Raw genomic sequence first — 53095 nt, forward strand, 5'->3', positions numbered from 1 at the left:
GTAAAAATATACAAGAACTGAATATGCATTCACTCTACTGCACTGTGAAACTATCTATAATACGGGCGATGTGAGTCCTATAAGGATACTAGTACTATAAAGTTACAAATATCTGATCGAGTGCATGACGACTCAGTGTACAATAGTATAAACACTTGATTTATGTATCCCTCATACCAGTACTCTTCATTCTAAACTTTAAAAATATTTAAAAATTAGTTTCTGAAATAAGACTGGCTAACGTATGTACACATATTATGTTTTTTTTTTCTCGAAAAGTACCTCTTTTCTAAGTGGTCATATGATGAAAACATGCAATATTCAAATTATTGGCAATGACGGTAGCGGTCTTTCGCTCACTAGGTGATATTGTGGCCATGTTGTATCCGGATCAACGCGGAGAATTTTTCAAAAGATTGGTCAAGTGATAAAGAGAAATTGTATAACCCCGCTAAGGAGCCAATTGACAATATCAATCATTTTATTTCCTTTTGAATGTTGATCACTTTTCCTACTTATAGTTCATTTTAACTACTCATTAATTTGATTTAATTTAAGATCTTATTTAGCTTATCATTTTTACTGTAAAAAGTTTCTCTCTTTATACAATACTTTTACTAAAAGACAAAAATGGGTAAATAGTTATCAAAGGTACCAGGATTATAATTTAGTACGCCAGACGCGCGTTTCGTCTACATAACTTTAAGACTCATCAGTGACGCTCATATCAAAATAGTTATAAAGCCAAACAAGTACAAGGTTGAAGAGATTTGAGGATCCAAAATTCCAAAAAAAGATGTGTCAAATACGACTAAGATTATCTTTTCCTGGGATAAGAACATCCATAGTTTTTCGATAAATTCAAAGTTTTGTATACAGGTAAAAATCTTCATTAAAGGGCAATAACTTATTAGAAGTTGACTGATGATATCCGCCATTTGACCTATGAGTAGATCTTGTCAAGCTGATCAATTTAGTTGCAGAACATTTTTCCCTATTCATTGTACTTTTCGAAAGTACAGTGAATAAAACGCAAAACGGGTAGAAATCTTCATTTACAGGCAATAACAGGAATCAACTGGCGATTTTGTCCATACTGATCTATTTCTAAATTTTGTGTTATGCTGACAAGTTTTTGTTATAATGTAATTACATTTTCTATTTATATATTTATGGTTTTCAAAGTAATAAGGAATAAGTCAAAATTTAGGTTGTCAGATTATTCTACAAGTTTTAAAACAGGGCTCCATCGATATTCATTTGGGAACTAAATGTGCTCCTATCTCGCGGACTTTTTTTTTTTTTTTCGTACAAAGCAGACTTTAAATAGGGGCATCTTAATAAGAATAATCAAAAACTAGCATTATTAGTTAACTTTATCCTCTGCTATATAGATGATAGTCCTCTAACTGAATAAATATATAATTATTTAAGTGAACTATGTCGTTCGCACCTTACTTAGGTTTATTTGGTTCTTTTACTGATACAGGAACTAACGTTCACTTCATCAATCTCTATATCTAAATCTTCTCCACTTCCGGGGATTGTTGCTTTATAGTCTTCGTACTCCATTGTTTAGTTCATCCAGTATTTGTCAAGACTATTCTTGAATGTATTTGTGGTTGGTGATGTCACTAAAATATCGGTGTGTATTCCATGTTCTCACCACTCGTAGAGCAGAGGCATTTCTCCTTAATTCTGTTCTGGCTCTCTATGGGAATATTTTCAGACTGTTGCCCCGTACCCTATTCTTGTAGTCATATCCTTCCATAATTCAACAAATTTATTATATTTTCCGTTCAGTATCTTGTATAATTCAATCATGTCACCTCGGACCCGTCTAAAATTTAGAGATAGTAGTTTTAACTTTCGCAGTCTTTCTGAGTAAGTCAAATTCTTTAATCCTGGTAGTTGTTTAGTTGCCCGGCGCTGCACAATCTCAATCATGCCAATATATTTTATTTCATATGGATGCCATACTGAGCTTGCAAACTCTAAATGTGTTCTTACGAGTGTCTTGTGTAGTGATACATAGTTATCTGTATCTAAATATTGAAAAGTCCTTCTCAGTAGTGCAAACATGGAATTTGCTTTATTAACTTTTTCACTTATATGTTTTACGAAATTTAATTCAGAGTCAATAATTACTCCAATGTATTTTTCTTCAGTAACTTTTTGTAGTATTGTTGATTTTAGTGTATATCTTGAGTCTGGCTCCGGTCCCGGTTTATCTTTGTGCATATGTTTGCACTTAAAGGGGTGGAATTTTTATAGCCAGGTATCACTCCGTTGCGATAGTTTATTTTTAAGTCACTTTGTAATTGAAAATTTAAGTACCATCTGCAACAAGGGAAACGTCGGAATCGCCCAGATTTGGTAGGCCATTTGTGAAATTACAAAAAGTAGAGGCCCCAGCACAGATCCTTGGGGGTATACCCGAAATTACTTTTGACCATGATGATGTTTTATTGTTTATCGAAACGTGTTGTATCCTGTCACTTAGAAAACTATCGACCCAATTAAGAACTGAAAGTTCTGTGCCATATGCTCTTAGTTTGTTCATTAGCCTTTTCTGCGGAACAGTGTCGAATGCTTTCATATAGTCCATGTAAATAACATCGATAGATTTCCCATTATCAAGGGCTTCTAGCTACATTTGTATTTGTCCAATACATTTAACGTTGAAGAGATGTAGATCTGCCTGATATAATTCCATATTGACGATCAGTTAAAAACTAGCTGCTTTTTATATGTTTGACAATATGTTCACGTACCAATGTTTCCATTACTTTGCACACCACTTAGGTTAGGCTGACAGGTCTATAGTTACCAGCAATACATTTGTTTTTCTTTTTTAATAAAAGCGCTAATTTGTGCTTCTTTTCATCTACTTTGAACAGTACTGGTTCTTATTGATAAGTTGAATATTATGCATAATGGTGTTGATATTGTTTCTGCTAACTCCTTGAGTATTTTTGGGTGTATCCTACCTGGTCCCGGAGATTTTTCAACCTTCAGTCCATTAAGTATCTTTCTTCCTTCTTTATATTCGTTTGTTGCATTTTATTTTTAGTGTCTTATTGGTAAGTTAGGTACCAATCCTTCTGGTTCTTTTGTAAATACACTGTTGAAAAGCGTTGATAAAATTTCATCCTTTTCTTTGTCGTTATCGGTCTTTCTAGACGTTTCGTCGATTTGGTCTGTTAACAGTTCACCTATTCCTGATCTTGTTTTAAACTTGGATTTAATGTATTTCCGAATTGCTTTTGGATTTTTCTTACCATTTGTTGAAAGTTTTTTTCATGTTCCCTTTTCAGTTTATTTGTTATTGTCTTTACCTGATCGCTCACATTCTATTCATATAATGGATACCATATGTACATGTACATTTTAGTCTGACTGTCATCGACAAATTGACCCATCTTGTCAGTTTACGATGAACACGGATATGTTCCACTAGTCGTATCCACACCCTTTCCCCCCTCGACGTAACTTTTGTGGCAGGTACCAGTTTTGGTATAACAGAACATATGGCCGATGCAGATATTTTGTTATAGTTTTAGCAATGAGGTATATAATTGCATCATGTGGACTGAGAAAACCAAATGAATGATAATTATAGGCTTTTATACTACATAGGAAGTTGTTGCATACACGGGTTGAAAATGTCCTTCACATATATATGGGTCCCATGAGAAGTCAAAATTATGGTATCCACAATCTCTTGACAGCGTCCAACCAAAATGGGGATAATTCAGTTTTATGTAAACATAAATATCTAGATATTGTGATTGTAAGGATAGGTGCGGGCAAGGCTCCTTATTCATTGAATATCATTTACTTTTTGAATGTGATGATTAGATTTGTTTCAGAGCATCACATTTTTTGCCTTATTTGCAATGCATTTATAGATACAAAAATCTTGCTAGACAAAAACCAAAAATTTAAAGGTTTTCTATAAAGTCACAAAGGCTCGCACCCATCTTTGTCACTTGAAACTATTAATGTTGTGTGCATATATAAGCTTGAATGATTTTTTTCAGGAAAATTCAATGATCTTAAAACATAAATCCATGAAATTCTAAAGATTTTCTGTAGAATAACTGGTTTAATTCCGTCACCTTAACCGAATGTGACTTATCACCGGATTTTGAATTACCACTATCAACTATAGATGGTTTCTACGAAAGGATCAAATTCGACTTCCGATTCATTGTTGATTGCTCAACGTCTAGTAGAAAATATTTAAAACATAAATGTTTTTTTTTTTTATTTTGATCGATCGCTTTGGGTTCAAAATTTGTACCTTGTATAACAGGTCAGCTATAGGACTCTCCGAAAGTTGCTGCTATCTTATTTCTAACATGCGGAAGATGTGAAATTAGATGTCAACTAGACGTGATCCCCCTGCGTATTTATTCATCCCACACAGACAAAAAGATCTCTCTTTGTAGCATGTATTTACTACTACTAATATATCGAGGTGAATTATTTAGTTCGTCGTACGTCTTTAACCAAATTGACGCGTATCTCATCATTCTGTTTTCTAGTGCACTATTTGAACCATTTGTCAATCTATGGCAATATCTATAGCAAATAAATTATATACATTTAATCATGTTTTCTCTTCCAAATTTGGGTTGTCTCTCTTTCTCGTGTAAGGATGCATTTTTGTCATTTTGAGAGACCTATTTTCTATAAGCATTAATAAACAAAACTTGATGGAATTTAAAGGAAGTTGTCAATTTTGAAAATAATTCACTCAGTCAAAATATTAGCTCTCTACTGGTATTCATATCAAACAATCAACTACGTTTTGTTTATTATTATTATAACGATTGTCTAACTGTAAGTGGTTTTTAAGATGATGTTACTGACATCATCATATTTTAAAACCCGCAAAGTACAAACTATTATAGTTAGTATGCATAATTCCGAAAGAAATAGTGAAAAGCACAATATAACAACAGATAGCAACATATATAGATATATGATAATATGGAGACAACTCTGAGTCTCCATCTAAGTCACAATTTATAAAAGTAAACCATTATAGGTCATGGTACGGTCTTCAACACGGAGCCTTCTAGGCTCCATCTTCGCTAGCCAAGGGTTACGATCCACTCCCGTTCTCTTCACGAACGGGAGTGGATCGTAACCCTTGGCCATGGCTAGCGAAGATGTCTAGGCTCACACCGAACAACAAGCTATATTAAAGGGCCCCTAAAATGACTAGTGTAAAACCATTCAAACGGGAAAACCAACGGTCTAATCTATATAAAAAACGAGATACGAGAAGAAATTATGAACCACTTATAAACAGACAACCACTGAACATAAGATATGTCTCTTTTTTTTGTATAATAGAACGTCGAAGAATAGATCAACCTTGTTCTACAACAAATTATTTGAGTAGGATCAGTTTTGGTAGGTCTCCGAGTTAGGAGCAGTTTTGGTAGGTCTCCGAGCTAAAAACCCTTTAAGGTTCATGTGGACCCTATGCACGATGGGTATGGTTGTCCTGCGAGAGAACGTACTGTGCTGGTGATTTGGTCCTGTCAGGTGCTGGTGGGTCCTGATTCTGTGCTGGTGGGTTTGTTTACATTGTATCAGAACGGCAATAAAACGACTGTTTTGTTGCTTAATTTTTCTCTGATGCGTCATAAGTACTATGCAAAGTATATTACAACAATATTATATTGCAAAAGTCGTACAAGTTCGTTAAACGGAATTGTCCTGACGCTGTGCTGGTGATAAGAAAAACGGTCCTGGTACTGTGCTCCAATGTCCTGGTTCTGTGCCTTTATATTTTAGTTAAAAGAAGCATATATTCAAGATCATTGATGCTGCATTGTTATTGACTAATTAACTGTTGTCTGCTTTCTTGAAATTGACATTGTTGTATATCTGTTTACTGTTATTATGAGAGAAAAAAAAATAGGTTATTTTTTTTTAATTTTTTTTTTAAATTAACTGTAATTTTATTTATTGGCCTGTTGATGGAACCCTTCTTGTCCCTTTTAAGATAAGAAAATATGTTAACGATTTTCGGGATTACGATCATTTTGCAAGATTACCAAAATACGTTGTAATTTATACAATACTTATATAATGCAGATGATGTGGTATGTTTGTTGTCAATGGAAAAATTTCCGTAAGAAACCAAAGAAAGTATGTGTTAACAACCAAACGTCATCGTACGACCTTCAACAATAACCGATAAAATAAGAATGTAAAAGGTTTTGCATAAAAATGGAGAGCAAAAATATAAAACAAAGGACTTACTGAGCGTTTGAATCATATGTCTTTAGCAGCTTTAAACACATTTGTTTGTGAACAATTGAGTGCTGACTATAAGAAAGACAATAGTATTGCGGGTTTGCTTGTTTTGGGGTTTTTTTTGGGGGGGGGGGGAGGGGGGGTGGGGGATAAGTTAAAACGAGGTTACAGTGAAAGTTTTAAGCTTGGAATAGTTTCCCGTAAGATTTAAAAGTTGTATTTTAAAAGAAAAATGTATCTTATAGCTATTAAGAATCACTTGCTGTATCTGTAAGATATTTTCAACAAAATTTTTTTTTGTCTGAAGGGTTATCAGGTATTTTTTTTCGAAAACCTAGTACACACTAACAAAACTAAGATTTCTTAGCTTTTTCATTTCAAAATTCCAAAATAGCTTGTTAGCTAAACCGTAAGGTCATTTTTAGGTAAGGTAAAGTACCCTCCTTTCGAAGTAGCCTGGTCCTACAGACAGAAAGATGTGTCATTTGTCGGACTAGTCTACTCTTAAAGTAGGGTAGTTTACATAACTTACAATGACTTTTCTGTTCAGCAAGCAAGATAACCAAAGTAATCCCTTTGTCTACACACTCATTGAAATTGGCTGTAATATTGCAAAAGTTCAAGCGATAGGGGCAAACTTACCGAGTAAAAAAAATCAAAATGTCTATCTACCTTGCACATTTTAGAAAATTCAGATCAGATAACGAAACTGGGTCCAGCAACATTTATGAACAATTTAAGATTTTGACCCTCACAGTTTCCATTCACCACAAATATTCTCGTTACAACGAATCATTTAAATACAAAAATACGAGTTGCAGCCTTTGGTTATCTATTTTAAAATAATTGTATACGGATAAAGATATGAAAGGCAGCAGGGTCACCTGGGTGAGGAGTCCATGTCATCTGAAATAAATGCTAAGCATATATCTAGATAGCGACAGATAACCATGACATTAAAAAACTGTCTTCTTTTCGATTTTTTTCGAACAAATTGACACATAAAATGAATTATATAGTATTGTGGAATTTTTAACTTGTGTTCAATTCATTGGTTACACCTTTTACTAGAATAACAATCCTGTCAAGTATGAGCTGGGTAAAATATTTCAGAAAAGAAGATGGAAATGTGAAAGTTTCCGTACGTCAGGTGCAACAGCATACGAACAGCTAACATGCCTCATCAGGGTGGAAGCCAAAAAGTCCACGAAAATTTGATTTAAAACTTTATTCGTTCCAACAAAGTTAATGATATTTTGTTGAGGATTTAACCATCTACGACAACAAGATTTTTTTTTTTAGAATTTACAGCTCTTCTATAAATACATGCAAAGCAAACCTTGTTTAAATTGCTTGCTATGATTGTTTGGATGGTTGTAAACGACAGGTAAGTAGTATGTTTACTATATACTAGAATTTGTTTGGACAATAAACATTAACTTCAATTCCTGTCAGTTTGTATTTGTCCAATCAAATCCCAGTATGTATTGAAACTCCGCCTACCTATTGTTTGAAAATATCCTTGGAGCAAACATAGCAAGCAAGTCAATCAAAGTTATTTTTTGCATGCTTTTAAAGAAGAGTTTTACTATATAATGCAAAGAAGCGTTTAAGTCTTTCGCCAAAAAATACTATCAATTTCTTTTTGTCCTATGTAAACTTCCGTACCATTTCCTTTCATTCATGATCATTAAATTGAACTGTAAAATATTTCTTGGTACCTTCTTAATTCCTTTATAAGTCTTATGTAAACATAATTATGACAATAACTTTTGTGAGCACAAGATTCACTGCACACTTTTAATTAAAGTTCTGCTTAATCAAACATTAAAATGTGAACTTAAGTTTTGATACTTTTTTAATCGACACGATTGGGATTTTTGCATATGAGAACATGTTTTATCTATTAGTTGAAAATGCGGCTTTGAACTAGCTTTCAGTACCTGTGAGCATTTGTTGTTCAATAATGTGTGTCTTTGTGTTATTATTTTTGTGATAATTGTTGTGTTGCTACACCACTGTAACAATGAAGGAGGATATGGGGGGGGGGGAAGGGGTTGAGTAAGTGGCGAGGGGTATGCGGAGCGCTAACAAACATGTCTATGCAGCATGGGCTTTGATCATTGTTGAAGCATCAATGTAACGGGCATTTAATATCTTAATAAAACTATTTTTATTTCAGATAGTATATATTGTTATCTGATATTGGACGAAAGAGGTTGCCCTGTTATGTAATTGTGTAATATAAGTAACGATCATTTGAAAACACATATTAAACAGCCAAATGGATGCACAAGAGCTAAAATAGGAGTCATAGATCCTATTGACAATAATTATCTGCCCAATTTTATTGATTTTGTAACATTTGTTTCAAATATGAGCAACTTCTTATCCAAAATCACCAGCACCGTATCAGGACCCACCAGCACAGTATCAGGACATGAATAAATTGAAGAAATGCTAAATTTTAATAAATTGCAATGTTTTTTCACAAAATAGTTTTGTCGTGTGGATTGCGGTATAGAAAGCGGACTCTATGAGCATTTTTGTTTTATTTTTTCAGTTCGAGATTTTCTGAATATGAGCATTTTTGTGTTACGCTTACTGAAACAGTTTAGAGGGTCAACTTTTTAATGCTTTACATATGAACCCATAAGAAACAAAATTGAAAAATCTCAACTGTTTTTTTTTCAATTTTTTATGAGTGAAAACGTCAAAAATCATCATTTTCGTCTTTGTTTACATTTTTTCATTGATCACCAGCACCCGTCAGGACCGAATCACCAGCACAGAACATTCTCTCGCAGGACAACCATACCCACCGTGCTATGGCTAAAATGGCCGTATTTTCACCTCAAAATTTACTCTGAGTACAGACAAACCTGTGCATCTGTAAAAGAATTCAGGCGTAGCATGCTCTAGATAAATAAATTTCAAATATGTTTTATGTTTTAGAAAAATAAAAACTCACCAGGATTTTTCTATGCACTTTTTTTCATTCCTCCAGAAGGTGTCAAAATAAACTAAGTTGGGAAACAGGTTTGAGAACTCCCCCACAGGTAATAATTGAAGTGAGCTGTTTTGTTTGACATGGACATGAGATGGACAATAGATACCTGACAATAATTGGTTATTTAAACTGTGTACCTGAGTGGACCGTATCAAGGTAAACTCAACTGTTTGTTAATTTTATCATCTTCTGCAGGGACGAAAAAAAGTGTACGGTAAAATCCAGTTAAGTTATGATTTTTCTAAATCATACAATGCATTTGAATTCTATTTATCTAGGGCATGCTATGCCCTAAAACTTTTCCAAATGCACAGATTTGCCTGTACTCAGAGTAAATTTTGAGGTGAAAATACGCGGGCCATTTTAGCCATAGGTTCCACATGAACCTTAATTAAAGTATTACAGACGAGCACTACGTTTTATTGAAATTCACATTTATATAAACAAGTATTATTCATCGGATATAACTGCCGTCATGGTAACGTTTTACAGGGGAAAGGAACGAAGAGCAAAGGTTCAAACGTTAACGGTTTGGTATCAAGCATTTAAGTTTTAACATGGTTCAGGTTGATCTGCAAATGTTTTACATATATTTAGTATTGTTGTTTTTATATTTCCATAAAAGATTTTGGCTGGTATGTCGATCGATCGGCTACTTATTGAAATGGCCACCATATTTGAAGTACAATATTCTTCAAACTAAGTAAAACTTTTGCACACGTGTTTTTAGATTTTTTTTTAGATTATTTCATTCATTTAGGGCACATACATGTAGTTATGGCAATCTTCTTCATTAGGAACAGATAATTTTGTAATAATTAGCATAAACAAATACATTATACCCCGCCACATTCTTTTGTGCATGTTCCAACTCGGGAGCCTTAGTTCAGTAGTTGTTGTTGGTTCATGTCTGTCATATTTGTTTTTCGTACATTGTTTTGTAATAAAAGCCGTTTGTCTAAACTTTTTTCCAATAGAATTTAATAAGCCGACTATACGGTATGTTTCTTTTCTCATCGTACGGTTGCCTAATTTTGCTTACATCCACTTTATTTGAACTTTGGTAGATAGTTGTCTCAATAGCAGTCACACCACATCTACTTTTTATGCCCCATGTATGGGCATTATGTTTTTCTGGTTTGTGTGTCCGTTCGTTCGTTGTACCGTTCGTTCGTTCGTCCGTCCGTCTGTCCCACTCCAGGTTACCGTGTTTTTTGGTCGAGGTAGTTGTGGATGAAGTTGAAGTCCGATTAACTTGAAACTTAGTACACATGTTCACTATGATATATTTCTTATTTTAATGCCAAATTAGAGATTTTACCCCATTTTCACGGTCAACTGAACATAGAAAGTGATAGTGCGGATCCGTGTACTGTGGACACACTATTGTTATAAGTACAAAAGTATAAGTGTATGTATAATAATTATGCATCAGGTTTCCTTCACACTTGTATGCTTTACACTTCTTTAAAATTAACGTGGAAGATAAATGTAAATGCAGTATGGGCAAACTGTTCATTGTGATCGATACATCAATTTCACGAGTTGTCGCTCTTGTATTTCATATATATATATACACATTTGTGAATTGATTTGTTTGGAGAAAGACAAACCTTTCTTCAAAGTCTACACTTTCGACATCATCTCTTAAACCCTTAACGCATCATCCCATTTGAAGCGTTCACAACTAAACACGCATGTCCAAAGTCAGGAGCCTGTAGTTCAGTGGTTGTCGTTGGTTTATGTCTGTCGTATTTGTTATATATTCGTATATTGTTTTTTTTTTTTTTTTGTTTTTTTTTATATAAATTATGCCTTTACTCTTCCTAATAAAATTGTTCCATATCTTTTATGCAAGTCAGCACCTTTTATATCCGACTATATGGTATGTTTTTTCTCATTGTTAAAGGCCGTACTTCGCTTGCCGATAATTGCTGACATCTACTAGTGCTTCATTTGAACTTAGGTGGATGGTTGTCGCAGTGGCAATCATACCACATCTCCTTTAATACTATTTTTAAAGTATAAACGTATGATAAAGTATACGTATTATATATCGGGTTTCTTATACCATGGATAAATATATATGCAGAATGGGGTACATTCATTAGTCAGTTGTGATTGATACATTAATTTCACGAGTTGTCGCTCTTGTATTGTTTCATATAAATACATCTTTTGTGAATTGTTTAGCACCCTTCTTCCAGGTCTACTTTTTCGACATCATCCAAGGCTAAAAGTCCAACACAGCAACCCATTTGTAGCGATTACAACAAAACATGGATATTCACGATAGTCTTCGTATAAACTCAAAGTACTGTAACACTACATTTTGTTTTATTAACAAACATGACAAAGTCAATCTCGTGTTTATACATTGAGCCTAGGACAGTAAACTCACAGTGGTGCCTTGTATTAAAGTTTATCTGTATATTTTCACATACAAATACATGATTCATGCATAGTACCTGTTTACAGATAGAACTTCTGAAGTACTTGCCATGGCATTAATGGCAACTGGCAACATTATTCTATGTAGGGTTGCGCCAAAAGTCTTTTCTTCCACACAAAAAAACCAGGTATGAAATTGATATTATTTTGATTGGAGTAACAAGGTTTACTTTTGATTGATTGATTGATTGTTGGTTGCTTAACGTCCAGTGGCAAATATTTCATGCATATTCAGGACGAGAACAAGTTCACAATAAATACAATAGGTAGGTTGATACAATAGAGGCCATCTGGGATGATGGTCGGAGAAATTTGGACTGCCACCGGAAAAGGAGGGTATATTAGATAGGGACAGAAATTTTGCCTTGCAACAGGACACCTACGGACCCCTCAAAGAGTTGTTGCAAGGGTTCTTAACGTGCAAAGAGCGTGGCACTCTCTTTAAACGAGGCATCGGATTTAACGTCCCCCTTCTGACCGGACGTGACTGCGAACTTGATACATCCCGCACAGCCAAACGGACGCTCCACTTCAGCAAGCGTTTTACTGCCGGTCGGGAGAAGACCAAGTGACCCTATTTTTATACCCAAGTCACCCTTGGGGAGTTTACTTTTGAAGTATTATTTAAGTTTTGTTAGGTAACATGTAGTTTCAATCATTTCCAATGAATATGCTCACAAAGTTACTTTCAGCTATTTGCTACATGCAATAACAAATATTCACGCGACTCCATTTTGACACTTCATGGTTCACATCGGCCATTTTAGGTTTAGAAAGGATTTAAACAAATGGTTATCAGATTTTGTTTACAAGTAACATCGTGATTGATAATTACTGATAGGCATCCATTGTTTTATAGGTCGTGTTAATGTTTTAAATACCAAGGATTAACTCGTCTTACAAACTGTTGATGGGCAGACGATACTCTGATGTCTGTAGCCTCGTTGTGGTTCACCGCTGCTATTATTCTTATATTTAAAGCGTTGTTCCGTTTAAGAATAAAAACAAATTTATCTGATCATTAAACAAAAAGTTTTAAACAAAACATTGTGAATTGAATACATTAAATTAAAAGGAAGTCGACTGGTGTGTAGTTCACATTTATACCTTTGTAATGCATGTATACTGAGCGACAATGGAAACGCAAGAATTATACTCTTCCAAGTCCATCACTTTTTTAATTGACAAAATTGACAAAATTGACAATATTGTAATACGTTAGCATCTAACTACACGGTACTGTAAAAGCTAACCATGGCATCGACTGTTTAATGAAATTTGTCAATTTTCAATAAGTGCCATATACGAGTCAAAAGATAACATCACCTTTTTTTATCTTAATGGGAGCATACCACACTGAATACCAAAGCAAATGTATCATCTTTTTGTTTATCTTTGTATAGAAATAAGATGAGGTATGCCTGCCAATGAGAAAACACCCAAGACAACATATAACATGGATGTGAACAACAATAGAACAGTACTATACGGCCTTCAATAATTAACAACACCAATACCGAGTAGGCTGTAATAGTCTAGACAAAAAAAAATGGGAATCCTAAAGAGAGACAACTGTTGACAGAGATATATATCACCTGTATGTAATTTTGATATAATTGTGATATTCCAATGATAATATCCATGTTAAACAAATAAATGCAAAATGTAATTGGCCTTTCACAAGTGGTTCCCCTTTAACTGACCAAATTACAAACTACAGTACATTAGTGACGCAGATGTAAACAGCAGACCAAAGTCTCGCCTCTACGAGACTTTACAGTGGTGAGACAGAAACATTGGCTTTATTCAGGTTAAAACCAAATAACTGAATTACAGGCTCATGCCTACTGACAGGTACATTAGCAGACTGTAGGGGTTAAAAATGAATGGGAGAACTCTACCCTCTCTAACCAGGGACAGCGTGGTTACACCATAACAAAATGAGGCTCATTAATGTGATATTTGTGCATGTTAAAATATAATGCTGCATATGAAAATTGAGGGACATGGTATGTTAACTGTATAACTATGCATAGAAATCGAAAATATTTGAGGATTGGTACTGCCAAAGATACTTTGGTCTGATTGTTTAAATAGGAAACTACATACAAGTGTTGAGGTTTTATTTATACTCAGTATAAAAAAGAATGCAAGGACAACTTTTGACTAATATAATATAGTCAAATACTTTGTCGTTCAACATTCTATAATATATTATATAAAAATTAATCGTATGAACCGAACATATATACTCTTCTCAAAATAAATAAATATCAATATTTTCAGCCGGAAAAAATAATCATGTCCACTACACAGCGAATTCGTGTGACCACCAATGGAATTTTCCGCTGAACTTATGTTTGTGTAGTGTTTTGTTTTTTGTTTGTTTTTTTTTTTTTGCTTGTTTTTCGTTTTTGCCTGGTTTTTTTTTTCTCCTTCAACATCTGTATTTTAATGTCAGTTCAGCGTGTCACATTTAATTTGTGAATATTGATTTCACAACAGAACAGCAAATCAATAAATAGTGAAAAGGATGCAAGAGTAATAGATGATGGTCTATTGCATCTATATTTAACAAATCGAAGATCGGTTAGTTGTATCACAGGCCTAGGGTCTAATGTGTTTTTGATTTAACATACAGTAAAGCTTAAAAGGAAAGCAGAGCAAGTCAGTTAGATGTCCCTTTATGCCAATTAAAAATGGCTCACAGGTGAATTTTCCCTTCCTTAAAAATTACTTAAGGTTCGACTTTTAGCCCATGGGTTACCCCTTCTTAAATCATGTGCTTGTGGAAGTCAGGGAAGAATGAAAAGAGTAAAATTTGATTTCAGAATAATAAAGACATGACCTACACATTCTCGTATATGATTGGTATGTGTTTTTCCTTAGGATATACATCAGTTAATCTTGTCATTCTCAAATCGTAAACTTTTCGCTTGAGAAGTTGGTCTATAAATCATAACTTAAATCTTCGTCAGGTAAAATGAGGAATTTGGAACAGTAGTGGACGACAGAGTATTAGAAATAGTAAATACAATTCCTTGTATATATAGTCACTTCAAATGAGCAAGCGTTATCAAAATTGAAGATGCCAACTGTACTTGGCAAAGGGTGCATGTTAACCTGTATCGACCATGAGCCAGCGTTATCAAAATTGAAGATGTCAACTGTACTTGGCAAAGGATGCATGTTAACCTGTATCGACCATGAGCCAGCGTTATCAAAATTGAAGATGTCAACTGTACTTGGCAAAGGGTGCATGTTAACCTGTATCGACCATGAGCAAGCGTTATCAAAATTGAAGATGCCAACTGTACTTGGCAAAGGGTGCAAGTGGCATTAACTACTATTGTCAATTGTAGTTACAAATATAAACATTGCTTGTTAACCTGTATCGACCATATCTAATTTTTGCAACACCATACAGACTTTTTACCGGATATTGATTGAGTGTTTGCTTTACGTCCAGTGGCAAATAGTTTATGCATTTTCTGGATGGTACATGGCACTGATAAATATTTATAGCCTACCGGATCATGCTTTTTTATGTCGAGTCGGACGAAAATCATAGCCAGTATTTTAAAAGAAAAAAAATTTAAACGAAAATTACTAAACTCTCAAGATCAGTGTAAATCAGAAAGGGGGTCCGGGGTTGCATACCCCTTTTTTTGGCGATCAATGCATATGATTAAGGACATATACTTGGACCCCTCCTCTTTTTTAAATGGCTGGACCCACCCCTAAAGATTGATTCTTAGTCAATTTTGTATGCAAAATGGATACATTCATGAAATAAATCGATGAGGGAATAACAGGACATTAAATTTTGCAAGCCGTGACATTTATTGCACTTTTTAGATTTTCTCGACGTAATTTCGAGTTGATAAATAAAATTGATATTAAGTCTTGGTGCAACACATGTACGAGGGTCTAGATAGGGTTCCTTCATGTCCGTGTTATTTGATTTTTAAGGTTATTTTCTCCGCTATTATTCTCTATTTTCTACTCTTTAAATTTTAGCACCAAACTACTCTTCTTTATTTTTTTTATATTTTCTATTATTTGGCCGTTTTTCAGAAGAATTAGCTCATTATTCTTTATTACGTAAATCTGATTTAAACTTTCATAGATATAGGAAGATGTGCCGGGTATGATACATGTGTACAGAGCTTAACCATTTAATAATTGTCAAACTTGAATTGAAACGAACAAATCGGTTCAGGTTGAATTTTATACTGCAAATTACGTAGCGCAGCGTTTGCGTTTGCAGAGGCGGATTTAGGGGGGAACTGGTTTATCATATAGGGAATCACTGAAGCACGATAAGAGAAGGCCCGACCCGTTAGGCAGTTGGTTGTCCCCTTTGGTGAAAATTCCTGCGTCTGCCACAGGTTTGAAGTCCTTTACTTAACACAGTAAAGATGTAGGGATTATATTAAGGTTAATTTTTAATGACATAATTTATTCAATAATAAATTTGAAAACAAAATATTAACAAAATAATTTAGAACACAAAAAGGTATTTAAACTTACCTTCTGGTAACAAATTAATAAATTTTGATATGTTAAAACTTAAAATATGATATGTTTATATTAAAAAGGTGACATTAAAATATGAAATGATGTGTTTAAATAAATAAAATCATGCATCTAGTAAAAATAAACTGACTAGTATAAACACCAGCAACATGCTCCCTACCTCCAAGAATCGGATGAAGGATGGTATATTGCACACGAGGGAATACAAGCAAGATGGTATAATGCTACTGATTGGAGACAAAGATAGGAGGAAGATTGGCACAAGTAAACCCAAAAGATGAGTATTGAAGAAGAGTGAAATATGGCACATACGGGTTACCGTACCATCTTGCCTATCAAGCAGCATATAGTGTAATATTATCTGCCTCACACACAACGTTGAACCCATGTTACCTCGGATGCTATTAGTTATAAATATACCCAATCACAGTACTTGTAACATAACCGTTTCAGGGTTTAACCTTCACCTTTGGCAATTATTTTTCACAATATGATATCTGGAGTAGAACAGGTTCCATCACAAGAATTACCCTATTCTGAATCACTCATTTATAACAAATCCTTGATATATAAAAATATCAAAATTTATTAAATTAATATTTAAATAGTATCACAGATGGATCAGAAAAGCTTTATAACATATATGTGCTTCTGCTGCAGTTAACTCCCCTATCACCAGTCAAAATTGTGTTATTTTCAAACTTTATAATCTTTGGCGTTAAAACAAAATGCTTATAAATTAATAAAACAAATAAATTAAATAAATATTTCCATATCTACAATAAATAGTTAAATATCCCGTTCCCTAAAAAAAAAAGCTACTGGCCGAATCATTAAGGCGTGCTACAGCTGAATGCCATATGTTGACTTCTTGTCCAATCAAACAGTGTTATATAATTGAGTATCAAAAATGTGATTCTTGTGATGGCCCACTATTCCAATGCTCAAAAAGAACCAAGCACAAGCCGCCACCATAATGCCAAAAACCGCACCACCACCAATATGCAAAATTATGTTTTTATTGCAATGAATGATTCATTAGCATACAATAGTATATACAATGCAAATAACATTTGCGTAGAGCAATGTACAAAGTAATTACAATCAAGTGAGGTACATCATGTATATTACATACAAAATAAAAACACAATCTTATATAACATTAATTTCAAAGAATTATGGTTAGTCAGAATGAAACCAAAATACCCTTCTAGGGTTGAAAATGTGTTATTCGATAAAAGTTATATTGCACTTTTAACAATAATTTAGCAAATTACAAACAATATCAGTTGAAGACTAACAAAATGATACCTAAAATCGAAATCAACTTCTCACAAATGTCATGGGCAACTCTCTTTACAGAAATATTAAATATATCATTTTTCTCTCCGAGAATATTTCTAATTTGAAGATTGTTCAACCAACAGTAATAATAAAACTTAGAATAGAAAGCATACACTGTATTCCTCATTAACAATTTATATGTAAAATGTAATTTGACTAGACTCGGTACATACATGGGCTAAAATGAACACATACAGTCTGGTTCAAATGAAGAGATTGCATATCGAAACAGTTTTAAAATGAAGCATAAATTCCAAAGATGATGCTACGGGATGTCTACTAACTAATGAAATAAATAGATCTGATTAATTTCTTTGTATAATTTACAAATTAGCCGCATGTAAATGTTTGATTATCAAATATAGATTTTTGCAACACCAATTAATTAACAGATGACACTAAAGTAGGCAACCCTGGCGTACGCGTCATGGAATGTTGAATGATATGTTGGAAGAACTTGAGCTTCATAAACCTCTCAGATCTCAATTGAAAGACATTAAATATCGCAATAAGGCACTTAATATGCATGCATAATAAAATCTCAACAAAATATCAACAATAAAACAAATAAAATATACACAAAAAAACAAATACATCTGGCCATTTTATGACTCCAAAAAGCACTACCATTTTGTCACAACCTATTCACTAAGACTACTCGTCAATGATATCAAATGTTCAAATTCAAAATTTACGAAAATCGAGAATATTTTTGAATTAACAAATTATGTTCTGTCGAAATAATGTTCAACATAGGCAATGCATATAATCAAGCTGACTGTAAATATACTATAATAATTGTACTTGATGCCTAATAGCTGTATTGCTTTTTGATTGAAGAATATATATTTGAAAAGAATACTTTTAGGTATCCAAAATCGTTTTTCTGCACTAAATATATTTAAACAAGAATAAACAAATGGCCAGAAGCAGTTTATACATAAACAACAGATCTAAAGAAAAGAGACAGGCAAGATAACGACTCATAAAAGTAGTATGTGCTGCATATAGAGAATGAATTTCCAATTTCTATAAATAGAACACTATTGAACTTCTACTATCAAAAATGAATAAAAGAAACTATTATACTTGTACATACATGTACTTTTCTTGACTAATTTTAGAAAGAAAATGTTACTTAGCACTAAAATGAGTTTAACTATTTCAACAGAAATAAAATAAATATGCAACACATACAATGAATCATATATAACATTTCATACATAAACAACAAATAACTTTAAATGTCGTGAAAGTCTATACTATGGAATGTAGAATGTTTATAAATAACATGAGGGTTTACACCATGATTAGGTCGATGATAAACTGTCCTATAGTTTGCTTGTTAAGTGTATTTATTGCACGTTCAGCCTCCGATCTATTCATGAAGGTTATAAGAACATCACCACTCGATCTACCATCTGGTGTGTATTGAATCTGTATACCTTCGGGTGTTACCTGTAAAGCAGAAAACAAGACGTTTATAACAGAACTTACAAATCGAAATTACATGTAGTGTTTCAAAGAGGCATGAAAGTTAAAACTGGACAGTATTACATAAATTATTTCTTATTTCTTAATTCTATTTCAAGTCTCATTTCTTTCTTCTATTTTCTCATTTCTTTTTTCTTTTTTCTCATTTCTATATATTATTGTTTTTGTTTTTTTTTATGCATTACTTTAATGAATTGAATGATGTCTTATATATTTTAAAATTCATAAGGTATGACATCATCTAAATACTAATAATTCTGAAGTGATATGTGTTCGACTAATTGTTATTTTATGAATTCATGTGATGGTAAATACAGAACGTATGTATTAAAGTAAGATAGAAACACTAACAAACAACTAAGACCGCTTTGCTCAACAGATATCATAGTGGTTTAAAAAAAACAATGTTTGTGAAGTTTATGGGGTGTGAGAAAAGATTACTCTATAGAATACAAAAGTAACATACTGCTAACTGACGTTCTAACCCCTTTGACTGGACAGGTGTTTAAAACAATTCAGTGTCCAAAATCATATTTTTGTTCACTTTTGTATGCATTATTGAAGTATGTGATTGAAAATATATAACTTTCCAAAATATAGACCATCTACCCATTCAAGTACATTTTGGAAAGGAATCCAGTTTTATTGGTTTGTGGTACTCGATTCAAAACTACTTGCAACTGCTTTTGACAGCTGCTAGATCGTAATAAAAGAAACACAATCATAATTCTTAAAGGCAAAATAATTTGTGCTGGTAGGTAAATAAATGCTCGTATTTGCTCCATTTTGGTTTTCCAATTAACAGATTTGAAAAATTTAGAGGCAACCTATTAGCAGATGGCATGCTTATCAGCATTTGACCAAAGTGACCATTTCAGGGTATTAAGAATAAAATGAATTTCGGAGATGGTCTTTTTTTTTATTTTAAAATTATGGAAAGACTTTATACTTCAATAGTCATGCTAAATTAATTTAAGCAGTTGTAAGAATATTTTGATATAATTTCCCCCTTTTATAGCAGTTTTAGTGTAGAAGATGGAAAAATAATCACTTTCTCTTTCAGAATGAAATTTCAGAGAGGGTTTTTTGTAGAATATAGAAAGTTTATTGAATTCTATCAGATATAATATATAAAACAAGCATAGTTTGTGTCTATCTAGGTATTTTTAATGAATATAGATCAAGTAAAATACTGGAAAGAATGTCCAGTACTTCCGGATCAGTATGTTAATTTTGTGTCCAAGATATAGGTGAAGAAATGACAACAATAGAAAAGAAATTTGAATTCTGATTGAACTTTTCAGCATAAAATAAATTGGCATTACTTTTGTTTTATTTTTCTCCATTAGATTAAATTAAATGCAATAAAACAAGATGAATGTGGTGTCATTTCCTCAAGATAACTGCTAAGCAAAACGGCAATGATTATCAATTCTGGTTAGTTGCAGGTAATAAAATTAATACTAAAACCAAACTATAGACTAAAAAGCAAAGTGTATATAAATATAAGTGCACTAAGTATAGTCAAAACCACACAGTATACTTTACACATTTAATGAGGTACTCCAAAGGTTTCTGTAAAATACTTGTCTTCAAATTATAAAAATTGTTCGAATTTGTTTTACGCTTGATTGAATATTTAGGACAGTTTTGTCCAAAGGTTTGCTTGAATGAATATTCAAGACAGTTTCATCCAAAAGTATGCTTGATTGAATATTCAAGACAATTTCATCCAAAAGTAAACACATAATTTTAAACAGCAAATAAATTTCAGACAGCAGACGTACCTCTGGAAAACCTTGGAAGAAGTTCAAGATGTCTTGAACGGTAGCATTAAAAGGCAGTCCCCGCATGACTATAACTGCGGGTCCTGTATTAGTAAGATAAGTCTGTGGTGAAATTGGAGGGCTTGGGTACCAGTATATAATCTGTGGATAGAATGCTGGTCGTTGTTGATGAAACGCCTGGGCAGGCATGGCTCCTGGGAAAGCTGCAGGCAGTGGCTGTGGAAACTGAGCAAATGGCATCATTGTTGAAACTGGCTGTGGTATTAACGTGGGTGCCCCTGAAATAAAGACGTACAAGTCAAATAAATGCTAAATTTAACAATTTAAACCGGAAGTGAGCCACCTAGTTTGCATCAACTAATTAAACTTAAATATATAGAGCTTTGACGTGGGCACAGCTTAATATATAAACAGATTGTAGAATGTCCATAACAAAAAAAAAAATTTAAACAAGAAATAAAGAAAGAGTTATCTTACCTGGTGATATCATTGGACGATGTTGTGCTAAAAGCTGTTGAAGATGAGCTGCAGGTTGAGGTAAAGTTGGTATACCATTTGTCAGAACGAGATTCATATCTTCTCCAGAACATTGAATAACTTCTATAACACGCTTTTTGTTTGCATGTACCATTGCTCGCTTACTTCTGTTAATGGTTGTCAAAGCGGCAGACTCTTCGGAATCCATCTGAATGAAAGCTTCACCCGAAGGTTCACCCTACAAACAAACCAATATATGTAAATAGCTGTCGGAATCAGTAACGTCTATTGGGGCACCTTTGCATGGACTATATAATACATACAGAAAACGTGCATCATAAGATAAGGAGAAAAGAAAAAGAAAATTATTGTTATCCCAATACTGAATTGTTTTATACATTCTACATTTATTTTACATAGTCATAAAGTATATTTTGACATGAGTAATAAAGGTTGATATAAATATACAAATTATGCATGTGAACCAGGACAAATAAAGAATGAAAAGAGAAAAAAAGACCAACCTGTGCTGTATAAACCATGTGCACTCCCTGGTATACAATGAACTGTGAAAACTCCCCAAGAAACGTCAATAAATCCGTTACTTGGGATGTATTTGGGAGATTACGTAATCTGATGCAATCCTTCTTCGTTCCGCTTGTTATAATATTTTGTGGAATGTATGGAAGCGAATTTGGTGGTGGAATCTGGGCTATCAAAGGAGGTAATTGTGTTTCCAGAACTGGCTCCGGGTTTCGTGGGTCCATGCTCCTATTCAACACCTATAAAATTGAGATTACAATATACAATCTTATGTTTACGACAACCGTTAAAAAGTCTTAAAAAGTACTAAACACTTTCATAGAAGTTGAATGTTTTAATGTTAGTGTTTCATGCACTGCACCAATGACTATATAATTCTAACTGGTTAATATTTCACACAATACATTAGTATCAATCATTAACAGAAAGTCTGCTGCTGATATCTTTCCTATCATAATCATTTATGCACAATTTTACTTAAGTTAAATTCCTTTTAAATGGTGACTCTTAATACCTGTTGAACTTCAGCTGCGGTGCTCTTGAACAACTCAATATATCGAGTTCCCATGATTTCCCTGTGTTTCTTTAAAGCTGTGTTCGATTCATCCTCCGTATCAAACAAGACAAAGGCATCACCAGTGGACCTTCCGTCGGGGTAGTGGACAAACAGTATACCCTCCTCTCCGTCTAGAACATTGGATGCGTGTGGCTCTCTGGCAAAGAACTCTAGCTGGAAGCGCAAAGACACAAAATAGCTAATAGCTTTGTACATAATAAGTTTGAAGACAATGTTTTTAAATCACACCAACATGCAGCAGAGTAAAAGCGACTTTCTTTACCAAGTGACCTAACCGGACATCTCAATGCACACGTGATTTAATTTTCACCGGAAATAGAAGTTTTCAAAAAGCAAACATGATCTGCAGAAATGTTGAAGTAGGGTTTGTTCTGAACAGTACTTTGATTGTCAACAGTTATCAACTACAGAACATTTGGGGGTTATTTTAACATGTTTAAAGGGAGATACACCAAACTGTAAAAGCATGCTTGATTATAATTGATTAGAAGTGCCATAAAATGCATTAGATTGGGTAAAAATCGTGTCACACTATAAACTAGTGTATATTCTCCAGGAATGGTATTACGATTACTAAATAATTTTTAAATGACAATAATGGAGCAATATGTTAAGGTTGCTTAGAAAAGGGAAAGATGATTTGATATTAAAATGACTACTGCTTTATATGTTTATCAGGGAATCTTTACAAACTACAAAATTGTATGCCATTGAGATGTCCGTGAGTTTTAGATTATGTAAAAGGATTTATTTAACATACATAATCCGTTACCTGGGCACCCAAAATATTATAATGGTTATAACCAACTCCACACCTAGGTGGAAGTTTCCATAGTTACAATAGCCTGCAACCTACTGCCCCGCACCGTTTTAAATCTTGCAATACAATTGGTTTACCACTGTCACCCATTTTTCCCAATATGGCGACCCCAAACACGTTTAACCGTTGACTATTCCTGTTACCTTCCTCCACACGTTTTGTTTATTGTTTATCAACTTACCTTTCATAGCATTTTAAGCTAACGGACCAAAAGCTGAAAAACGCATTAAGTTATTTTGTAAAACAAATTTCAATCTTTGAATTACATTGCAAAACCCACACCAACATGTAAGTTCTCTGTTTGATTTTATGTGATTTTCTTTGGTTCTAAAAAAACAACTCATTGTCAAAGTGCATCCATAATGTGCCTGACCCGTCATCCATGACTATCCTGATAAGGACCAAATGGTATTTTAAATATATGTATTCCAATATCATCTTAAATTTAAAAATAATTTATGACCATCGAATTATTGTACTGGACATTTCATTGAGGTCTCACAAGCCTTTAAATGGACAATGGCCAATATCTTCCTATGGTCTTGCTTATATTAAAGATAAACCACAAGATATTTATTTTCAAATTTTTGAAAGACTGACCAACTGAAATAATTAAGATTCATGCAAAAAGCTCCAACACCAAACAGTTACTTACCACCTGGGAGGCAGTTGCTGTGAATGGTAATCCACGCATGCGTACGATTATCTGGCCTCCACGAGACAGGAATGCTTGGGCTTCTGTGTTGCTGCCTATAAGAAAAGGATACATGTTCTTAATAATCTGGCTGTAGAGAATAACCATGGAAAAGAGAGGCATAAGAAGCTTAGGAACAAATATGTTATTTCTGTTTTTTAGTAAACAGTAACATTAAAACATTCTACTTTCGTTTTATAACATGCACTGTTAAATGTGTTTTTGGTAATTCAATTCATACATGATTGCATATTAAAAAAAAACTTTCAACAAATCAACAGACTGGAAGAAACTAAAAACGAAATGCTTAAAGTAAAACGATTGGAATAAACGTTTGGAGCAAAATATCTATAAAATTATATAAATATGGAGTACGTATTATGTGAAGAAAAGCAGATGACATACCTCCAGCTACGTTGACGAAGTCCTTTCCGGTAGCTTTGTATACTTCGATATATCTCTGTCCTATGTGATGTTTATGTCTCTTAAGTGCAAGATCACGGTTCATTTCATCGTCAAATCTTATCAGTGCTTCGCCATTTCTCCGTCCCTGGGGACTCAGACATAATGCAACTCCTCCTCTGTAAACGATGAATCAAAGATTTAGAAATGTTTACTCTGCCATTTGATTACGTACATGCATTTCTATATATTATTCATACATGTACATGTATTGTATTTTTTATATACAGATCAAGTAGAACAAATTTGATAGTAGGATTACATCTCGAAAACAGAACTGGGCCGTGAAATTTATGCGAAATTTATTCATATGCATCGCACAGTATAATAAAATTTAATATTATATCACATGCATTTCATGTTATGCTCATTTAATTTATTAATGCAATAATCTAAAGTAAAAACAAATTTCAACACACAGTAAAATTAGCTACAATCTTAAAATTGAGCACAAAACTTAGAGAACCATTTATACCTGTGACTGGAGAATATAAAATATTACCTATTTGCGTCAGTGTCCATGCTGGTCATTTTGGTAAATGAAATATGTACAACCGTTGTTTGTGGGGGTATGAAAGAAACAAAGATAATCTTATGAAGTGTCTCAATACCAGGATGTCTACTCAATACGTATTATGTGATTAACCTCAGACGGACTTTTACGTCGATTAATAGTAATTACACTTAAAAGCTGAAACGGATGTTATTGCTGGATAAACTTAACTAGGGGAATACTACAAATTTCTGTACTTACTTGGCAATATTTAGGCCTTTGAAAAATCTGGCAATATCTTGGTCTGATGATTGCCATGGCAACCCACGTGCACGGACTACTGATTCGTCATCTACTAGGTCACTTTTGCTACTGTAAACGAAAAATGAACAATTTGTGAAACGAGGGTTTGACAACAAAGTAAAGCTGTTTGAAATGCAGTTATGGTTGGGATTTTTTTGTGTGGATTTTCTGGTAAATGCTTGAAAAGATGTCGAAAATGTGAATGTGTCTTAGGTCTTTAAATAGAAAATAGAGGTACTGCCTCATAAACAGGCTATGTTACACAAAAAGAATATATAAAAGAAAAAAAACGTTACTTTTAAAAACATAAAGAATATTTTCTAATAATCAGGAAATACGTTATTAGTTTTGAATAATGGTTGTTGTGTAAATCGTTTTTACGAATCGGAACGTTTGTGTAACAGATTTCTAATTAAAAACATGAAATGAACATTTTACCGTGTAGTTTGACATTTCGTGTTTCATTAATTCAAATGAAATGTTCGATCTTTTGAAGATAATAAAATGGGGTGACTTAAAACTTTCAATATGTCACCAACGTTTATTGACCGCCCTAAACAAAAATGAATCGGAAGTTTCAATTATTTGACAATCTGTTACCCCGAGTCCGTTAGTAAATAAACCGACAGACTTAATATCTTGTATTTACAAGAAGCTTTCTATTCAGACCACAATTGTCCGGAAGCTTAAAGCCGTTTCTGTTGAACCTAACATCGTAGGTATCCGGAGATTTGCTTTTCATATTTACATATATATGTACAGTAAAAGCTCGGAGCAACATATTTTTCTTTTATCTGTCATTAAAGTATTCCATCAAAAATATTTTACGGTAGATATATTTGCATTTTATCCTTTAGTCATATACACAGATGGCAAATATGTTAAGAATGGCATAAATATTATTTTTCATTTGTGAATTAATAATTAATTCTAATTTTATCAACACATTATTTTACTTTCGAGTTTTATGAGTTTAAAATAGTGTTAAATTCTAACATCTTTCATTCAACTCTCATCCTACGCAACATATTATAATTATTATTATATGCAAGTTGTCCACAAAATTTAAACCATCTAATGATACAGTGTTAAAAAAGAATACGGTGAACTGAAACTTATTTAGAAAACAATGGGCTATACAAGATCATACAATTATAACATTTTCGAGTACAAAGTGGAAGTGTGCACGCCTTTCATACACTACTGATTTTCTATAGTTTCTATAAAGTGTGTTTATTTTTCAAGCATGATTGACCGAATTTGCGACACCCTTAAAAAAATGTCCACATACCAGATCCCTGGTTCTAATCTCTCATTGACAACTTCTGGACTATTGAACACATGGCCTGTAAGAAAAATGGCAATTAAGAAAAGACAAATATGTGTAGGACATGAAACTTATAATTTAATAGATTTACACATCACAAATTTTAAATAATTATTATCATATTAATCTTGTAGGTAAGAAGATAAAGTCTTATAATCCCTGAGAAAAGCATTTGTTTTGTGTCAACATTAATATAATTATGTACAAAGAAATAAATCAACAAAAACACCTCACGTCAACACTTCATTGTGTAAACGAGATGCGACAAGGATAAACAATAAAGTGTTGATTTGGTGATAAAACAAATGTATATATCTGGTCTTCACGGCCCAAAGAACAGAAATAATTCGATGACCAATGTAAGACTGAAATATATATCCATAAAGATTACTTAGTAATTTATAACTTCAACCTTTTTGAACAAATTTCAGCACTTTAAGATATATATCTGAACAAGACGTGGTATAGAAGTCTTTATAAAAGAAGTTGTTACTAAACAAATAATTTTCTATCAATCCATCTTCACAAACAAAACAAAAATGCTGACAAAAAAGAACATGAATGAGCTTGAATGGTAACTAGTGTTAATATGTGCATAGACTGCAATGTACTAAGCTTAATTCTTAAACAAAGTAATATCGTACGGTCTAGCTGATAAAAAAAGAAGATGTGGTATGATTGCCAATGAGGCAACTCTCAACCAGACACTAAAATGACACAGAAATTAATAACTATAGGTCATCGTACGCCCTTCAACAATAAGCAAAGCCCATATAGCATAGTCAGCTATAAACGGCAATCATAATTGTTCATCTCTTAATATAATTATCAAATTGCTCTTCTGTAATCGTACAAGTTTAATGGTTATATATAAGCACTTCCTTCTTAAAACGATGTGCAATGTTACCTAATCAAAATGTAAATATATTATGATAAATACAGTTTCCATTAATATAACTACATCATAATCAATTTTAAAACAGCTTGTTATAGAAATGGTTTTATAACTTACCGTCGTTTATAAGTCGATGCATAATATTAGCCATTTCTTGGCACTGTCGGACACCATATTCTACAGAATGATCTTCTTGTAAGCCTAAATCTGGGAACATGGTTAAGGAAATGTGTATATTGCAGTATAAGACGAACGAAATTATAATGTTTACTTGGTTGTTGGGCGTTCCATTAAAGTATGAAACATTTTCACATCTCAATTAAATATGAAGCGTGAAATCGAAAGTATGAATTGAAAAGAATTTTTAATATGGTAGATGCTTTCATGTGTAAAAAGTTAGGGAAAAAACTACGAGTACGATCACTCACTAGAAAAGTCAGTAAGTTAAATGACTAGACATAGTTGCACATTTTTATAGGGGGAGGTAGAGGCGGATTTAGAGGTGCAGTCGGTGGGTCCCCACTTGTGAAAATTTCTGGATCAGCAACTAAACTCTGAAGGACAAGGTGACTGTGTTCTTATACTGGGAACCAGTACACGGATGTATCCAACAGCCATGGGACTAGAACATACATGTAGGAAGCTAATGTATTGACTTCAACAGCCTTGGAATTGTCATTTGATTGATATCTCAATATCACTTTAAGGGGATCGGAATGTGACCGAAAACAAGTAAACGAATATATAAACAAACCTAAATAAGTAAAAGGAGTTCGATCTATCATAGGTATTACATACCAAACTTTTAATCAACATTACCTTTATATAAATTTTCTCAAACATTTGAAACAGTTGAGTTATGACAGTTCAAACAATTGATAAACGTGTGACTAGCTTCTGATAAGGAATTTTAAGGGGTTTAAGGCATTAAGAAGATTACAATTGGACAAAACGAAAATTTATCCACTAAACAATACAAAATATACATAAATATTTATTTAAAGAATTAAGAAATTTCAGTTTTTATAAACGATGTAGTTGATCAGCTGTGGGGCCTGTAAAAATAAAGTAAAATATTACCGAAGCGTGAAATTTAATCAAAATGTATTTATATGCCGACTGTATGCTTTGTGTATCAATTTTATAGAATTTTAATTCAATTATGGTTCATTTACTGCCCCTCCCTTGTCGGTTGGGTAATCTGTAGAGAAAACCAGTAGGAGCAAATGATGAACAAATAAATTACTGATAAATTAAAAAAAAATATAGGTGAAGGTTTACTTTTCTGTGGTAAACGGAGGACGAAAAACTAATTATGTCCTCGTTTATCTTGTGTTCATTGATCTGATCCATACAAGAGAAGTTTGCTCATTATTTATTTTGACAACTCGAAGTTATTTGTCAGTATTCATACTCTTTTATTTTAGCAATAAAAAGACATTCTTTTCTCTTCAAAAGAATTTAAAGAAGACCTGTTATCTAATTGATCGTGTAACACAACCTTTTGTTTAGAGACTAAATATAAACTTTTGTTTAAAGACTATCAGAACAATAGCATGGTATAGTGTTTTCTTTTCTTTTGACTCAAAAAATCACAATTGAAAGACGAAAAATGAACACAAATGAAGGAGAAAGTTTGAAAATAAACGATCTTTGCCACCAAGTCAAAATTCCTTTCATAAGTTTTAGTCTAATCAAAGTTTTTGTATGTAATATCTTTAAAAATCAACCTAAGTCACGCTAATTTCACTAAAGGTGGTCAATAACAATACAAATTAGGAACGCAATAGATTTGATGAAATTGAAGATAAAAGTTGAACAATACATCTGGGTATAGTATTGTTCTTTTTAAAAAAGGCAAAGGTTATTCACTTTCAATAAACAAGGTCCAAATCTTTTGTTTTTGAATCTCCAAAAAGCAATATCTTAACCGTTTTTCATTTTAAAATAAATTTGTTTTAACATGTATAAGCAACTATAAATACAACTTAAAACAAAGGGACCTGACGTCGGACAAGTTACTCATCTTAAAATTTTCTTTTTAAAATGTATATTAAAAGGCCATAGGGGACATTACAATATTAAATTTACTTTTCCTCTTTTACAAAGCTTGAAGAACCACATAAATACATGATGATCTAGTGAAAAGTAGGACAGGTTATGAATATTATAGAATAGCTTTAGGCTACTTCAGATCTATGACAGTCAAGTCTATCTGACAACAGCCCTAGGGCCTTAATATTTCATTTACATCATAAATCACCATACCAAGTCATGTACATGTCTTTATTGCTAGACTTAACTTGTTTTTGTCTTTATACTACACAAACTATAAACTTGCTTACATAGTTCATTTCCAAAATCGTAGAAATATCATTCCAGTATCTAAGCTGACAATTTGAGATTGATTGATGGTTCCTTAGATTCCTACACAATTTGAGTCTTTCAAATGTTAATATTCTACCCGTACAACCTATTTTAAGTCATTTGAATGCACATTCAAAATATTTAGTTGGTTATCCGGGATATTGTTTTTTTAAACTCAGATATATACATGTATATCGAGGTCTTAAAAGCTTTCTTATGTTATTTATGGTAAAGTTCTTTTATATCAATGAATACACTATGAACTAGCCTTTTAATATGACCACCTTACGTTTATCGTTATCTTTGGTTTACCCAATATTTAGATAATTTACAAAAATAGTCTATCGTCGGGTACATTAATGATACAATTACAAACAATTTAATCAAACAGCTACCCGGAATAGACTGGGTGAAAGCTTTTGTGATGGTAGATAAAATTCTATACATCGCCTGGTAGTGGAAACACGTCCACAGACATTGATGGTTTGTTTATAAATTAAGTTTTTAATAACCCCCGTTAGAATATGGTATAATTATATAATTATATTAGATCTAGAGGCATGATATTCAACACGTACCCCCTTGTGGAGAAAAAATGTCAAATAATGATAAATTTGACCTTTAAAGACCTTCACCTTTTCTCTAATTAACAATCCTGAATTGGTGTGGAGGGACGTGTTTACAACTTATAAACATCCATCAAGATATTAGAGAAAGTTCGTCATTTTGTCAATTATTTAATTTTAAACTTTCCCCAATGTTGATATCGCATACGAAAACTAAAGTTATCCCAGAAAGATTTAACAGGCCATATCAAAAAGGGAGGGGGTGCAAAACCTTATTGTAGTCCAGTTTTTTGGCAGACGTTTTGTACTTTCAATTATTTTCTTCTAATATGTTACTTCCTCAACAACTTATTGCCAGTATACACATCTGGTTCCCCCTTTTCGAAAGTCCAAGATCCATCTGTCTGTGTCGGCAGTATTTCTTCGACGAGAAGGGGGAGGACATTACAATATATATAAAATATTAACGTGTTACATAAAATAACCACAAGATAATTGATAAATGTATATGTAGTATTACATCTACTTTAGTAGGATTAATGGATGTCCTCCAGTGCAAAACAGGAATGAGTATTTAGTCATCATATTAGTCAATTTAAAACACTTAAATACATAAATTAAGTTTGTATGAAAATATTTAAAGAAAATTATAGAATTTCTTTCTTCTGGAGACGTTTCTGGTATTTAAAAGGGGCTAATATGTTCACTCGCCTAAGCAAACAGCACTTCAAATAAATTTACGCACATATGTAATGTTTATATATGATTACAAAAACTTCAAGTTGTGAATTTCAAAGTTTTGAAAAAGGCATGATTGAAAGCATCTGGTCGTGATCATGTAGTTCATTTAAATCAATAGGTTGACATTCGTGACATGCAGTTGATGTTTAAAACATCGACGTGTAACAAAAAAATATTGAAATGTAGAACTGATAGTTAACACGTATGCATGCTTCTCTTTTCGAGAACACAATAACATGACATTTTCGTCCTCAACATGATCAATAGTAATGCATGTGATATTTGCCACTGACCGTTTAGCAACCTAAAGCTAACATGGTTGCAATAGAATCAAAGCACGTTTTAAAACTAAGCAAACTAGATGATTACAAGACAGTATGTTTGCAATAGAATCAGAGCACGTTTTAAACTAAGCAAATTAGCTAATTACATACCCCTCTTCTTCCAAATCTCTCTATACATATACATACACATTTTACCCATACAAATGTGAGATAAAAAGGATACAATCTAACATCGATTTAATGTTCTGTATATTATCTGTTTTGTAATATTTCTTGAATTCATTCCGTAAATCATAGAATTTTGAAAAGTAACTTGGTAAACTGTAGTTCTTTGTACATGTTTCTGGGTGTAAACATTGTCTTAAATGGGATTGTCCATCTGTTAATAAACAAAATGATTTCCCGCCATTTTCGGGATGAACACCTTTGGCTGACAAGAATCGCTCGAACTGAAAAATAAAAAAAAAATGATTTTCAAAATTATATTTATTTATTTTGATCCAAATTCATGATACAAACAGCTTGTGAACATAAACGAATTGTGGAGTTTTGGGACGGAGATGGGTTATGCACGAGGTTCGGACATTCTGAGAGGTCTTCTTCCAAAATTTATCAAGCAAAAATGAAAAAAAAAAGTACAAATTATAAAATTAAACAATTCTAAGTCCTGTTTTTTACATTTTAACATGTACAAATGATGTATGTGTGTAAGGCAATTTACTCTCAAAAGTTAAACAAACTCGTTAGAATGTAAAAGATTTTGTAGCGAAAATAGACGATATAAAACAGACGATATCATGAAAACTATTACATTTGTCAAGATAATTACAAGGTGCCGGTTAGTTGACTTGTATCACTTTGTTTCGGTATACAATGATTAAATAACTTTGTACTACATATTTAAAAGACCTGTCGATCGGTTATCCATTGAAAGCTAGTCGGTTCTCTGTCAAATCTTACATTTTCTCATAGTATAAACACGAAAATGTGATTGTAAATTGTCTTGATTTTGATAAGTGTAGATTTCAAGGTTCAGAAAACAGAAGGGAAAAATTTAAAATGTAAATATTTGAAGGCAGAGTGTTTTCGACAATTATTGGGCCTAGTGGTGCGCAAAAATCATTATTACCAGATAATATCTCGATATATATACTACAAAATTAAATTTAGTTCAATAAACTCAGACTTGAAATGAATATTAAAAACTGCAATCGTCTTGTACATTTAAAACGAACATATTTCACAATCTTGAACGCAGTTTTAAGATAATATGTTCAGAGTACGACCCGATGGACTAATTCACATAGGGTCATGGCTTGTGTAATAGCGAATTTGGCAGGTGTAAGGATAAATAATCTCGTCTTGGGAAAACGACTGGTGTATTTTCAAACGATAACATTCAAACGGTGTCTTTTTCAAGATAATTTGAAGAATTAGTGATTATTTTAATCCGAGCAATTTGCAAGTTGGCCAATCCTTAAATAGCATACTTAAAAAAAATAAACAAATACGTGAAGTCATCATGTAGTTCAATAGAGTTTTATATCATTCAGGTAAAAGAAAAAATTGTCATAACTCAAGATTACTAATACAATATTGTTATAAGACCTCTCTAACAACTCGAGTTTATACGTCAAATTCTCGGTTTTACTGATATTTTTGTTCATAAGTTGTCGTAATTAATAAAAGTTTTCCATCTGTTGCTTTGTATAGCCGTATACAAAAGTAATAAATTTATCCAAAATCAATATCAAGCGGTGCAACAGATTGTTGGTGGCATTGGATTTCTATTTCACAATCCATTTCAAATTGATAATATCTTCCTCTATGTACATGTAAAACTTAATAACATGAATGAAGGGGACCGAAAAATCATAACCCATATCCATATTATAAATGATCAATAAATAAATAATTGTCCTCGACAAATTTAGCTCGTGCGGCTAGCTTGCAAATAAGATTAAGTAGTATGTAAATAATAAATAATATTTTTTTTCTCACCTCGTCCAAGACGACTTCAAGAGGTTGTGCATTTTTAATGACTTCTTCATTGAGACCCGTTTCCAATTTACAATCTTCTGTTAAAACAGTTTCTGATAATTCATTTGGTTGAGGTTTTACATAATGTTGTTGGACAGCAATAACCTGTAAAATCAGTTCAATTACAAACCATTTTTTACACAAAATATTTTGACTTTATAAACAAAATTGCAAACAACCCAAAACTCTTTTTATCAAATTGTGCAAATAACTTTTTTTCACTTTTTAATGTATTCCAATATTTTCACCTATATTTGATTTGTACACGTCATACAATATGCAGTTGCGCCACCATTTGCAGTTAAATAAAGTCGAACATATTGTATAAAATAAAACGTATAATTGTCCATTTCAATCATTTTGGGTCATTTCGACAATATAAAAATCCGGAAATGGTCTAATTTGAATCGGTAGCAGATTTTGAAGGATCACAATAAAATTAAATCTCTTGATGTTTACTTGATCAATAGATAGCCCACGTGGAGTTTTCTTTTCATTCAATACAGACAAAATCACACCTAAGAAAAAGACTTAATTTAAAAGTTAAATAAATTTACAAAGACATGATATGTTTGAAATTAAAAAAAAAGATTTTATAAATCATGTCAATTATATACACATAATTGTGTGGTGTTTATCACTCAACGATAACCGGATGGGTATAAGAATACCTGAGAAGTGCGGGAAATATTTTTACCTGAACTAAAAACTTACCTTGCAATTACTGACATCATATAGAAGGTAAACAAACAAGACTATCTGTTCTTCATCATTTCCTAATTCTTCACCGTTTTTTCCAGCGGTGGCACAGAAAAAAATAAGAAGATGTGAAGTGGCCATGTTCCCACTTAAAAATAGTCACTTCACAAACAGTTCACCTGTGTATATTAATCGCCGTGTGTTTTCTTTCTTGAGTCAACCATGTGCGACGTATATGGTCTTTTTATCCGAAGGCAATGTTATTGGTGGTTATGTTCGCAACGTGTTGTCGAATATAAAAATACCGCCTTCCTTGCGCACGCAACTTTTATAAATCTTTTCCAAAGTTTTTACCAAGCTGTTACTGCATTCAAAATCAACGAAACAATACGAACAGCGTAAAATCGATACGATCTGTTCCTTCTTTGTTAAATTGAGTAGACGGTGACGATTTAAACCTTAACAAATCAACTAATCAACGGTCCCTCTTATCTTTCTAAAATACACAAATTGTGGAAATAGTTAAATCTAGTTCAGATAATGACCACCAACTGCTTGCTTACAATACCAACAAGTGTTTGTGCTGTGGACTTGTTTATGCCCTAAATATATCCACAACTATTGGTCATCAATTAAATTTTTATCTATTGTCCAATAATCCGTATTTCTTAATGAATGTCTTCTACGTGCCCCTGGGACAGGTCATTCTTATCTCTGGCCTCTTATTGCACTATTATGTGTAGATATACTCTCTCTCTTACTTGCGCTTTAGGCTAATTGACCCCCTGTTATACATGGAAGAGTTGACACACACTGCATATCGCAAAAATCAAATTGCTCAAATTATATCATTAAATGTTATTATCATAGCTTAACATTTGAAATTTAAGGCTGATCATATTTTTGTCATATTATTATGGTGTTCTAATCTGATGTGTATTCTGTCTGAAGGGCAAATGAGAGTTCATTTATTCGACTTCAAATGTATTGCTGCTACTGCACGAAAAGTACAAAACAGTTTGAAAAATAAGTGGTTAATTTATTAAAATGATTAAATTGATGATTGGTAATTTTTGAAAACGAGAAACTGAGAAAAGTTTGCTTGTCAATTAAACGGTACATCATGTAAAATTTTCTGGTGTTTTCAAATCCTTGTATTAAATGTTTTATAACGGAAAATTGGACCCTTATAATCAAAACGATAATCTAGGTAAAAGTGATTGATAAAATTCATATATTTAATAAGTTCTATGATAAACACACTGGTGTAACTTCTGACATTTGAACTTTTTTGCAACATATGTAATAATGTGATTTTAACGTACGTTTTCAGTAACTCCATATGGTAAATTTGCAGAATAGATCTAGTAATAAATCATGAAGATATACCAGGAATTGTTTAATATGTATAATATTCAATCATTAAATGTGATTAACTTCTAAAATAATCCTACTATATCCCTGTTTTAACTCCTTTGTATTTGCCCGGTACCTATATTTTGGGAGTGTTCGTGCAAGGCCATACTTTTTACGTGAGACCTGAAAGTTACATAGAACATACAATGAAAATCAGAAACAACGGTATCATACACAATGATAACAATGATACAAAAACAATGCCTTTTCCTTTCTGCTAATACATAAAAGCAAATCCGCATATTATAGAAATCGTATCGTCTAATCTTACTCTCTAAAATCAGGGGTTGTTTTACAAAGTATATTTCATATACAACAAAGTGTAATAACTAGTGCATGTAAGAAGCATCTTCGCAAAAAGAAGCGATTGTGCTTATATAGCCCAAAGTAAATTTCTGGAAACTTTAATAAAGGAAAGTATAATGAAACAATTTAATTTGTTTAGCCTTTTTAACTGTTTTTTTTTTTTTCGAGCGTCACTGATGAGTCTTTTGGAGATAAAATGCGTGTCTGGCGTACAAATGTTTAAACCTTGTATTTGTAAGGAGATTACTTCCGATTGTAAAAGTTCTCCTCTACAAAATATTCGATAACTCTGCATGGATATAGATTTGCTGTAAGTGTGATTCACATCCTTTTATAAATTTACACTCTAATAAAACGCTATGCAATATGCTTAATATTAAACAAGAGAGCCGTGGTATAGTGGTTTCCGCATCGGACTAATAACACAAAGGTTCATCATTCGATCCGCGTTCCGTGGCGAAAGTTTCAGGGACTGAATTTTCGGCTCTTCCTTGACACCATTTCCGAGTGTGGTCTTGAGAAACGATGGTAGTTCGTCGGAAGAGGACGACAAATGGCTGACCCCGTGTAAAGAGAGAGCCATATCTCTTACACGTAAAAGACTTCGATTTCGAAAAGGAGCAGGCTAATGCCGCTACAAGGCAGCATTCGCACCTGCAAAGTGGAAAGGGATTAATATAAGTTGCAGTAACTTGTTTCCCAATCCACTATGAATAAATATGTTTAAACTAATATGCTAAATTGGAAGAGAGAGTGCCTTAACAAACAACGACCAACACAGGTATATTAAGATGACTTATTACTATACTATATATAAAAATATTAATTTTCGCGAACCATTTAGGTCACGGAAATTCCAAAATATGGCATCAGTAAGGAGAGTTGTGCAAATAATGTGAATACACAGAACCCCCATCCAAATTATCTCCAGCTAAAAGTATTCATCTTTTTCTATTTTATATGTACTAACAATGTTCCATTTTTCTATAATTTCGATTAAAATATTCCAAAATCTGAGTAAAATTAGATAGAATGCCCCAAATAAACATTGTCTGATTGGTTGAAGTACTGTGGCGTCGATGCTTAGCATAATAAGCCTCGATGTAAAGCACACGCTTCACAGGAAGAAGGAGAGTTTTACAAATAATGTGAATACACAGATCCTCCATCCTATTTTTATTTTGATGGAAATGTTGCAGTGTTCATCATTTCTGTTTTGATTCTGCTCACAAAATTCCATTTTTTCTATAATTCCGATTTAGATATGTGGAACCCGCAATAAAAATAGATGGCCTCAATCACGTGGTTTCAATGATTTAATAGCAACGCAAAAAATTCCATTAATCATGTTGTACTTTGTTACCAATCGGAACTACTCGGCCTTTCTGGTTGCACGAAGTGAATAGCCGAGTAGTTCCGATTGACGATTGTTACATAAGCCGAATCACACATACGATCTTTGCGCTCAAATGTAGTTCTTGGTGAAGTATACAGGTAACTTCGTTTACGAAAATTTATACACACTTTTTCATTAACATATTATCAGACTTTTGCATATTCACGTTTTTTTATGCTGAACTGTAGTCGAATTCAATTCTATCCTATTTTTTTTACGTGAAGCAGTAGGAGTAGGAATATTTTTTCGCGCCAATTTAAGCAGTTTCATCACGAAGAACAAAATTATTTATTGTTATTTTCGTGAAATTTTAGTCATATAGTTTATCAATTAGAGAATTTTTTGTAAGTATTACTTATTAATGTTAAGGTTCTACTGATGTGCTTCTCTAGACCTTTTTTTTATCCCATTTATCTCAATACTATCTCCGATGACAGAAATGTCAACTCGACCTATTCGTGTCGAAAGTGAAAATCCATCTATTTGATGAAATAATTTTTTCTTCAACGGTTCATGCATTATTTTTGTATTATTTGATAACCAATCACATTCACGTTGCATGTTTGCATGAAAATGGTTATGTATTGGTGAATTGTAAGGGCGATGCAACATGCGAGGTCAGTGCGCGATCACGTGACATTATTATTTGTAAACAAACATGCTCCCCGTGTAACACGTGTCTGGATTATCCTTTCAAAGTGTCGCCTGGACAATTCCATACAACATTGTATATAAGGGGTTTACATTATGGACGATTCCATATAACATTGTAGTTCAGGGGTTGTTTACATGTTTAGTCGTATCTGGTATCTAATGAAAACGATGTACAGTAAAACCTGTATAAACCGGCCGGCTACGGGACTATGAAAAAAGGCCGGTTTGGACAGTGAGCCGGTTTATTCAGGTTTTCGTTTGACCGGAAGTTAATGACTATTGAAGTCCGATATTTTGCATGTAAAAGTTCTCTCTGTCAGTTTGTAGATTATATCTGATAAATTAAAATACTTTCACTTCTTCTTTCATTGTTTGCATTTGCATCATAATACTCGCGTTGTTTGGATTGTGAGACGAGAATTTCGATATTCTTCCATGATCGTTTATTTGAAACGTTGGAATGCCATGGCCGATTAAAAAGCCAGAATATTACCAAACGTAATTTCATCACTATCGAAACGTTGTCGTACAGTGTACAAGGGGACCCTTTAATATTTACCTGAATTTGTGTATATATATTGAGTTACTTAGTTATTGTCTTTATTTGTTTTTGTTGTTGTTATATGTCACAAACTGTAAAGTTTATATGGCAATAAAACTTTGAATTGAATTGAATTGAATTGAATATCCATTGATTGTTGCCATCCGGGTGTTTTTCATTATCAAGGTCATGGGAACCCAGGATTTTTGAAATCACGATGTAATAATTTCTTACTCCGCAATTTTTTTAATTTGTTCATCCAAGTTACAATGTAAGTTCAATCCGAGATATATTCGATGTGTCTTTTCGTTTAATTGACACGTTTATACTGTTTTAATAAATAATACAGCTCACTCCTGTACGATTGTCAGTTCACAGTTTAACACCTGACTAATTGATTATGCTGAAAAGCCATATTGTATAAATAAATATCTTTTGATTGCATATCGATTTTGAAATTAGTTAGACAAACCGGTTTTGACAGGTCATAATTAATGTAATTAAGAGTATTGGGACTGCATAATAAGACCGGAATTCGGAATACACAAGGTCCGGTTTACAAAGGGTATTTTAACAGACTTTAAAGGGAAAAAAATGGGACTTTCATTTTCAGCTCAATTTCATGATAATTTGGTATACAGAAACATGACACAAGTTTTTTGCACAGGTACTTGAGGACAGGACCCTATAGGAGCCTTGTGATGCCCCCCTCCCCCTTTTTTTTTTTTTTTTTAATCGAGCAAAAATATCATTATTTTCGCTTATATTCAGCTCTCTGTATGCTATTTATCACTTCAAATGCAAGGAATACTATCAAATACCAGTTTCTAAAATTTGGGGTTTCTGATATATGTATAGGCGGAAAGGTAAGTCACTCAGGTTTGTTTACATTGAGGTACTGCTCGGGATATTTCTTGAAATTTTCTATTAAATTATGTCCTACCTGTTCCAATATCGTATTTCTTCTTCGCCATATATATTATCCTCACTGAAAACATACATAAATAATCAAAATACAGGTATAAAGTCCTCCTCTGGGACACTTTTCACTCGCGATTTGAATATTTTCAACCACATTTTAGTAGAAGCTACGGAAGTGACATCGCTAGCGACATCTGTGCGGTATTTTCAAAAGGGCGGTAACCATTTCACATGTTACCTATTCTGTAACTCCCTCCTAAATCAAGAGAACCATAATCACTCCCGATCGATCGATTTCCGAATGGCAATGACGACAACGGTAAAACGCGAGAATTCCGAATATATTTTGCGGGAAATTTTATAACAACAGACAACAACAACAATAATGGATGAAGACCAGAAATTCGCATTCAATTTGGCCGTTAATGGCCATAATTTACTGATTTCAGGCCAAGCAGGCACTGGTAAGACATTTCTTGTTGAGAAAATTGTTGAATTTATGAGATATAGTCAAAAGAAAAACGTCTCTATCGTGTGTTCAACTGGTATCGCTGCCACACACTACGGCAACCTAGGTGCACAAACACTTCACAAGTGGTCAGGAATAAGGGACGGAAGGTATTTAATAGAGGAAATTGTTCATTTACTTAGAACAGATGAGAGATACACAGTTGCCAAATCCAATATTGAATCTGTTGAAACTTTAATTATTGATGAGATTTCAATGGTTAGCTCTAAAGTTTTAAATCAGGTCCAGGTTTTGTGTAGGCAAATTAGGAACTCTCCAGATATATTTGGAAACATTCAAGTTATTCTTGTAGGAGATTTTTATCAGCTTCCACCAGTTTCAAATGAACTGTATGGTGACCCTGGCAACCTCTGTTTTCGTTTACCATGGTTTGAGAGTTATTTCCCCCACAAGATCAATTTACATATTGTACACCGACAAGACGAACATAATTTGATAACATGTATTAATGAATTAGAGGTTGGGGATCCTTCAGATGAATCAGTAGCATTTCTACAATCATTAAATAGACCTCTGCAGGATGAAGCAGGCAGTGTCCAACTTTTTGCTAGAAACATTGACGTTGATATGTTCAATTATAATAAACTAAATCAAATACAAGGAGAGCTTCAAACATACCATTCAGTAGATGAAGGTTCTGCACACTATATAAACAAGTTTTTAGCGCCAAAGAATTTAGGGCTAAAGGTAGGGTGTCCTGTTATGTTGATCAAAAATCTTAGTGATGTTTTAGTGAATGGTGTTCGTGGTATTGCTGTTCAACTGCATAATAAATCTGTTGATGTTAATTTCAAAATTGGTGAGAAAATAGTTACGGCAAATATTGGAGCAGAAATTTTTTCCACTTATGATCCTGTTGGGAAAATTATTATTGCAAAGCGCATTCAACTGCCATTAAAATTAGCTTATGCACTTACAATTCATAAAGCCCAAGGTATGAGTTTAGAAAATGTAACAGTAAATTGCCAACACAGTGTTCAACCAGGTCAATTAGGTGTCGCAGTGGGAAGAGCAGTGTCTGTAAATGGTTTAAAAGTAGTCAATTTCAAAAAACATCTTTGCAAAAAGCATCCAGGATATGTATTGAACTTTTATGAATCATTCAGTGTAGGTGAGCTTAACCAAGATTTAACATGTTGCCGAAATAAAACTCAACTTGAAAAACTTTCATATTCAGAAACTGAATCAGCTTCTAGTGATAGTGATGCATGCAGCAAAACATTTGAGAAAGATTTTATTGATTTTGATAATGATTCAGATTTTTCAGATTCTGAAATAGAAAAACTTGAATTTTTAGATACAATTTTAACTGATGACAACCAGAAAGTATTCTCTACTGATCCTCTCCCTTCAAAGCTGGCCTTTGACAATGTTTTATTAGAATTTTTGGATACCCCTGCAGAAGAGCAGATCTTATATTTTAAAGAATTAATTCTTAAAAACTTTAATTTATTCAATGATTGGTTTGATCAGCAGGCATCAATTATTGATGACATAGGGCTGAACTGCTTCCCTGAAGATAAGGATAAATACACTCAGAAGCATAGGAATGATTTTTTTATTAAATTCAATAAACACATAAATTCAGAAGAATATGAATGTAGCACTTCTGTTCTGCTTAAAAAGTATGAACTACAAGAATTGAAAGGTCCAGCTTATAGACTTTTAACATCTGTATTATTTTACATTGAAAGAAAGTTTTTTGAAACTTTATCTTCTCATCTGCATCTGACTTCACCTGAACCCTTACCTAAACCATCTTTAACTCAAGAGTTAGATCCTGCTGGAAAGGGCAAAATTAGATATATCAGTGGGTATGTGATTGCAAAATTAAAGCACAATTTGTCACAGAAGATAAGAAACTCATTATTTGCAAAAGGTAAAGAAAAGGAACTGAAAGATTTACAAAATAAAATGAACATTTTGAATTCAATGTGCTGTACCTTTGGTGAGTTAGTAGATGTATCTACTGATAAAACTAGTTTAGATGAAATTAAGCGTAAACAAAATCAGCGTGAGGGACTAACAAATATTTCTGACTCTGCTTTTGATTTTTTTCAAAAGCTTGAAATTCAATGCCGCCAAAAATTGACCCATGAAAATTTAGTCATATATGGTAAAAATTTGTATAATGATTCTTTAAAGCAACTGTTTGATGACTACGAGTTATATGAGGCATGGTTAATGTGCGTGACCTCATCCGTTACCACCTCTTCTGAGGATGAATGTGAGAATGACCATGACATTCGCACATTACTTAATTCCATGGCAACAGCTGTTGACAACTTTCTCATTTTATTCCAGTCAGTTGTGACTTTGTTTCTGAAAGTAAGCTTGAGTCAGTTTAGAAGAGATTTTCTGGCTTTTTTAAAAAGAGAAAAAGGAAAGGCATTGAGAAAAAAAGTGACTGAAAAGGGAAAGAAATCTATCAAAAAGTTTGACATGAAATTTTATACCGAAGACAAATCAACCAATAAACAGTCATCCTTCTTGCGTCTTAAATCAGAACTTCTTCAGAATCCAAAATATTTAAATGACTACTCTTTCACCAAAAAAGACTTATTACTAATTTGCAAAGACATTAAAATTAAAATTTCCTCCCAGAAAAGGAAAGAAGAAATTACCAATGTTTTGGCAAAGAAAATATTAGATAGTGATACATGTATTGAAACTCTAAATATACCTGATTCTTATGAACCTCAGCCCGGACCTAGTGGGATCTCTCAGTCTGTGCCTGTCTCTGAACAATCAGTGCATGATGACATGATTGGGCCCTCTGGCTCTCTACATGTTTCTTCTGAACCAGAAACTAGTTTGTCTGGGACTGCTCCTTCAACACTGACTAAAACAAAAAGGACAAGAAATTATGGCAAAAAAAAATCTAAAGGAAAGGGGAAAGGAAAAGGGAAAAAAACCAAGAAAGTAGAAGAGACAATAGAGGATGAAAATTGTGCTATATGTAATAAAACATATATAGACGGTGAAGATTGGATTAATTGTGATGTTTGCACATTATGGTTTCATCGGCAATGTGTTAATTTAGAGGATGAAGCAGAATGGGCATGTTTGACTGAGGAGGACGGGTCATTCACTTGTCCCTTGTGCTTATAATAAAGTAAGCAAGTATACTTGATTATGTTAAGGAACTAGATAATTCCAAGTTAAAAGAGGGGTTAGAGAAAATAATTTGGAGGGTTTTCTTTTTTTAATACAAACTCATTTTGAAATTTCTCTCAAATTAAGAATGATGGTTGAATAAAAGCTTCTGTTAATAATGGATTTTTTTTTGCAATAGGAGGGAAAGGGGTATGGTTCTTTAAAAAATATAGCAAGCCAAAATGTTGTTTTTTTAAATGACAGCTCTTTCACAAAAAAGACTTATTACTAATTTGCAAAGACATTACAATTACAATTTCCTCCAAGAAAAGGAAAGAAGAAATTACAGATGTTTTGGCAAAGAAAATATTATTTCAACACTGATGTCCAATTGATCCAATCTTCACCATCTATATATGTTATAATACATCTAACACAATTTTCATTTTATTAACTTGATTCTTTTTTTCAGAAAATGTGTGTGTGTGTGTGTTTGTGGGGGGGGGGGGGGGGGGGGGGGGAGGTGATTTTTTTCCTCCTTACTCTTATAATAAAAGTAAACCAATAATTACCTTTTAAAGAAAACAAATCTCAATAAACCTTATTTTGAAATTATAAGAAGATCTTTTGAGCTTCAACCATTAACCCTGCCACATTATGTATGTACATTGTATGTGCCTGTCCCAAGTCAGGAGCCTGTAATTCAGTGGTTGTCATTTGTTGCTGTATTACATATGGGTTTTTTGATATTTTTTTGTACATAAATTAGGCCGTTAGTTTTGTCTTTTGAATTGTTTTACATTTGTCATTTCTTGCCTTTTATAGCTGACTATGCCGTATGGGCTTTGCTCATTGTTGAAGGAAGTATAGTAACATATTATACATGTAGTTGTTAATTTCTGTGTCATTTGGTCTCTTGTGAAGAGTTGTCTCATTGGCAATCACACCACATCTTTTTTTTTATTCAAACTACTAAATTCAGCATGTTCAGTATGAGTAATTTGTTCTGTAGTATTGAATATACTTTTTCAATCTAAATTTGAATTATACATGTATCTCATCACTTACAGTACTCTCCCTTTCATCACACAAAAGCGCCATAATAAATGGCAGCTAGTAATGAAATTGTTCTTATTTATTTTATGCATGCATTATATTTGTGACATTTCTTTTTAATTTCAGGACTACATGAAAACAGATAAAGTGTACATAATGTATATATTGGAAGTGACTTATTTTATACCTTTACTTGATTTTGTTGTGTTGGAGGTTGTGCTGTATCACCACCAGTATTTGATTTTCTTGACACTGTTGTTTGGCCCAAGATGACGGAGTTCATTGCATGACAGTAACCAAGGTATGTAGGATTTGTGTTGGCGCCACTATGTAAAGTGCGCTGTTGGCAAAATACGTTCTCAATAACGTCACTATTTAGTCTACTGGGGATAACAGAGGCATTGTTGTTTTTTAACCTATACTGACAATATTCTTCAAATCCTAAAATACATGAAACTATGTCCTGCCTGGTTTGGTGAGATATCATACACATTTCTTTTTGCTTGACAGTTGTGTCCAATTGAATACTTTTTTCCCATTTAATGAAAAAATCCATTACATCATGGTTCTGTCTTAATCTGTCATCACTTAAGTCAGTTATAGCCCTATTATCCCTAAAATTTGCTATCAGAACACTTGTATTTGACAATAATTTGACAGTAGCATTTAACATAGAGCCTGATTCTCCCAAAGTTTGTTGATACAGCTTCATCAAATGATACATATCAGCATTCAGTACATCTTCTGCTAAGTGATTGCGCATTTTTGCCTCTGATGTCAGATAAAAATGATCTTGTGACAATTTATGATGCACTGGAAAGGGATGGGTTGAAATATCCCATGAATAAGCCCTTTTGAAATGATTCCATTCAATAAAATTACCTTCAAACTTCATATGTCTTTTACATTGAGATTCACTTCCACTTTTTAAGATATTGTTCCTAATTTTTTTAATAACATGAGAAACATCCATGATGAAACTTATCTTATCATTACTGTAAATATTATTAAAGGAGCATGTTACTGGTTTGGCAGAACTAAATTCAGGCATTAAAAGCTTAAAGAGGTCTCTATTAGTCTGTGCCCCATCAGTGCTAACAAACATGATTTTAAACCCAAAGTTCATTAACCTATTCACAGATTGCCATACTAATAAATAGAGTTCATGTCCAGATGCAGTGCTTGCAGGAAAATGTGCGAAAGGAAACCGAAAACCTGTCGACCCTAGGAATACAAGTTGAAGTGCATGACTCGCTAAAATTCTTTCGTTCTTGTTGGATTTCAATTTATCAAAAACTACTGACTCTGGAGATAATTCAGTAAATCCAATCAATTCTATTTTTCCATTTATCTTTTTTAACTGTAGATCTTGCTGAATCGACATTTCATCAATAATGAGCCCACCTTCATAACCCTCGGGTGGTATATTTTTTAGCTTGGCCTCATTTGCCATCCAATGAAGCATATCATTATTTATTCCAGCTTCTTGATTTACAGTATTTTTAAATCTTTGTAGTAATTTCTCAGAAGGGAGGATGACAAACTGACTATTTCTAAGTTCTGTATACCCCTTAGGGCTTCTGCACCATAATGTTAGACACAGACGAACGATGTCTCTGTTCCAACGCCTTCCATGTGGGTTTCTTTCAATTGCCATTTTCTGCGACATTAAAAATAATTTCATTTTATCACTACATTCAGGGAAAATTTTTGTTAGAATTTCTGACATGTCATTATTATCTTCTGTAGATAGTATTACATCCTGATCTGTATTTGATCTTATGCAAGTTGCATTTGTGGAATTTAAATTCTCATTCAAAGGTTTTTTCGTTGTTTCTTCAAGTTGAAAATTTTTAACAATAACTGCTTTTTCCAAACATTTACAATGCACACATGATGCTGATGCTTTGTGTGATTTTTTAAATGGGAGCACCTTTTGACATAATTTTGACCTGTATCTAATTTGTTCTGAGTTTTCATCAAAAAGTTTTGAAACATGCTCTTTTAAGAAGTCTTTATTTTGCATTGACTCATCAACTTCCTCAACACCATTACAATAACGCAACTGTCTTATTATTTCAAAACATGATGGTAAATTAAATGTTTTGTCTACCCCTAAGCTAACAGGGTCTATCTTTTTACCCATAACCATTAAAGTCCAAGTTTGGTCCAATTTTAACTGAGCTTCAGTAAGCACCTTCAATCCATTTATTATGGTTTTGTTAAAATGACCTATAGTTATACAGCTTAAAGTTTTTGATAACAAGACAAAATCAATGGGGATATGTGTTCCAAATGTGCTTATATCTAGCACAACTGGTGTATTAATTTTCCACTTTATACCAAAGTAACGTTTGGTCATTTTGCACCAGTTACTTTTGCTGCGTGCATTTTTCACCTTCACATTTTTATATATTTGTTTTATTAAATTTCCAACTGATGTCCCTTCAGCTGCAGTTTTTTCTTTAATATCTATTAAATCAATTGATTCATCTATAGCCCCTTCCTCAATGTTATCAATTATCCAGTTGAACAAATTAGACTTATTTGACATTTCATTTATATTTGTCATTCTTTTTCAGTTCATAATTTTGCGCCAAAACAATTACTTAAAATATATTCGGAATTCTCGCGTTTTACCGTTGTCGTCATTGCCATTCGGAAATCGATCGATCGGGAGTGATTATGGTTCTCTTGATTTAGGAGGGAGTTACAGAATAGGTAACATGTGAAATGGTTACCGCCCTTTTGAAAATACCGCACAGATGTCGCTAGCGATGTCACTTCCGTAGCTTCTACTAAAATGTGGTTGAAAATATTCAAATCGCGAGTGAAAAGTGTCCCAGAGGAGGACTTTATACCTGTATTTTGATTATTTATGTATGTTTTCAGTGAGGATAATATATATGGCGAAGAAGAAATACGATATTGGAACAGGTAGGACATAATTTAATAGAAAATTTCAAGAAATATCCCGAGCAGTACCTCAATGTAAACAAACCTGAGTGACTTACCTTTCCGCCTATACATATATCAGAAACCCCAAATTTTAGAAACTGGTATTTGATAGTATTCCTTGCATTTGAAGTGATAAATAGCATACAGAGAGCTGAATATAAGCGAAAATAATGATATTTTTGCTCGATTAAAAAAAAAAAAAAAAAGGGGGAGGGGGGCATCACAAGGCTCCTATAGGGTCCTGTCCTCAAGTACCTGTGGTTTTTTGTACAATTTTGGTGTGTATAAATGACCTACATTACAGCCCTGAAATTCTTGGTGCATTTAATGAGGGGGGATAGGAGGGGTTTACTCTTTAACGGATTTACTGTACGCATGTAAATACTGGTGGAGGATATTCAGTGTGTTTTTATACACCGTACTCAGCTGGGTTTGCCTTGATTGGAAGAATATATTTACAGACAGCTATAGTATAGATGAAGCAGCTGTATTTACATGTAGACTTGGCATTTACCTGGGAATTCCCAAAATACAATGCTGACATGGAATTTACCATCAATTTGGAATAAGCATGATAGTCATACTGTCATACACATCAATATTTCTTTTTTTAAACCAATATTTATTTATAAATGCAGTGGCGGATCCAGGAATTTCCATAAGTGGGGGCCCACTGACTGACATAAGAGGGGGCCCGCTCCAGTCACGCTTCAGTGATTCCCTATATAAGCAACCAAATTTTTTTCCCAAAAATGGGGGGGCCCGGGCTCCCTGCCCCCCCCCCCTTAATCCGCCTCTGAAATGCATAGAGTATGAAATGTATAGTTTAGCAATGATTGTGTATATCCCTCCTGTAAATGTGCATTAAATTTTGGTGTATCTAATTGGTATTATTCATTTATTTAAAAACATGATTTTATCATAATTTACAGAAACGTATCCTACAATTGTCATTTTTTTTGTTTATCTGTCTGTTTTGGTGTGATAAAATGGCAGCTCATAAATTGCCATGTTCAGTCATGCAGGGGAAATAAGTGATTTTTAAATCACTTTTTTTAGTAGAAAATTCAATTTGCAAGGTTTAGTCACAAATTTGGATTTTGTAGTTTTTCAAAACTTAAAACAAATAGATTTAAATGATATCTTTTATTTAGTACATGTACATTTAAAAAAAAAACAACACTTTTTGCTACTTTTAAAGTAGCAAGGTGTATGCCTTTGATGCTATCATTTAGCTGAAAATTCTATTTTAGTTGAAAAAATGCTATAATAATGGCTTTACATATTGAACTGATACTTTTTTAAATGATTTTTCTCAGCAATGGGAGTATTTTTCCTGTGAAGTTTAAGGTTTCATCTTTCAGATTATGTAATAAAATTCTACTGTTTGCGATAAAAATATTCACTGTTTAGGGGTGTTGAAATTAGATCTTACATAGTTGATGCGTATCCGATCTGTGATTTGTATATATTTCAACTAGAACACACCCGTGATATCACGGGTCCGTGACTGAATTAAAGTATACAACTATGCGCAAGCCTTATTTTAGTATTAGTATTGTACATGTCATCTGATAAAGTCATGTCGATTATAAGATACACAGTTTTTCTCTGCTTTCAAGTCTTTCTGTTTGAACCCGTTGAACTGGAACTTATCAGTTATTGGTAATATTAATTATTTTGAAAACAAAAGGTCCTGGAATGGAGTATTTTTTAATCAACAGCATTGTCCTATATAAGTTATAAATAAAGTTGAATTCTTTGCTTTGCTGTTTTATGTCATGCCCACTAACAAATTGAAAACTGTACCTATACGCCTTATTTTTAGTCCAGATTTTTAGTATTCGTATTGTTATCTTAGAAAGTCTTACTGATTAAAATACTACAATAGGTAACAATTTGACAATTTAGTAGTGTCAACCCTGTGGTTATGACCCGTGTATATAGCATATTAGTCCTGAATACAACGTTTGGTGGTGCGCCTGTCAGATGCGGAACGTACAGATAAGGTAATAGGTAACAGGTGAATATACTATTGGTATCGGTAGCGGACTCGAACCGGAACTTCTTAATTATTGGCAATATTAATTACGTGGAAAACAAAAGGGCCTGGAGTGGTGTAATTTTTAATCTACACCTTTGTACTATATTAGTTATATATAAAGTTGAATTCTGTGATTCGTCGTTTTTACGTGATGACGGCTGATAAATTGGACCTCGTAATTTTAGTATTATAGATGGTGCTCTCGGTAAGGCCAAAAAAATATATGTTTGTTTACGGGTACCTGACCGATCCTATTTTGAGAACCCACCCTAAGCCATTTTATTGCCGTCGTAAGAAATAATCCAATCATTATAAATAGGGGAACCGAGTCTCGCCCCATGGACAACTCGGACCATGCAAGACGGACCACACAATTCAAAATCATGGCGCAAAAAATAATAAAAAGAAAATACCGACCTACCTACCTACCCTACATATTTTGATGATGTAACCTTAAACAGACATGTTAGTTTTCTCGTTTGAATTGTTTTACATTGTCTTATCAGGGCCTTTTATAGCTGACTGCGGTATGGGCTTTGCTCATTGTAACATGTACAACAATCAAACATCAACCCACACTAAACTGAATGTAATTGAAAGACATCTAGAGGTTGATATCAGAGACGGATTTAGGGGGGGCGGGCCCCTGCTATTTGAGAAAAAATTTGGTTGCTTATATAGGGAATCACTGAATCGTGACTGGAGCGAGCCCCCTCTTAGGTCAGTCAGTGGGCCCCCACTTTAGAAAATTTCTGGATCCGCCACTGGATATACAGTATCGAACAGAAGATAAAAAAGGTAACAATATGGTGAATTTTAGAGATTAATATTATTTCATGTACATGCATTTGAAATATTTAAGATATATTGTTTCGATTTTTTTAGTTCTAGGTTCCACGGTGACCTAGCTTCCATTTTTGAAAACTGTGATTTAAATGCTAGTCTATTAGAGGGATATTTCCTTTTCATTGGTTGTAGATATGGAATCTTATTTTACCATGAAGTCAGATTTGAAAATGACTTTGGGAATGAAGATATCTTAAAGACTGAATGTCAGTTTTAGTCTTATATATGTACTTTATAATTTTAGTCTTGCATGTACATAATTATGTGTACATATATCACTGATTCAGTGGCAATGGTAAATAGACACTGACAAGTCTTAGATAATATTTTATAGTTTTGAATGTTTTGTCCGTTGACTAAAATTAGGTGGAGGTTTGTGTGTTCTTATTTCCAACAGAGGTAAACTCAACACATATCAATATGTGCATGAAGCAAATTGATAGTTGCTAGATACGGAATGATTGTACCACAAGAAAGTTTTAACCTGTGTATATATACTTAAAATATGATAAAAAAAATCATGTCTTTTTCAGGACTTCTGAATCCAACCATGTAGTATGGAATGTTTTTGAGATGTGGCTTTGGTCGATGGCTGTTAATGAAGGACCTGTAGTACAAAGTATATCACTGAATTTAGCTCTTTGTCTAAGTGTATTATTGAATACTTTGCTTTGAGCTCAGTTCATTGTTATGCAAATCATTCTTTGTGAAATAAAGATTTGACAGAAAACTCTCATGTACAAGGATTTGTCAAAGTAGTATCACCTCTATTTACAATGTAAGTATTAGGGAGATAAAAGCATTCTATTTTGATTTGAACCAAACATATTATAAAAAAAAGAACAAATTTACCCGAGAATGCTACTACCACTACTAGCAATATGATGCTAGGTTGTTTTAATACATCTGTACTAGCTGCCTACTGATGACTCGGTTCTGAGTGTAAATGGTCCTTCAACTATGCAGGGAAAAATTATAAGGCATATCTAGGCTTATCAATTTCTAAAACAATATTTCATTGTACATGTTTGAAATTTTTAAACATTTACAACCACAGAAATTTTTGCAGTTGAAATACATGTAGGTATCCTGTCGTCGTCTTCCCAAGACGGATGGTTTCCAGATAATAACTTCAGTATAAGTAAAAAGGAAGCCTTAAAATTATAACATACTGTGGATTCATTTATTTTCGTGGGTACCAATTTTCGTGGATTAAAGAAAATTTGCATTTTCGTGGATATTTAATTTCGTGGTTTTGCCGAAGTCTGCATACAAGCCTATAGAAAATGTGTTAATCGTTGAACATTTAATTTCGTGGTTAGACTCTACCCACGAAAGCCATGAAAATTGGTATCCAAAGAATAATTATGAATCCACAGTAATATTTATAATCATAAAAGGAAGCTTGGGATTGTTTTGGGGGGGGTTATATATATAGTCCCTAAGGTTTAGGAATAAGGGTTTCAAAGGTGACCAAAACAAGCATTAATCTAGTGTCCGTACAAAAAGTCATGTATAAGTATTTCAATTGTTCTGAAATTGTACCATAATATTGAATACCATAAGTAGAAGGTTGAGGTCTATTTTGTGGGTTATGGGCCAAAAACAAACATTTTTGTAAATTCCAGACAATAAATTGGAGTTATTTCTTTGTAAAGAATGGTTGTTGAATTACCTAAAACCAATGCTTTATGAAATCTTCTTTAAAAATTGGAGTTTAGATTTCTCTGTCCAGAATAGTAGTTGAATCAACTTAAAATAATGCTATACATGTATATACAATATACAATGCAAAATTCACTTTACTACTGAACTGATAAATTTAAGCAGTCTTTAATAGCCATTCAGTGATTACAAGCACTTTGATTATCATTCTAGGGTTATGCCCTTTCACAAATGGAAAAATTTCTCAAGTTTGTCTCAACTAAATTTAGTGAAATATGTATATAATGCTTATTACCTCTAAACTCAGTTTAAGTTCAAATTTTTGGCAGCTTCACTTTATGTACCTTTTTAACGTTATATGCTAGCGGGGGCATCATCACCATGACTGTATGACATTTATATTTTAATACTTTATGTTTTATTAAAATGAGTAGTCGAATAATTATTGTTGCAAACTCCATTAGATTTGAGATCATTTTTATACGACCGCAAAAATTGAAAACTTTTTGATTGTACATTGGTATCACGTTGGCGTCATCGTCTTCATCCAAAGACATTTGGTTTTCGCACTCTAACTTAAGTAAAAGTCAATAGAAATATATGGTTATTTTGGTCTCAACAGTTTAGGAATAAGGGCCCAAATTAGCATTGATCATGGTTTTTGCTCTATAACTCAAGTATTAGTAAACAGAAATCTATGATATTTTAACATAAGGTCTATGGCCACACAAGGAGGGTTGGAATAGATTTTGGTAGTTTTAGTCCCAACAGTATAGGATTTAGGAACCAAAAACAGGTCCCAAATAAGCATTTTTCTTGGATTTTTTAACAATACCTTTAGCATAAGTTAATAGAAATCTTTAAAGGTTTATGACCACAAAAGGAAGGTTTGGATTATTTTTGGGAGTTTTGGTCCCAAGGAATAAGGGGCCAAAATTAAACTTTGTTTGCTTTCATCAAAAAAATGAATTATTGTGCTTCTTTGATATGCCAAATCTAACCATGTTAAGATTCTTAATTTTTGGTCCTGTTTTTAAATTGATCTACATTAAGGTCCAAAGGGTCCAAAATTAAACTTAGTTTGATTTTAACAAAAATTGAATTGTTGGGGTTCTTTGATATATGGTGAGTCTTAACATGTACTTAGATTTTTGATTATGGTCCCAGTTTTCAAGTTGGTCCCAATCGGGGTCAAAAATTATTATACTAAGTATTGTGCAATAGCAAGAAATTTTCAATTGCACAGTATTCTGCAATAGCAAGAAATCTTTAATTGCACAGTATTGTTCAATAGCAAGAAATGTTCAATTGCACAGTATTGCACAATAGCATGAAATCTCCAATTGCACAGTATTGTGCAATAGCAAGAAATTTTTAATTGCATTGTATTGCACAATAGCAAGAAATATCTAATTGCACAATATTGCGCAATAGCAAGAAATTTTCAATTGCACAGTATTGCCAATAGCCAGGAA

General features: G+C 33.1%; 1 protein-coding gene and 1 long non-coding RNA gene across 3 annotated transcripts; one reads left to right on the top strand and one right to left on the bottom strand.

The window, feature by feature from the left end:
• Window positions 1-16185: 16185 nt before the first annotated feature.
• On the bottom strand, window positions 16186-35006 carry LOC139524240 (epithelial splicing regulatory protein 1-like). 2 transcript variants are annotated; one of them, XM_071318910.1, is made up of 13 exons: window positions 34208-35006; window positions 33455-33598; window positions 31677-31902; window positions 27613-27702; window positions 26565-26619; window positions 25232-25342; window positions 24421-24596; window positions 23977-24071; window positions 22439-22654; window positions 21906-22163; window positions 21382-21619; window positions 20905-21182; window positions 16186-19081 (listed from the first exon to the last, which is right to left on the bottom strand). In XM_071318910.1, exons 1-13 carry the CDS (start codon window positions 34331-34333, stop codon window positions 18923-18925), a joined length of 2172 nt encoding a protein of 723 aa, XP_071175011.1. In that variant the 5' UTR covers window positions 34334-35006; the 3' UTR covers window positions 16186-18922. The 2 variants fall into 2 exon arrangements, with proteins under 2 accessions (XP_071175011.1, XP_071175012.1); XM_071318911.1 differs by having other exon boundaries at window positions 21035-21182; window positions 34208-34984.
• Window positions 35007-39188: 4182 nt separating this feature from the next.
• LOC139524241 (uncharacterized) lies at window positions 39189-47283 on the top strand. Its single transcript, XR_011664757.1, has 2 exons — window positions 39189-39890; window positions 47000-47283. It is a non-coding gene; the product is annotated as an uncharacterized lncRNA (long non-coding RNA).
• Window positions 47284-53095: the final 5812 nt, after the last annotated feature.

The sequence above is a fragment of the Mytilus edulis genome, chromosome 5, assembly GCF_963676685.1.
Source record: "Mytilus edulis chromosome 5, xbMytEdul2.2, whole genome shotgun sequence".
Classification (NCBI taxonomy): domain Eukaryota; kingdom Metazoa; phylum Mollusca; class Bivalvia; order Mytilida; family Mytilidae; genus Mytilus; species Mytilus edulis.

What these genes read in the sequence shown, in the direction of transcription:
- LOC139524240 (XM_071318910.1), bottom strand. Translation starts at nt 34,333, where the DNA reads ATGGCCACTTCACATCTTCTTATTTTTTTCTGTGCCACCGCTGGAAAA. An exon ending in CATTAAATCGATGTTAGATT is followed by an intron (nt 27,703 to 31,676) that starts GTATCCTTTTTA and finishes CCATGTTCCCAG; the next exon opens with ATTTAGGCTTACAAGAAGAT. An exon ending in GCATCGACTTATAAACGACG is followed by an intron (nt 26,620 to 27,612) that starts GTAAGTTATAAA and finishes TTTTTCTTACAG; the next exon opens with GCCATGTGTTCAATAGTCCA.